The sequence below is a fragment of the Euphorbia lathyris genome, chromosome 4, assembly GCF_963576675.1.
Source record: "Euphorbia lathyris chromosome 4, ddEupLath1.1, whole genome shotgun sequence".
In the NCBI taxonomy this organism is placed as follows: domain Eukaryota; kingdom Viridiplantae; phylum Streptophyta; class Magnoliopsida; order Malpighiales; family Euphorbiaceae; genus Euphorbia; species Euphorbia lathyris.
This window is the reverse complement of record NC_088913.1, coordinates 13,729,522-13,801,610: the sequence shown is the minus strand read 5'-3', so window position 1 is coordinate 13,801,610 and position 72,089 is coordinate 13,729,522. Positions and strand designations below refer to the sequence as shown.

Genomic DNA, 72,089 nt, shown 5'->3' with positions numbered 1-72,089 from the left:
CCAGCTGGCCAAGGATTATGTACAGATGCACCAAGAGGTGAGAGAGACTCTTGAGGAGAGAAATCAGAAATTAAAGGCTAAGGCGGATGAGCACCGTAGGGACCTACAGTTTGAAGTTGGGGATGAAGTTATGGTATATTTGGGCAAAGAGAGACTCGCTAACGCCACAAGCAGCAAGCTTCGGCCTAGGAAATACGGGCCATATAAGGTCACCAAGAAGATCAACGCCAATGCCTATCATATAGCATTGCCGAATTGGCTTGGTAAAATCTCACCAGCGTTCAACATCCGTGACCTTAGCCCGTGGAAGTCGGATGGCCCTTTGGAGTTCAACACAGACAAATCAGTGCCGAATTCTTTTAAAGAAGGAGAGAATGATGCGGACATCCTAACTGGGATCGCGGATCACACACACTTTGGCGGATCCTCAGACATCGGACCCATGGAGGTTGTACCAAGGAGGGCGGATCCCCAGGACATACGAGCGGGGCGGATCTAAGAGTACACAAGGAGGCGTATCAACATCTACCCTGGGCGGATCTCAGTTTACTTCCTCCCGAAGTAATTCACCAACAACCCTGACAATCCGTACCTGTACCATTGTACTGATTGTCGGGGCGCATCACCTATTTTACCCTTTTCGGATAGCCTTGTTGAAACCCTAGCAAGGGGTAATCCTTGTCTTTATTATCATTAGGAGGATGTATTTAAACCCTCATATTTGTAAGGATGAACTAACTTTTAATCAATCAAAATCATTCTCTTTGAGAACTTAAGGTTTATACCTTATTATTGGGATTCACTCCTTCTAGTTTAGCTAGAGAAGAAACTCTTTGTTGGTTTACGATTAAAACCTCCATTTATCGCTTTCAATCTGTATCATAAAGGCTCTTAGGTGCAATCTCTAGACGATTGGTATAAAATTTTGGATTTGTCAATGACCTTGTCAACGTAATACGACAATAACATGCCATTGAAATGGCAAAAGTCAAAGAGAAGTTGGAGATAGCAGAAGAAACGAGTAAATTACAACAATCGTACCTAAACTATACCTCATTTCACACTTTGGTACCTGAATTACATTTTGTCACAAAAATATACTCCAAATAAGGGTGACTTGGTATTTTAGTGCGTTTTTCCGGTTTATGTCTAGTCAATGACTGTTTGACCATTTCTAATAAAAAAAAGTGGGATCCGCCTAATACCCAAAAGTTAAAAATACCTAAATACCCTTAATTATTTTCTTAAATTACACAAAAGTTAAAAAATACCTAAATATCAAAAATATCTTTCTCTCTCTCCCTCTTTTGTTTCTCTCTCTTCTGGTTCTTCTTCTCCCTCTTACGCAAAACCAGATGCGCCACCATCCCCATGTGCTACCCATTCACCGTCGACGATGGCTACGGTGGTGCTCTATAATTCCGATTTCACCTCATCTGTATCCTTCGTCCTCAAATTCACATCGACTTCCCTGCAAAACCTGCTCCGTCCGGCGAACTCGAGTCATAGTAACCAAGCGCCTCATTCAGAGAAATTTCAGTGAAAAGAGATCAAAGAGTCAAGATCTTCAGCCTAAATATTATCCATCTCTCTTCCATTCTCACCATTATTTAAATTTTTAGCTCCAAAGGTTTCAACCTTCAAGAAATGGTGGATCTAAGGGTCATCCATAAAAGGAGAAGTAAGAAACTAGAGGTTTGAAATTGAGTTTAACGCCTTCAAATTTTTCATGGAGATTAAGTTTAAAGCCTTCAATATTTTTCCTGGAGTTTCCTCTCAAGAACTTGGGCGAAGGGTGACGTCAAGAACCTGGGCATGTTCCTGTTGAGCGATTGAACATTTTATTTATTTATTTTTCTTCTAATCCCCAGCTTATTGTTAAAATGAGTGACCCTTTATTAAATAAAGTTCTGATAACAACCCAAATTATTCTAGAATGAGGAATAAATGGAAAATTAATAGAAATAATGGCAAACCATTACTCCTTATAAAAGTGAGATTTATGCATGATTAATGTGGAATTAATGATAATTAATGCAGGGGTGAATATACAAATAATGAAGAAAAAAGAAGGAGTCTCTAGCATTATGCCATGTCGCGTGGACCATGACGAGACACGCCATAGCAAGATACGCCCCATGACAGCGAGTAATGGAGACGCGCTTTAGTTCTCAAGGAGAGCATACATACGCCTTGACGGTTCTAAGAATACCAAAAGACACACTTATAACCATCAATGGAAGGAAATAAATACAATTAAATGGCAATTAATAGCCATTGATAAAGAGATCAATATCCGCCAGGTGAACATGAAGAAGTTTCTTGAGACGGATCCATCCAGGGGTTTCTAAACCGTTATCAAGGAGAAACATCTGACATTGATGATACTAACAACTACATTAATACTGAAACCATCGAGTATAACTAAAGTAACATCAAAACCCACATTCAAGGACAATAAAGGGGACTAATGCGATTGTTACAGAATTGCATATAAATACCCCAACTTCGTGGGATCAAATGGACACAAACATTATTCTAACCCTACTTTGTGACCACTGATTATTCTCTTAAGAATATTACTGACTTTGGCATCGGAGTGTCCCCGGCCAATCCCAACGACGCCTCACAGAGAAGTGCTCCGATCAAGGATTTTTTCACAAGTTATCAAGTTCTAATCTTTGAATTAATTGTTTTGACAAAATGGAATATGAGACAATAATGGAAATGGAAATGAAAAGTTAGGAATATGAGTTAGGGATGAAAAAAAGGGGTAAAATTGTGTTTATAATAGATATGGGTTCCACATTTAAACTAAAGACTTGGTCAAATGATGCCACATCATCATTTTTAATAGTTAACCCAATGTAACAGGTCATACATATTATATTGTCTAGTCATCCGAAGTTCGGGTATATTTTTATGACAAAATGCAATTCAGGTACCAAAGTGTGAAATGAGGTATAGTTCAGGTACGATTGGTGTAATTTACTCCAGAAGAAACCATCAGATAGATGAACAAATATGAGAATACAGCCTGCTCTACCAAACACCACACTATGAAGCTGCAGCCATCATCGAGACGGATCGCCAATAACCTGACTAAGAGGATGACCCTCCCAAGAAAGGGCAAAGATTCCGAGGCTAACTTTGATGCGATCCAGAAAGAACATGATAGGCTCAAGAGCAACCTGACATAACAGAGATATAAATACCTTTATGTTCACTAAACCCATGTCGAGAGCGTTCACATATCTAATGCTGAAAGAGTACAAAGGGACAGGGGACCATGCTACTCACATAAAGAATTTCAAATGTGTTATGGATACTACCATATCAACGAATGTTATAATGTACCATCTTTTCCCCACTACGTTAAAGGATGTTGCCTCTGTTGGAGTATGTCCTAGTCTCGAGACGTTATATTTGACGAAACTATTAACGGTAAGGCAATAATATGTTAAGTTAGCTTAGGCCCTGTTCTTTTTTACTTAAATTCAGCATAAGTAAGTTCAGTTCAGTTCAGCAACATCCAGTTCAGTTCAGTTCAATTAAGTTAAGTTAATTTCAGTAATTATGATTATTTATGATAATTATAATTATTTATATATAATTTATAATTAATATTATATATATACAATTCATCATTATTTATTATAATTATAACTATTTATATATAATTTATTATAATTTATAATTTAGTATTATTTATATTCATCATTATTTGTTATAATTATAATTATTTATATATAATTTATTATAATATATATATAATTTATAATTTAGTATTATTTATGTATAAATTCATTATTATTTATTATAATTATAATTACTAGTATATAATTTAAAATTTATTATATATATATAATATAATTTTTATTATATTTTTTTATATATAATATATCATTTATCATTATATATATAATTTATCATTATTGATTTTAATTATAATTATTTATATATAAAATATATCATTATATATATAATTTATTATAATTATAATTATTTTGTGCAATTCAATTAATTTCAGTTCAGTTTAGTTCAGTAGCATTTAGTTCAATTTAGTTCATTCAGTTAATTTAATTTAATTTAATTTCAGTCAAAAAGAAACAAGATCTTACTAATGCAAAGTGATTAACAGAGTATCCATGATTAATGATCTGCTCACTTTTAACAGGTTGATGATCTGGTTAAATGAAATCGCGAGGCAACAAGATACTAATATGAATAGAATAGCATGGAACAAAATAGTTATTCCATAAGAATAGAATATAATATAAAGGAATCAAATAGAGATTCCTTAATATCTATTCTTATGTTTGGTTGATGGAATGTGTTGTAGCTCAAATGACAATATTACCCTCAAGTGTAATTTCTTATTTATTTTAAAAAATTAATTATTACCATCAAATATTCAAATATTTAATATATATTAAAAGAAAAAAAAACGCAAACGTAAAAATACAAAAAAAACAATACAAATACGAAAAATGCAAAAATTGAAAAAACATGAAAACATGAAATGTGAATTTTAACTAGGGTAATTAATTTATTAGTCCCTATATTTTGATAAAACACACTGTTTAGTCCATGTATTTTCAAAAATACACGGTAAAGTCCCTAATGTTTTTCTCGGTGAACTGTTTAGTCCATGCCGTTAGACTCTCATGAAGATTCTGTTAGTCAATTTGGATTTGCGTTCTTCTTTTCCTTTATTTTCCTTTCATTTAAACTCTAATGCATCTGAAATCAACTTTGAGTGTTTTTGTTCTTGATTTTCTTCTTAATCGTTCAAATTTGTAAGTATTTAGTGTGTTCTTTTTCTTGTTCTCCATACAAATACCTTCTTCTTCTAAATTGGATTTCCTCTTGTGAAGTTTGAAGGTAAATAGTAAAGGGTAATTTAGTCATTTCCGAAGTAATAAACGGTAAAAAATCTAACAAACAGACGGAATGACTAAACAGTTCACCGAGAAAAAGGTTAGAGACCTTACCATGTGTTTTTGAAAATACAGGGACTAAACAGTGAGTTTTGTCAAAATATAGGGACTAATAAATTAGTTACCCTTTTAACTATTACCATCAACCTTTCATGTTTTTCAATTGTTTTGCATTTTTACCGTTTTTCAATTTTTTTTTTGCATTTTTACTATTTTCACGTTTTTTCCATTTTTCACCTTTTTATTGTTTTTGCATTTTTATCATTTTTCACGTTTTTCTCATGTTTTTTTTCCTTTTTTTTATTTTTTGCGTTTTTCACATTTTTTTTTCCGTTTTTTGCATTTTTTACCTTTTTCACGTGAAATGTGAAACAAATGATCAATATATATGAGGGTGCTTTCTATGGTTACTTTGTTTTTTACAAAGTACCATTACTTGGTGTGTTTTCACCATTGGATGATGGAGTATAAAATTAATCCAATGGTGAAAACACATAAAGTAAGGCTTACTTTGTAAAAAACAAAGTAAGCATAGCCTTTACCTATATATGAGTGATGTAATTTTGAAATCAAAAAAAATATTTATTATGGAATAACTATTCTTAGCTTAAATTAAGGAATCCCTATTCCACTAATTATGAAATAGAAAATCCGTGGAATAATTATTGTATGAAAAAAAAACCAAATGGTGGAATATGAATTCTTTAGGAATAACTATTCTATTCCTCCTCTATTTCATGAACCAAACATGTCCTAAAAGTGAAAAGAGGCTCCTCATTAATGAGGAGGGAACATAGACTCTTAATTAGTAATTTAAGAAGCCTTATGAGGCTGTTGAACGTTGAAGTTGTCTCACTATTCAAATTTTAACTTAAGAACCCAACAAAGAAGTCTATTGGAGATGCTCTTAAGACTCAAATCTTTAACTTTTTCACAAATTGAGTTATTCACTAACGGTTTAGCTAACGAACCCAGTATTGGGTTTAATCTGAAAACATTGAAGTTCAAAGGCTTCATTAATGGTTTAGCAAAAAAAAAAAAAACTGCAAAATTTGCAAATAGACATGTTCATCGACCTACCAGCCTGCCTAAACTCGTCCTTTATAGTTTGGATTTGGAATGAATGTTTAGGGCTTTTTAAATGAATATCATAATTGACTATAAAATTACAACTAAATCATATCATCAAAATTAATTCTCAATATGTCATTTTTTTCTATATATACCAAATAAAATATGCTTTTACATCTAATTTAAAAAGTATAAACTCCAATTCATAAATCTCAAACTCTTAACTAGATCTCTAATTTATAAACTTTAATTTTTAAAAATAATGATTTTATTAGTTTCATATAATTCAAAATTATGACTTGACATAATTGTAAATAATTTTTCAAAAGTGAATTTCTATGTAAATTTCCCAATGTATGTTTTATGTTTGACCTAATCTCGGCTGTTCAAGCCCTATATAAAATCGATTGTACTTGCAATTTGTCTTACAAGCCTGAGCACGATCCAACTCAGCCCGCTTTATATTATAGATATTTTAGGGTTATGCAGGAATTTTGTAAAATTAGGGTTTTTCATGATTTTACTTTTTATTGTGAAATTACGGTTCAAATGAAGCTATTGATTATGCTTCTATGTGAATTTCAGAGTTTACTTGATTATGTTGATTTAAGGCTTAATTTGGTTGATTTACATATATACATATATGTTTTTGGTTTCAATATATATATATATATTGAACAAAATGAATTTGATTATTTCTTACGAATTATTTTTGGATTGAGAAATCTGTTGCGGTTATTGTTGTTATTATTTTGGATTGAAGTCCAAATATGATTTTTATGATACAAAATGGCTACTTGAAGCCAAATGATTTTTGGTTATGAAATAGTTTGGAATTTGACTGTGAAAGGAAATTTAAGTACGTTATGATTTTATGATTTTATATCCATCTAGAGTAATCCGGATCGGTGGTTTTATATTTGAAGACCATGTTCAGTAAGGGACAGGGCCTGTGTACACAGTCTGAAGACCTATTGGGTATGGCAGCGAAGTGTTGGGTAAGGCCATATGGGATAGGCAATGTTAAGAGACGTCTCGACTATATATGTGGTTATGGATTGATACGTAAGGGGAGAAAATCGAGGATGGATACAATGTTTTAAGTTCATTTGGATTATGTTTTCGGTTCTGATTGATTTTGATATAAGGTTTTACGTTTGATTGATTACAATTTGGTTTGATAAAACATTTATTTGATTATAAATTGGTTTGATGAAACGTTTATTTGTTTTGATTCGTTTTGACAAGATGCAGTATATATACAAAGTTATATGAACTTAAGTTTTGAGTATATTTTATAAGGTTTTGATTAAATCCCTTTATAAATGTATATATGTAGCTATGTTAAGTAAAGTTGGTTTTTATAGCTGATAGTTTCTTACTGAGATTTTTGTCTCACGTTTTTAAATGTTTTAATGTTTTTAGGTGAGAAAGTACAAGATATAGAGAAGGTTACCGACCGATTAGGCAAGGTTTTGGAAGTTGGCTGCTTATTGTTAGAATTATTGTTAGAACTTTGGTATTTCAATTGTAATATAATGGAGTTGGTAAATATATGTTGAGGTCGTCGTAGTAAATTGGAGACTCCTAAGTATTGATTATGAGCTTTCTATTTCATGCCCGATGCCGATTGAGGTCGTCTAGGGTCGGGTGTGACAAATGCTATTTTTTCTCTAATATCCTTAATTTTTATACAACTATCTAAAATCAAATGTAATATGAAACATAGGGTTATTTTGTTGAAAAAGAATAAGAGTTTAATATATTACTAGTTTTTAGCCCGTGTGATGCACGGATTCATAACATATAAATATTAATAAAAATATAATCTAATAATTACAATTAATGATATAAAGGTGCTATATAAATTAAATATTATTATTTTCATATTTACTTTAAATAATCTTTTTATAGATAAATATAATAATATAATTAAAATTAATATATTATATTATATATTATATTTTTTATCAGTAAAAAAGGAGGAAGTGACACCCCAGCTCCATCGTTACTGTTTTATATTATATATAGATCTGCAGAGAATTAGAGAGATTTAAGGGGTTAATTTAAATTCTGTAAAACTCTTAGATATAGTACGGATAAAATAATCTTTTTATAGATAAATATAATAATATAATTAAAATTAATATATTATATATTATATTATATTTTTTTTATCAGTATGAGGAAGTGACATATCAACTCTATCGTTACTGTTTTATATTATATATAGATATAGATATTTTTTTTTTGGTAGAGAAGGAAAGGAAAAAAACAAAAAACAACTACACAGGGATTAGCCTAGGCAAGCTAACCCCAATCCCATCCTCTAAAAGAAGAGGAGAGAGAGCGATAGGGGGGAACGGTAAGGGTAGAAACACCTAACACCCCCTCATGGCCAGCCGCCGCCAAGTGATCCGCAACACGGTTCTGCTCTCTGAAAATGTGACTGAACTCTAAGATCTCAAAGGAGGAGCTAAGCCTTTTAATTGCTCTGATAAGGTTGCGGCTATGAAGACCCATGGCATGATTACCTGAAATCATTTTGATGGCCTCCATGTTATCTGACTCCACAGAAAGCCTCTTCACACCCAGCCTTTTAGCAAGCTGGATTCCAGAGAGAATGCCCCAGAGCTCCGCAGAGAAAGAAGAACCCAACCCCAAATTCTGGGTAAACCCAGAAAGCCAGGTGCCTCCCGCATCTCTAAGAACACCTCCGGCAGCAATCTTACCATTACTGAGGCAGGAGCCATCAGTATTCAGCTTCACAACCCCCTCTCTTGGCCTGCTCCAACCCACGAGGTGGACATCACTACTCTGGGAAGATCTGGCAAGGGACTCTCCTTTGAAACTATCAATAATAGAGGAGAGTTTCTTCGAGAAAACTCAGCTAAGTTTGGCATAAGCACAGCTTTATTACCAAAAATCTCATCGTTTCTCCATTTCCAAACTTGGTGACAGATAATGGCAAAGAAAATGTCACCATGATCCATATAAGACAGTAACTTTCCACTAATACCAATAGAGAACCAGTCGTCCACTGAATGGGCCATGAAGGAAGAGAAAATATGTTGTGGGAGAATTTTCTTCCAAACCTCTTTACTCTTAGGGCAATCCCTAAGAGCATGGCACAAAGATTCAACATGGCCTCTACATCTACCGCAAGCTCCAGAGTTCGCCAAGTGCCTTCTATGCCTATCCGAGTTAGTAAGTAACCTGTCCTTAACGCCCAGCCACAGGAAGCTCCTAATACGGTAGGGGACTTTGAGGGCCCAAATGGTCTTCCAAATATCCGAGGGATGCTCAGACCTATTGAGGGAAAAAGCTTCAAAGGCAGATTTGCATGAATAAACTCCATTGTTAGTCAGCGCCCAGCAATGCCTATCCATGTCTTCCTCTTGATTACTCACCTTCACTCCCCGAATTCTAAGGAGAGTCTCAAGGCTAAAGAAAGTATCAAATTTAGGCCAGATCCAGTCCCCTTCAGAGTCCACCACATCGGCAATCCTCCAGTTGCGGATATCACTAGGCGGGGGGGAAGTACACACATCCACTAAAGGTTTATCCCCAATCCAGGTGTCGAACCAGAAGCTAATGGACTTACCATTACCCACCTCCAGACCAACCCCTGAGCAGAATTCCGCAAACACGGCGCTAAGCCCTTTCCAGAGGAAGGAACAATTGATAACTCTCTCCTTAGGGCCCCCGAAGATCATATCTTTACGATACTTACCACAAAGAAGGCGAACCCAGAGAGAGGAGGGGCATTGCCACATACGCCAAAGGAGTTTCATTAATAAAACTTTATTATTATCCTTAGCTCTCCTAATGCCCAAACCACCTGAATCTTTGGGCCGACAAACCTCACTCCAAGGCACCAGATGGATCTTTCTTCCCTCCGCAGCTTCCCCCCACAGGAACCTCCGGTTAATCTTATCCAGATCATTAAGCACAGGATCCGGAAGCTAACAAGCCTGCATGATGTGGTTGGGAGCCGCACAATTCACAGATTGAATTAAAGTCAGGCGGCCAGCGAGGGAAAGAGTCTTGGCTTTCCACGTGGCACACCTCGTATTGGCTTTGTCCAAAGTATCTTTAAAGGACACTTTAGACACTCTGTCACTGTGGAGGGGAATACCCAGATACTTCCCAAGAGAATTAGTAAGAGGAATACCAGACAAATCACTTAATCTTTTACAAATTCTCGGATTCATATTCTTAGAGCACATCATCCTGGATTTCTGGATATTAAGTCTCTGACCAGAGGCCGAACAAAAACAATCCAGAATATCCATAATGACACTCAGCTGCTCCTCATTACCTTCAAGAAAGATGAGGACATCGTCAGCAAAGAATAAGTGAGTCACCTGGGGACAGAAGCTGTTGATGGCCACCGGGTGGAAACTCTCAATATCAATAGCATCTTGAATTAGGTGGGAAAGCCTTTCCATAACAATAATGAAAAGGAAGGGACTCATAGGATCACCCTGATGGATGCCCCGGCCCGGAGAGAACTCCTCCGACATATCCCCATTCACCATAACCTGAAACATAGGAGAAGTAATACAAACCTTAATAAGCCTTCTCCAACTGTCCGGGATTCTAGCTCTCTCCAGACTCTCCATCAGGAAATTCCAGTTGATGCGATCATAGGCCTTCTCCAAATCTAGCTTTAGAGCCACAATGCCTTTCTTCCCTTTCCTAATCTTCATAGTGTGCACCATTTCTTGGGCAATCACCACATTATCCATCATTTGTCTACCGGGTACAAAACTACCCTGATTCTGACAAATGATCTCCGGAAGAATGCCTCGGATTCTATTAGCCACAATCTTTGTAACCGTCTTATAAAGAACATTACAAAGACTGATGGGTCTCATATGCAAAAAGGAAGAAGGCTTATCAATTTTTGGAATAAGAACCAGGAGGGTTCTATTAACCAGCTCAATATCCTTAGAACCATTGAACACTCCTATGATAAACTCATAGATACCCTCCTTCACAACATCCCAATGCTTGTGGTAGAAGCCAGCAGGAAGACCATCAATCCCTGGAGCTTTAGACGCCCCAATGCTGAAGATGGCATGGTCAATCTCTTTTCGGGAAATAGGAAGAAAGGCACTCTGACTGATATCCTCACTGATCAAAGGAAAGGTAGCAACAGAGTGAGCCCTCTCCAGCTGGACAGGATCCTCTTTGAACAGATCCTTATAGAACTCCAGAGCCAAATTCCAAATCACCTCATCTTCATACACCCACTCACCATTAGAATCCTTAATGGCCTCAATTCTATTCCTCTGCCTTCTGATCATCGTAGACAGATGGAAGTACCTGGTATTACGGTCCCCATCTCTAATCCAGGATTTCCTAGACTTCTGAAACCAGAGAAGCTCCTCCTGCCTAAGCACAGCTTCCAGCTCCTTCTGAAGGGTTCTGAGGAGGCCATCCAAACTGTGCTCAAACCTCACCTCCAACCTACGCTGAATGCCCTCCATCCTTTTTAATAACTTATTCTTTCTTCTAATAATATGCCCAAAGACATTCTTATTCCACCCCATCACATTATTCCTGAACCCTTCAGCAGCTTGCAGGACATTCAAATGAGGTTTCCAATTATCTTGGACGAACTCCTTGAACTTAGGATGGGACTCCTAAGCCAACTGATACCGGAACGGTCTCTTTCCCCTAGGGCGGTTGCCTCTCAAAAGTCTAAACAAAATAGGACAATGATCCGAATGACGGAACGGGAGATTTAAAACAGAACTCTCAGGGAAAGAAGTCTGGGCAGATACATTAGCATAGACCTTGTCCAAACGAACAAAGGTACTATTACGTTTCCAAGTGAATCTATGACCCGAAGCCCCTAGGTCGGAAAGCCCACATAAATCCATATTATTTTTGTGGTGGAGACAGCGATTAACATAATGATTGGAACCCCCTCTCTGGTCACTCATAAAGGCGATATCATTAAAGTCACCCGCAATAAACCAGGGTTCAGAGATGCTGACACTCATAGAAAAGAGAACCTCCCACAGCCGTTTTCGATTAGCTAAGATAGGGTCAGCATACACAAGGGTAGTCAAGAAGGGCGTGTTACCGGAAATACTCACTTTATAGTGAATGAACTGCTTATCGATACTAATAATATCAAAATGAATCCGATCTGGCCTCCAGAAAAGCCAAATCCCACCAGCCCGGCCAGTTGCCTCCGATCTAACACACCTCCAGTTTTTAAACTTATTAACCACCTCATCTGCTTTCTCTCCACTAATCTTAGTTTCCAGTAAAGCAAAACACGAAGGGTTAAACTGTTTAATAAGGTCATTAATATGGATACGGGTAACTTTGCTAGCCGCTCCCCTAACATTCCAGCACAACAAGTCCATCAAAAGGAGGACACTGACCGCACCAACCTACCTAAGCCAGGTATTTACTAGGGGCTCCTGAGAGCCTCACCGAGGTACCCGCAGGTCCCTTCTTCTCTGAAAAAGCCAAAGAATTCTGGATGCTTTTTTGTTTACCCTTTGGCTTTTTCAAGCTAGGTTTAATAACCCCCATTGATTTTCCAATCCCAGGATCACCACTAAGAATAGACAAACCAACCTCATTAGTCTCCTTCATCTTTCGGGCCGCCTGAACCAGGGGACCCCCCTGAGCTTCATTCTTGGAAGCAAAGAGGGGATTAACAGAATCAACCACTAGCTCAGAAGGCTCAACAGACTCCAGACCCGGCATACTGTGCTCCATAAGCTCATCTCTCTGGACAGGCTCATGAACGTCCTCAATAGACAGGGCACCAAACCTGGATCCAGACCTAAGAGCTAAGCTGGTTCCAGCCTCCTCCCTAGCTTTGGGGATAGGCTTCTCCTTCACACTAGGAGCAGCAATAGGCTTAGAAAGAGAGGAATTCCCCTTACTGATAATATCAGGAGGAAGATTCTGCACAATAGGAGGTTGAGTCCTACGACGAGTAGTCCTTTTAGCCACCATCCAGGGACCGAAGTTTCCTCCAATCCCTTGGTTACCTACAGATTTACTCCCACTCTCCACAATAGTCTCCTTCAAAACACTCTCCCTTTTGGGGAAACCTTCCTGAGAATGACCATACATGCCACAATCATAACAAATGTTATGTAAGACTTCATACTCGATAAAGAACACCTTGTTATGAACACAGAATTTAGATAATAAGGGTTTCGCAAGATCAACATCCACACAAACCCTAGCAAACTTGCCCCTAATGGCACCAATAGTAGTCTTATCCACATGGTGGACCTTCCCAACTATGCCTCCTATTTTGCTGAGAAATTTCTCGCTGCAATACTCAATGGGAAGGCCCGGAAACCTAACCCAAGTCAAAATCCTGTTAACAGTAGAATCATGAGGATTAAAATTTGGAACCCAAGGCCGTAAAGCCAAAACATGGTTGGAAATAATATATGGGCCCCCCTTGATCACAGAATTGTAATCCTCAACTCTAGTAAACTTGATGACATAGTAGTCATTTTCAAGGTTAGTAATACTGACTTTCCCTTTCCTAGCCCACTGGGCTTGAATCCTTTGGGCAAAATAATTAAAGTTGATCCTCTTCCCCAGCACTTTAACTATCAAAGACACCTTCCACTTCTCTCTGAGTTCCCGCTTCTCTTCTGAGGACAGTCTAATAACCGGACAAAGAGGATCATCCTGGGCACCCTCATCCTCGTCAGAGTCAGAGAACAGATCCGCAGAATCCCCTACCATCTCAACTTCCTCTAAACAAAGCTCCTCCTCAACCACCCCCATAACCGTGTCTTTCCAAGACCCTTTACCTATCCCATTTATGCCAGCTACAGTCCTAGGGGAAGCCGCGTTCCCCTGTCCCTGAACATCACTCCCAGCCCTTGAAGGGCTCTGACTCGAGACAACATGCCCCCCAATTGCTGCCCCAGCCTGCCCAGCGCTGCCCGGGATAAGACAACCAACGCTAGACACCATGCTGGAAATCCCAGCCCATCGCCCCGCCCCAACGTCAGCAGGATCCGTGCAGTGCCCGGCGCCATCGAAAGGGATAAGGGCGCCGCGCAATCGGCAGGCGGCATCTTGCCCACCAGGCCATCCGGGACAACAGGGAGTGAGGCGCGGGACACATCCCCTGCCGATCCCGTGCGCCCACCCCCCAACTCGCCGCCAGAACTCCTAGGATGCCCCCCTCGGCACCCGTCCGCCCAACCCTCTCAACCTCGCCATCCCCGCCCTTGCCTGCGAGATCCCACCACTCTCTAGCCCTGTCCGCACAACCATCTCCCAACTCAGTGGCCAGATCTGGCCAATCCCCCCCGATCCAGTCGACCTATCCCTCTCCATAGATCTATCCCGGACCCTATCCCCACAGCCCCGCCTCTCGCCCCTAGAGCCATCCGAGGCCCCATCTCCCGACACGCTCCCATCCCTCGGCCCCAGATCTACCCCCAGCACCGCCCCCACCCCCGATCCCCTGGCCCTGCCCCGATCGGCCGCACAAACCCTCCCTCGCCTTGCCCGTCACCCTCGCTCTGTTCACCATCATTTTTTTAACTTTGCAATGCAACAAGATTACACATATTACTTTTTATTTATTTTTATTAAGAAACATTATCTTTTTACAAACAAATGCATATTTTATAAAACTGATACCTATTGCTGTTATTCATTCGGTTTTGATTACATATTCTTCTTCAACTAATACCCATTTATTCAATTGATTATATATTATTCTGAATTTGAGATTAATATTTTGTTTATTTGAAATTAATGTTGATTGAATTTTGTTAATTACGCAAGTAAATTTTAGTTTGTTTTATTTTTATTATTTATAATTATAGTTTAATTCAGGGTCAAATACATGAATATCTTAATTAAGTATAAAATTACAACTAAGTCATATCATTAAACTTAATTCTTAATATGTCATTATGCTCTATATATTATGATTTTACACCATAATTTTAAAAATCTAGACTCCAATTCATAAATCATAAACCCTAGAAAATATATTCTAGACTTCTAATTTATAAATTCTAATCCTTAAAATATATTAAAGGTACTGATTTTACTAGTTTGATATAATCCAAAATTATAATTTGACATAGTTGTAAATAGTTTTTAAAATATGAATTTATGTGTAATTTTCCCTTTAATTTAATTTATTTTTTTTAAATATAAATATATTAGTTGTGTTGGGCTTGTGGTCTGCTTAACTTGGCCCAACCGAACTCGATGTGAATATAATACAGAATGGACAGGGCCGCCCCTGGGCATGGGCAGGAGGGGCGCCTGCCCAGGGCCCAAGGGATCCAGGGATGCAAAAATAATATTTTTTTAAGAAAATAATAATATAGAAATTAAATTTTAAAATGCAACAATTAGTACTTCAAAAAAAAGTACAACAGTTAGAGAAATAATCTTAGGCCTAAACAAACCGCAACACACACGCGACTCGACACAAGGGAGAGGGCCCCAAAAAAATTACATAAATTAAAATCTCAAAAGATGCAACGACAATAAATATAATTCTTAGGCTTAAACAATCACAACACACAAATTTATGACTTGATTTTATTATAATAATTTTTCGCATGATGATGCATATGATATTTTCTTAGAAATGAAAGTGTTTGATATCAGTATTTGAAATACTAGAGTTTGTCAAAGCAACATCAGATTGTTATCCAAATATTTCAATTGTTTTTCGAATCCTCCTAACTGTGCCAGTGGCCGTTGTATCTGTTAAAAAATAAAAATCGAAGTTAAAATTATTGAAAAACTATTAGAGATCATTAACGTCACTAGAAATGTTAAATGGTTTATCAATTTTACGTATTGAGAGGAATATGTTACAGCATATTGATGTAGATATTATTTTTAGTGATTCTGCATCTAAAAATGCTTATAGATAATGTTTTATATGAGCAACTGAGCGATTAATGCGAAATAAAATGTTTTTTTATATGAAATTGCTTGTTTTTATTAGTTCCCCTGCTAAGCGTAATAAAAAAATGTCATTTTTAAGTAATTTTTTTTTTTACATAATTGATTATTTTATTTTATTTTTTACTTGAGAGCCTCATTTGCTACTTCGCCCCTAGGCCTTCAGAATTTCAGGATCGGTCCTAGACTGAACCGGACTTAGACAATGTAATTATGTGTCAAGACTGATTAGGTCCGGTCCAGTCTAGCACATGAACAAATCTAGCGGCAAATAAACACGATGATGCAAATACTTTCGACTCATTAATACTCACGCAACCATACCTACACTTTATTTGATTGCAAGTACGATAAAACTCGTATTACTTAAAGACTTCAATTCGCCATTATTTTCTTTTTTTCCCCTTTTTTCTCAGGTATCAAAAGAAACATGTAACTGCAAATAAACACGAGGATGCAAACTACTTCGGCTTATCAATACAACAAGAGTACAAGACTTATGCTTGATCAGATTGAAAGTGCGACTAAACCCGAATTACTTAAAAAGTTTGGTTCGCCATTGTTTTCTTTTTCCTTTTTGTTCATGTGTGAAAAGAAACATGTGACTATAAATAAACCCAAAGTTGCAAAATACTTTCGCCTCATTAGTACAAGAAAATCTGTCCTTGATCAGATTGAAAGTACAACTACACATGTTCATTAACTTTTTCTCACGTGCCTTGTTGCGTTTGTTCCAAAACATTTTTATCTAATACACTGTTTAATCCTTATATTTTAATAATACAATGTTTAGTCATTAACTTTTATTCTATTAAACAGTTTAGTTCATTTATAAAGTATTAAGTTGTTAAATAGAATAAAACTGCGATGAACGAGTCTAACCCTTTCGTCTTCGGGGAACGGCCGCCGCCCCCTGTTCCGCCGGACAAAACGCCTCTGAATCAAACTGAACCCTCGCCTAATACAAGATTAACATGGAAGGATATTGCAATGGCAAAATCCAGTGCCTCTCCTATTCGAGTTAAGACGGATTTAAGAGCAGCGGGATTAGTGAACATTGAAGTCGACGAAACAAAACCATTGATACCCCGAGTAACGATCGATCCAGAGCTGAAGAAGAAATTGGCAAAACCTTGGGAGAAAGCTTTAATTATCAAGCTTTTGGGGAGGAATTTAGGGTATGTGGCTCTCCAAAAATGAACCCTGGAGTTGTGGAAGCCAATTGCAGATGTGAGCATGATGGATTTGGGGGGAGGATTCCACTTGGTACAGTTCGATGAGGATTTGGACAGAAACCATGTGATCAATGACGGACCCTGGATGGTACAAGGACATTACTTGACTGTTCGCTCTTGGTCTGCAGACTTCAACCCGTTAGACGCCTGTGTGGAGAAATCCATGGTATGGATTAGACTTCCCCAACTCCCATTGCTATACTATGATGAAGATGTGCTCCTGGGATTGGCGGGAGCTGTCGGTAAGCCGATTCGAGTGGATGATAACACATTAATGAAAACAAGAGGCCGATTTTCCAGAATCTGTGTGGAAATCAACCTCCTGCAACCACTAATAGCGTAATTTGAGTTAGAAGGAGAAATCCAGCATGTAGAGTTTGAGGATCTGCACACTGCCTGCACCAAATGTGGAAGATATGGGCATAATAGGGCAGACTGCTGCTGGCCTAGTGCTTTTCCATCAAATGAGACCAATTCTACAAGCAATATGTTAATGGGAGAACAGAATAGTGAAGCAGAAACAAACACTGAGAAAACTCCACAGGTGGAGAAAGGAGCTCAAGCCAGTGATGAGGGGGTGCAAGACACGGTCTATGGATCCTGGATGATAGTGCCAAGACGGCAATTTAATAAAGCAGGACCTCAAAACTGGCAGAATAGAAGAGGACTGCAGGAGAAGCCAAGCTTTGAGAAAACTAATCCGTTTTCAAACCTGATGAAAGAAGGCTCCAACCCGCAGGCAAACATAAGTCATAACGAAGTTGGCGGTCAGCAGGTGGAGGAATTAGCTCCAGGGAAGATACCGCAATCTCATATTGGGAAAGGAAAGGGCAAAGCAGTGGCAGCATTTAAGGAACGGAATAAGGAAAACTTTAACTTCAACCAGCTGAGTAACAGCAACCGTTTTACAAGCTTGGTTGGAGAGGAGATGGATGTCGAGGTAGGAGAAAGCGGGGACCCGGGAGATTTAATGCTTGATGCCGGAAGGGGTAAACGAACCCAGACAGAGTTCTCTCCTCGACCACCATTAAAAGAGATAAATCCTAAGAGAATAGAGATATATATGCTGAAGGTGAAAGGATACAATAGATTGAATCAGAAACTGAGGGATAGATCAATTCTTCGAATTTCAGAAGGGACGGCGAGGGAGGAGGGGATTAATCCTCTAGTGCAAAACTAGTGGTCTGCAGCTGCAAGGCTACGACAAGTTATGTTGACTATGAAGATCATAACTTGGAATTGTTTTGGTGCAGGAGGCACTAACTTCCAAAGGGGTCTCAGACATCTTGTTAGAATTCATCGGCCTGACATCCTTTGCCTGGTGGAAACTCGCATCCCGGGCACACGTGCAGAGGAAATTGGTAAGTAGATTGGGCTCCCAAGATTTGAAGTGGTGGAAGCTGAGGGTTTCAGCGGTGGAGTTTGGATTTTCTGGGATGATACTTTGGTTAATGTTGATTTTCTTATTAGGAACTTCCAATTCTTGCACAACGAAGTGACTTTTAAGAAGGGGCCAAGCTATGGGACGTCTTTCATATTCACTGCAGTTTATGTTAGACCCCAAATGGCTCATAAAAGAACGTTTTTTACAGATTTATTAGAGGTTCAGCAAACGGTTAATCAACCTTGGCTTTTGAGTGGAGATTTTAATTGCATTAAGGCTACTGAAGAGAAGAAAGGGGGGTCAGCGAGAGTGCTAAGCAGATGTGCTCCTTTTGCCAACTGGATCAATCAGATGGAGCTTGTTGATTTAGGTTTTGTTGGCCCGGAGTTCACTTGGTACCGTGGTTCCTCCCCGCGCACCCGAGTTGCTTGTCGACTTGACAGAAGCCTCTGTTCAGTGGACTGGCGCCTGCGGTTTCCGGATGCTGTGGTCAAACACCTTCAGCACCTTCATTCGGACCATGTCCCGCTTTTAATTGAGCTGCAACATTCAGTGGAGAGAACTAGAGTTCCTTTCCGGTTCATGAGAGCCTGGCTCTCAGATGATTCTCTGAAAAACCAATTGCAGCAGTGCTACTAGGAGATGGATTCTCTAGGGGAAACGGCAGCCAGGATCCATGAAGGCCTAACCAAGTGGAATAAACAGAAGTTTGGAAACATTTTCCAGCGAAAGAACCGAATTTATGCAAGACTGGGCGGAGTGCAAAGAGCCTTGGCCGACCGTTGCACTAGGGGCCTGCTTAAATTGGAGGAGAAGCTGGTTTCCGAGTTAAACACGGTTCTTGAGCAAGAAGAACTATTCTGGCAGTAAAAATCGAGAGTTCAATGGCTTTGTGAAGGGGATCGAAATACTTCTTTCTTCGACATCTCCACGGTGATTTGGACTAGACGCAACAAAGTGGCGGGGTTGAAGAAAGAGGACGGGACTTGGGAATGGAATTGTAATAATTTGAAAGCCATGGCAACCCTGTTCTTTAGAAATCTGTACAGTGAAGACATGACTGAAAGACCCCTGTTGCAGACTCAGATAACTTTCCCAAGGCTGGAGAGCATGGAAGTAGAGGCCCTGGAGAGGCGTTATGATATGGAGGATGTTCAGGCTGCCCTTGACAGTATGAGTGCTTGGAAAGCCCCGGGTCCGGACGGGCTTCAGGCAGGCGTCTATCAGAATTTTTGGGAGCTGTTGGGCCAGAAAACAGGCAAGTGTGTCCTACGAGCTCTTAATGAAGGGGTGGTTGAGGATGGCCTAAATAACACCTTAATCACTCTCATCCCTAAAACTGAGAATCCGGATTCCTTATCGCAGTTCAGACCAATAAGTCTCTGCAACGTCAGTTATAAACTCATTACCAAGTGTATTGTGGGGAGACTGAAACCTATGCTCCCTGACATCATTGGTCCGATTCAATGCAGCTTTGTACCTGGGCGCCAGATATCTGACAATATAATCTTAATCCAGGAAGCAGTTCATAATTTTGAGAAAAGGAAAGGAAAGAAAGCTTCCATGATCTTAAAGTTAGACCTGGAGAAGGCCTACGATAGGCTTAGCTGGACTTTTCTCCAAGACACGCTTCACCAGGTGGGGCTTCCGGTAGGAATGGTGGAATTAATCATGACCTGTGTCTCATCCTCTTTCCTTCAAGTGTTTTGGAATGGTGAGCAAGGTGAAGGGTTCAAGCCGGCTTGGGGCCTCCGACAAGGAGACCCTCTTTCTCCTTACCTTTATGTGCTGTGCTTAGAGCGTCTGAGCCACTTGATTCTGGAGGCAGCGGCTCAAGGGAATTGGCAGCCGGTTACATTATCCAAGAATGGACCTCCTTTAACTCACTATTTTTTTTTGCAGATGATATAATTCTTCTTGCGGAGGCATCTAGACAACAGGCTTGCTTAGTAAAGGATATTCTGAACTATTTCTGCGACTGCTCAGGGCAGAAGGTGAGCCTGAATAAGTCCTGTGTTTTTTTCTCTGCAAACTGCAGCCATCGGGTCAGGATGGAAGTGGCCTCCGAATTGGGAATCCGAAGCACGAATAATTTGGGCAAATATTTGGGGGTGAATCTCAATCATGAGAGAGTCACCAAAGCAACCTATAACTATGTTGTTGACCGTGTTAAGCAGCGCCTCTCGGGTTGGAAGGAGAAGAACTTATCCTTCGCAGGGAGAACGACTCTCATAAAATCTGTTTTGTCTGCTCTCCCTATCTACATAATGCAGACGGCGGTGCTCCCGGCCAGCACTTGTCGGACCCTGGATTCTATAAATCGAAAGTTCCTCTGGGGAAGTTCAGATAGGGGCCGTAAAACTCATCTTGTTCGCTGGAACATTGTAAGCAAACCTCGTAGGGAAGGAGGTCTGGGAATCCGGCAAGCCAGAGCCACGAACATTGCTAATATTGCTAAGCTTGGGTGGAGGATGCTAAATGAAGCTTCTACCCTCTGGGCTCGGGTACTGCGAGATAGATATGCAAGGGGAGGTACAGGATTGGGGATGTTCAGAGACAGAGGGAGCAAAAGTCACACTTGGAGAAGCATCCTTCAGGGAGTTCAACTCTTGAAGCTAGGAGTCAACCGTGTGGTAAGAAATGGTAGAGATAGTCTTTTTTGGCTAGATGTGTGGATCGAATGCATTCGTCTAGAGGAGGAATCCATCCGACCAATATCGGAGGAGGAGAAGCGAAGGAAGGTAGCGGATTATTGGACGATGAATGGGTGGAATTGGGATTCGTTACATCAGGTTCTTCCCCTGAGAGTGCTAATGCAACTTGCAGCATATGTCTTGTTTACTGAGGGCGAGGATGATGGCTGGTCCTGGTCCGTGGAGGACACAGGCGTTTTCTCTGTCAGATCAGCGTATAAACTGCAGCTTGCAAGAAACGAACAAACGAATACGATAGGGAAAGAGGAGAGCTGGAACCTAGTTTGGGATCTAGATGTAACGGAAAGAATCCGTCATTTTGCTTGGCTAGTCCTTCATGACGGGGTTCTCTCGAATGAGAAACGTTTCCGCAGACACATGACAGACGTTAAGGAGTGTAGAGAGTGCAGCAGACCAGAAACAACGCTCCACCTGCTGAGGGACTGCAAACTTGCGGCTACCATGTGGGAGCAGTTCATCCCTCGGGAGTTTAGACAACAATTTTTTGATGGAAATCTGGATACTTGGGTTAGGAAGAACCTCCAAATCGGGAACCGCTGGAAAGGAGTTGAATGGCGCTCGATTTTAGCTGTGGGCTGCTGGTGGTTGTGGAAATGGAGAAACGAGAAAGTGTTCGACGGGAACAGGCAGGAAGTGCGGGACAAACATGGCTTCATTTACGGACAAGCTCGCGAAATGGAGAGAGGTATGCAGAGGTCGAGAAAGGTCAGCAACAGGGGGGCCCAAGGTATCCGCACTCGCTCCCTTCTTTGGCAGACTCCGATGGAGGATTGGGTTAAAGTTAACAGTGATGGTGCAAGCAAAGGTAACCCCGGAGATGCGGCGTGCGGCGGTCTGATTCGGGATGAGAGGGGTGCTTGGAAAGGGGGCTTTCATTGCAATTTGGGCATTAGCACAACAGCTCTTGCGAAATTCTGGGGCTTATTCTATGGTATTAGCTTGGCGTGGAAGTTGGGTTTTCGGAAAGTGGTGTTTGAATTGGATGCTCTCAAGGTTGTGAAATGCGTGAATTCCACAAACACGACTAACCACCGGCATTATTGGATCATTGAGGCTTGTCAGAAATTACTAAAACGGAATTGGAATGTTCGTGTTGTACATACCCACCGAGAGGGTAATCGAGCAGCGGATTGGTTGGCGAATTTCGCAGGAAATTTTTCCCTAGGTCTTCACGAGTGTGATAGGCCGCCTGCAGGCCTTCTGGACATTCTTCATACTGATCTGAGAAGTACAAGGCTCGATTGACTCCGGTTTTTCTGCTTTGTTGTTTTGTTTTTTCCCGGGGTGCTTAGCCCTTCCTTGTCTACCAAAAAAAAAGTTGTTAAATAGAATAAAAAATTTAGAATTAAGCCATGTATTATTAAAATATGTGAACTAAATAGTATGTCACACTAAAAATATAGGAACTAATAAATTATTTATCATTTAATTTTATCCCAAAAATCAATATAAAGTTGTTAGAATTTTTAAGGTAGCTTGGCCTCCTAATCTTTCTCCCATCCCAAATTGTGATTCTACCATTTATTTCAGTTTTGATCACATACACCTTAATAAGCACGTAATTGATACATGAATTATGTGGCCCAACATAAGGCCCATCACCCATAGCCGAGATAGCCCACACAAAATTTGACATTACTAAAGGGCTCACAGGTCATGAGGCCCAATAAATCAAGCCCACCATTGCCACAAGTAAATGTCCATACTTTGACACTATCAATATCTCTATATAATAATGTTGTGAGACCTGGACCGGATTGGCCAATCGGGCGAAAAATCGACTAGGTATTTTGACTCATGTTGAATTTGTTAATCTTCAACAATCCGTCAAGAAGGGACCCGGATTGACCCCAGTTTTTTACTTTTATTTTTTTTAAAATTAAAAAATAATAAAACTAAAACTAATTATTTTTGAAAAACTTTGGATCTTAAATCTCATCATTCATTCACTTTTTTGTTTCTGTCTAAATAATAAAAAGTTTAAATTTAAAATACTAACATTTGATGTGAAAATTGTTATACTCAAGCTGAAATAGAATGATAACGAACAATACAACTTATCAGGTTCCAATTGAAAAAATGGATAATTCCAATTTTCAAATGATGTATATCTAATTATAATTTTAAACTATACATTGTGTTATCTAGTTCAACCAGCTCGAATAATTTAGTTGAACCAAGTGATATATAACTAACTATAAATCTGATTTGATAATCCGATTCTGATAACATTGTAACATTGCCATCAAAACTTGTACAGAGAGCCAACTCCAGCACAGAAAAGATCATGAAAGTACCTTAAAATGTGGGATACATAACTAATTACTTTTTTTTTTTTGTCAAATTGATTGATTATTTTTTTTTGATATTAATTCTCTCCTTTTTAACATTTCCCCCTGTGTGTACTTCATTATATAAATATTTTCATAATAAAATTTGAAGGCATCACATTTTTTTTATATAAAACAAAAAAGAAAGAATAGTAAAAAGAATTCTAAAATCTTTAAAAAAATCCATCTTTTTTTTATCATAAAGTACGAAATAAGTACCTCAAACCTTTACAATCATCAATTTTACTTCTAACATAAACGATACAATTCTATTCGAAGGTTTACAAATTGAACCAATTTTCAATAATTATTAACTAAACACTCCATGCAGTAATAAATCGCATTATCTCCATCGATATGTTGTGTTATGTTATGTTAACATTGCTCTAAAATTGTTGAAATTTTTATGAAATCAGAGATTCCAATTTGATAGCATAAAAAAAGGATAAGATTGAATTGAGAAAATAAGGTGGATAAATAAAATGGAAAAAATGCTCAAACTTACGTATGTAATGCAAAATAATAATAACAGATTTCAATATCCATAATGAATCATTTTCATCCCATGTAAAACCTAAGACTTTTTACTATACATTGGGTAAAATATAACCGACCAATTAAAGAAAAACATGTATCACTACCTGAGATATGATTGTATTGTTCAAAATTAAATATAAAATTGACCTTTTTAATAGATAGAGTGTATCACTAAACTAAGATTAAATATCACTAAACTTGGATATCCATGAAAAAAAAAAATTTCCCACATCTCATCATGAATCATTTAATTAAGTTGGTCTAATACATCATAAAAATATACAAGCTCCATGAATTTTGTAAGTGTTTCACCAGCTCCCTAAACTTATATTTTTGTGGACAAATTTAGAAAACCGATGATATACTAATAAAATTCAGCAAATATCTCACCAGCTCTCTAAACTTATATTTTTATAGACAAATTTAGAAAGATACACTGACAAAATTTGGAAAATCAATCTACTTTAACAAGTCTACTATTAAAGTTTGCTATTAAGTTAATATTCACTTTTTCAATTTAGTAGGCCCATAAATGTATACAATATATTAAATTAAAAGGCCATTACTATTTTGAGAGGCTAAGGATACAATTGCTTTTTTTTTTTTTTTTGATGAAATAATAAAATTTGTGATTGCATAGTTAAAAATAAAATTGATATTTTAATGTATAATTACACTATTTATGACATTAGGACAAACAATGCTCTTAATTGCCAATTTATCTTTTTTTATTTATTATTATGCATCTCGACTCAATAAAAAGAAAAAATTAGTTCAAATGTGCCCCTAACATTTAGAAATTGCACATATACCCCTAATGTAGAAAATAGTACTAATGTTTTCAACTTGAAACAATTTTGACAAGATAAACATAATTTTGACGGACTGTTACCTAGAACAAAATTTATAAAGGTTGCAAACATTGAGTACAATTTTTTTTTTTCATTTCTTACGCGAAGAATATATTAGCACTCGGGCAACAAATATTAACCTTATCCCAACAAACTAACACACACTATTTTCTTGTCCATAAAATAAAACAAAGCATCACAAATTATCCCATCAAACTAAAACTATTTTCTTGCTCATAAAACAAAGAATAAAAAAATGAATTACAACAGGCTCATTGTGTATCAATCAACAAGGAAATTAAATTAGTTACAGTCAACAAGGAAATTAAATTAATTACAACAAGATCCATATGGTTGACGCATTTGCGAAGTCAGATCTGTGATTTAAAAGTTTGCAAACTCAAACATTCCATAAACTGTTATTGTAATTATTTAACCCAAAAGAAGCAACTCGGAGCAAGAATCTTTGTCTTAAAAAAACACATTATAGGCCTAATTTTGCAAAAAAAACTGATCCGCAGCTCCTTTAACTACTAAAGACACAAATCACATGCTTGGGTTTGCCAACTTTTAAAACCGCAGACCTGATTTCGCAAATCAGCCAAACCACAATAAAGATTTTTATACTTTCCCCAAAACAAAATGCTACCTTCAAGATGTAATTCCTGAGGCTGACATATCTTTACGGTTTCAGTCTAACATTGAAAAGCGATAGTCAAACTTACCCCACCAGTATTCTTCCAAATCCTGATGTGTGTAGTTATACAAATAAAACTCATAATCAAGATCACAATTAGAATCAGATAGAGCCGTAAGATTCGTCTTCCAATACAAGGAAATGGCTTTAGCTTCACCCTTTAATTTCAACCCGGCACACCTGTAGGTACAATACTTCAATGAGTATGAAAAAGCTAAAGCAAAAATAATTTACTTCTATACAGAAACAATTTGATTAATAAGTACCTTGAATAGACATTAACTACCTCCACTTTACATCCTGCAAGAACATCCTTAAGTGAAATTAAGCTTGGAGTATGAGCAAGTATCTCAAATTTTGATTTGCTGGGGCGAAGTTCGAAAAGCTTCAATCCATGATTTCTTGGGTCATAATAAATTAGAACACTACTAGGATAATTGAACATCAAAAGTGCTCCATTATTCATGTATTTTATGGGTTGATATAATCCATAAAGCATTCTACCACAATAACTCACATCGATTTCGAAAACTTTAGTCCAAGATGTTTCAACACCGTAATTCTTCATCACCCAAACACAAGTCAATGATGGATCGGAAGAGTCACATATGCAAAGACATCCACCTAGTACTCCCATTCCCACATTGTCTCTAATCCCCTCCCTTAATGGAGGTGATGGAAATGGGTGGAAACATTCTTTCTCACAATCAAATGAAAGAATGAGAATTAATTTCTTAACAAGAAGACATATCCAATGAACTGCACCATTCAGATAAGTAGGAAATAAGAACATATACCCCGAATAGGGAGAAAATTCGATATTTTTCCATGATCTTGTACCAAGAATGTGTACTTGAACCAAGTCAGTATATTTCCTTCTGATGGTGACATGTTCTAGAGGCGAATATTGCTTCAACAGTTTTACCACTTTGTATTGATTGGTCTTTGGGCTAAAACCAAAGCCACAATCAAAATAATCATTAGAAAAACCATCATCATTTTCACCCTTAATCACTTGTGGAAGATCAATAAACTCTCCTGTAACTGGATTGCACACAACGACAGGCTTATTATAAATTGGTTCAGATAGGCAAAGAAATCCATTACATGAATTGACTACCTTATACTTGTGATCCATTGGATTCAATGCAATCGCTTCATTGCCATCGATTGGGAAGTTGCGGACTGGAATCTTCAACTTGGAACCCGTTTTCATACAAACCTGGTGAATCCGTTCAGAATAATCATGGGATTGCTGACATGAAAACATGTCCATATACCTTTCATCTTGTTCTAGCTCAAGAGGATAAAGTGTTCTTGACACGTGTGTAGAACAATTCACAGTTCGAGCAATTGGAAGGACCTCAGACTGAGCATAGTGCATTTTAGCAAATTCAGGATTTGAAAGCGTAGCATACAAAGATTTGCATATGCATTTGCAAACAATTATATTCTTAATCGGCAGTCTAAAAAGAATAGTTGCAAGAATGTGGCTAGGTAAATTCACAATTGAACAACCTGAATGTTGGATCTCTACTTGGCCAGCCTCGGCTTCTTCATTTCTGCTCATCGAGCCACAAGCTTTTGAAATGTTTTTCCTTTTCATCACACTACTCAGTCAAAAAATTAACAATAAATAGTGGACAGTGATAAAATAGAGTACTAAAATGCTTTGATATCAAGGTTGTAAATTGGTTATGAGAAAACAATCCTTCTATAAGATTCAATTTTGTGTGTCACACAAAGAATTAGGACTTTCAAATTTCTGATTCGACAACAGTATTTACAAAGACAACCCACTTGACAGGATTATCATTTTTTATGCATTTATAGCATTGTATAACCATGTTTAACATATAGAAAACATAACATGATAATGGCATGACAACCATATGGAACATACAGTAAAGGGAATTGCCACACTGTAAATTTGGATGTTACAATGAGATTGTTCAAAAAAAAAAAAAATACCGAAATACAGGACAGTGAACTGAATAAAGTTCATGTCCATGCTCCATATTACGAATATAACCGTACTTGTTATTTTAAAATACTGAAATGCTCTAGATGAGCTCATGCTTGATTGAATATATGAATTAGAAAAAAAAAAGAAGTAAAATGAGTTGTTTCACATACTCTTGTCTGGAGTGAAATAGCAAAGCATTCGAGGGATGGGGCATCTAATGCTTTATTTTATAGCTATGAGTGAATGGAAACTTATAATTGATATTGAAATGAGCGGATAAAACTATTTTATACGTCTTGCAGGATGGCTTGTGCTTCGACTCAATACATTGCTCAAATTGAAATCCCTTAATTACACAAGCAGTTTTGAAATCACAGCAGTATATAACATCACTCATTTTACAGCAGCATAATCAAGCTATTTAAATCTCTAAACACTAACAGAAGCTATTCATAAATAATAAATCACAACAGAAACTATTCAAGCTCAGTGCTAACAGTCCAGAGATTGTCAAATTGCAAGTGGTGATATACAACTGTAATTCTTTATTATTCAGTACAGTAAAATAATGATTATGAGCATATAATCAGCCACTGATATATCACACCCAACCAGTTAAGATCAAGGATCCATGATCTCTAATTATGCTTTTCTCACTAGCCAAGCTTCAAACAAATCAGAATTACAGTTCAACCAACTAGAAACCCCAACTCAACCACAACCACAAGTTCAAAAATTAGGGATTGTCTGATATATAAATTGAGTAAGCAATTGCAAGAACTTGATAGAGATATTGCTCCTCAATAAAATCAATTGAGTCAACATCGATTCAATTGTCATCACTCTCCCAATTGAATATTGAAACTCGACTAAAGCGTTTGGTTTAAATCCATAGGGGAATTCAAACAAAAGCACTGGATGCAAATGGAAAATTCTTACGGTTACGCAAGCCCAAACAAATTTCAACTTGCAGTTGAGAAGAAATGAAATCGAACAAAAGAGTAACTTAAGAAATGATGGGAAAAAAAGTACCTGGTGGTGCTCGTTGTGATCGGTGGTGGCAGAGCTGCAAATGACTTCAGTGAACTTCGGAGCTCCGGTGGACACTGGCGAAGGTTGATGTCTACCGGCTGCAGACCGTGGGTGGTGGAAATGTCGCCGTGGCCAGTGGTCGGGGGTCGCCTATGATGATAGCGGAGCGACCGAGATGAGAGACAGGTACTAGGGATGAACAATATTTATAACAATTTGCTTAACCATTAAGTTAAATTAAAAATTATTTATTTTTATAATTCAAAATTACTTAATTTAAAATTTTGAATTATTTATTATTTAACTACTTATTTTATTTTTATTTTTATAAAGTCACTCACGTGGCTTCGGATCTTCACTTGGAAAAGAGAGCGCATAAACTGCTTAAAACGACACCATCTTAAGGTCTTGATTTGGCATGCCTTCAAAGACTCCGTCAATGAGTCACCTATTACAGTAATCACCTCGATCCCATCAAGGGTAAGAAAAGCAGATGCCACCTATCCATAACTCCACATGCACGAAACATAAAGAATGTCAACGAGTAATCCCATGTGAGATCAATCAGGGTGAAAAAAGAAAAACGACCCTACTTGACTCAACCCACATAAGGATCCGTCATAGATCCATATTTAGTTAGGAGAGAGTGGTCGAACCTAATACTCGGGATTGATGGGGACCCAAGATAAGGAACCTCATGGAAAAAGACAAAGATTATGAGGCTAAGTTTGATGTGCTCTAGAAAGAACGGATAGAATCAAGAGCACCATCAACATCTACTATTAGTAGCAATATAGTTCCAGCTCTAAGCTTACGTTGCTGACGAATGATTAAAAGTTTAACATGGTTGAATTTTTTTTACGGTGGATCGAGATCAGTACTAGTCCTTCCACTTAGATGATGCCTCACTAATAATTGAATTGATGTTGTATCATCTGTGTGGTCGGGACTGTTACCATTGTAGAAATTTTTATTACTGATATTCGTGTACATTGATGAAAGAAACTTGTTCAATCTCAAACTTAATTTTATTCGCATAGAAGCTTATAATAAGTGTAGAATAAACTTACAATAACCATCATCTTTATTTAATGTTTATTTAAGCTATTACACTATAAAAAGAAAAGGTTTAAGATCATGTCCTTTTCTCGTATCCATTATTCTGTTGATTTTGTTCATGCTCTTCATCATTCATGTCCATGTTTATATTTGTATCCATCATATCCTTGTTCATATTAGTATTTATGTCGGTTTTCATATCCATAGTCATGACCATTCCCTTTATCATTTCCGTGCTTATATTTATATTCGTAGTCATAATGTTGTTGGTGTCCCTTATTATCATATTTGTGTCCTTTATCATGTTCATGTCCATGTTCATGCTTGTATCCATGCTCTTTATCATACCCGTGCTCGTATTTGTGTTTGTGATGATCTTCATATTTGTGTCCATACTCGTGTCCTTTCCCTTTATCATGTCCGTGTTGATATTTGTGTTCATGCTCTTTATCATACCCGTGTTCGTATTTGTGATGATCCTCATATCCGTGCCCATAGTCATGTCCTTTCCCTTTATCATGTCCGCGATATTTGTGTTCATATCCATAATAATAATGTCCTTGTCCTTTATCGTGTCCGTGTTCATATTTATGCTCGTGGCCTTTATCATGTCCATGTTTATATTTGTGTTCGTATCCCTTAACATAGCCAAATTCATATTTGTGTTCTTGCGATTTTTCATGTTTATGTGCATAGTTGTGTACTTCATGTCCCTTCTCATACGCTTCAATTTGGTTGGTACTTGAATCTAGATGATCATAAATAATAAATTGTTAGTGTTCAAATTTACTATACTTATATATGTTAACATCATATAATGAAAATGGATAACGTACAAAATAATGCACTTAATCCTAACGTTTACTACACAGTGTAAAAATGATTTTTTTTCATGCATATAAATTCATGTTCCGACCATGGCCCAACTTTCAGCGTTATACCCACCCAATAAAATTTGGAATTTCACATCTTTTGTTAATTAGAAAACTTACATTCCGTTAATGTGGCTTGTAATTGCACCATTTAGTAAATATATTAAGTTTAAATTTGCATTGTTTTATACGTGAAAACTAAATTCGTTCTTCATGAATAACAAATCATAGTAAACAACATGATTAACTTTCTTAGTTGCAATGTTAACGTGAATAACTATGGGATTAAATTTATAACTTATCTCCAGGAGCGGAGACAGGGAGGCCTAGGGGGCGCGGGTCCCTCCGGCTGCCGGAACCACCATGGACATGAGTAGTTTCGGCCTCCATGTCTCCACAAAATTTGAGGCTGTGATGGTTCCGGTCCCTCTGTTTCTAAGAAATTTAGATCCGGTACTGAATTAGCATCCCAAAATTGGTCTAGGTCCTGTTAGACTCTCTCTAAATCCAAATTTCTTTTTTTTTGTCTGTTAGGCCTTTATTAAATCTAAATTTCTAATTTTTTTTTGGTCTGTTAGGCCCTATCTAAATCCGATCTATTAGACACAAAAAAATTATATTAAGAATCTTAAACACAATATACTTTAATTTTGAAAAGTTTTACCTTGGTACTTAAAAATTGGTTCTTGACCACTCTAATTATAACACGTATATATACAAAAAAAAATAAAATAAACAAGTTCGATCTAGCAAAAAGTTTTTTTACACACCACGTGTAATATTGACCCCGAACCGAATAATCCTGTATTCGCCACTGCTTATCTCTGTCGAAAAAGAAATGCACATGTATGTAATAGAAAATAAAAATAATTAATTACCAGCTTGGATCTGAGAAGTGATGAGAAGAATAGGAAAGGAAAGACATAGAAGAAGAAGACAGGATGTCTTTGAGCTGCTCATTTTCATTGTCACACTAAATTATGGTGGTAATGGATTCTCCTTTTATATAGACTTCTTTTAATATTTTTCCTATTTTTTTTAATTGTTTGAATAAACAATTAAATAATAATAATAATAAAAATATTATGATTAAACACATTTATTTTAGTAACTTACCAAATATTTCTAACCTTGAAGAACTAAATGTCAAGTTCTACAAATAGTAACTCGAAAATATTTTCTAATTGTTTGAATTATGGTTTTGTATTTTATCCAAATTAATATATTTCTATTTCTTGTTCTCTTTTCTTTCATCCCATTAATAGAGATGTTTTGATGGACCTGATTATGATTAATGTGTTTGATTAAGTAAATCAAACAAATTAAAACCGATTTTCCCTAAATATAAAATTACCCCTAACACTAAGGTGTCGTTTGGTACGTTGTAATGGACGTTGTAATGGAATGTCCATTATAATGGATGTTGATTACTATGTTTGGATTAGTCTATTATTTTTATCATAATGGAATCACAATTATATCACTCAAATTTTCTTTGTAAATTTATGTAATGGGATTACATAAAACATATGTATGAATTCCCATTATGACGAGTTAAAATATATATTTTTATTATTTATATTTATTATTTACAATTCTTATTAAACGGTAAAACATAAAATGAGAAAAACATGAAAAATGCGAAGAACGGAAAAAATGTGAAAACGGAAAATATAAAAAATGGAAAAATATGAAAAACGAGAAAAAAACATGAAACAAGAAAAACGAAAAAATGAGAAAAACGCGAAAGACAGGAAAAACGTGAAAATGCGGAAATGGAAAATGGAAATGACGTGAAACTAAAAACATGAAAAACGCGAAAAATGCAAAAAACTGAAAAACGTGAAAACGCGAAAATAGAAAAACGAACAAAAATTAACAAGTTTTTAACTGGATGATGTTCACACGCATATGAAAATTTGAGAATAATTGAAGTTTCTAATTATATTTGACGAAATAAACATAAATATTGTAATAATAATTACATTTCACCCGGTTTTTTTTTTCAAATTTCTCAACCAAACATTGTAATGAAATTATTATTATATTGAATTACATTACAACATTGATTACATTACATCATACCAAACGATACCTAAATGTATTCTATACTCGAGTTTTATGATTTATTAACATGTCATTTTATGTCAATTTTATCTATTGAACAATACAAAATCAAAACTTGAAATATAGAAACATGATTGCCAAAAAAAAATTGGAGTTCCAATCGAAACAATATTAAATACATTAAAAAACATTAGAATAGATAAAAGAAAAAAAACGAGAAAAGAAATAGTGTAGAAGAATGAAGAAATAATTAGAGAGATAAATGAATGAATTGTAGAAGACAATCCCAAAATAATGAATTATAGAGGGTGATGCGTAATAAGATGATTTTTTTTTATATATTTATACAAATAGAATTCAACTTCCACTAATTTTTTCCAAGTTTTAAGAATTTTATTTCTTTTTAATTGTTGCTATTTTATAAATTAGCCCAGAAGAGGTTCTAATGATTGGAGAGTCGGAGGATCTTTTTTCTGACTCTGATGACGAGGAAGGTGCTCAGGATGATCCCCTCTGTCCGATTCTCAGATTGTCTTCAGTAGAGAAGCGTGAACTTAGAGAAAAGTGGAAGATGTCTTTAATTGTGAAAGTCCTGGGTAAGAGGATTAGTTTTAACTATTTTGCCCAGAGAATTCATTCCCAGTGGGCGAAGAAATGGAAAGTTAGTATTACTGATATCGAGAATGACTACTTCATCATAAAATTTACCAGTGTGGAGGATTATAATACTGTGATTATGGGAGGCCCGTATATTATTGCTAACCAGGTTTTGGCCTTAAGGCCTTGGGTCCCTAATTTTAACCCTCACGATTGTATGGTGAATAGGATTTTGACTTGGGTTAGATTCCCAGGCCTTCCTATTGAGTATTATAGTGAGAAGATTCTCACGAAAATTGGTGGCTTGGTAGGGAGGGTCCACCATGTGGATAAGACGACCTTAGGTGCCATTAGAGGCAAGTTTGCTAGGGTCTGTGTGGATGTTGATCTTGCAAAACCCTTACTGTCTAAATTCTGTGTGCAAGATAAGGTTTTTTTCATTGAATATGAGGGTTTACATAACATTTGTTATGAATGTGGTATATATGGTCATTCTAAAGAAGGGTGTCCCAAGAGGGAGAGGGTCATTGAGGAGAATGTTATGGACAGTGGGAGCAATTCGGCGGGTATCCAGGGAGGAGGTGGGAATTTTGGCCCCTGGATGGTGGTTAAAAGGACCGCTCGTCGAAGGACTCAACCTCCGGTTAGTCAGAATGTCCCTCCTGATATCTCCTCCAAGGGGAAATCCACTTCTCCTAAGCCCTTGGCTATTTCTTTGGAGAAGGAAAAGCCGAAGCCCAAGGCCAGGGAGGGAGCAGAATCATCTTCTACCCTGAGATCTGGGTCTAGGTTTGAGGCTTTATCCATTGAGGAGGTTCACTTGCCTGTCCAGAGTGAGATGCAGGTGGAGCATAACATTCCTGGTTTGGATCCTTCTGGTCCTTCAGTGGGGATGGTTGATGCTGTTAATCCCCTCTTTGTGTCTAAAGGTGAGGAACAGGGGAAATCCCTTGTTCTGGAAACCCATAGGTTGAATGAGAAATCTGAGGTTAGTAATCCTATTCCTTGTGGGGATACTGGGCCTGGTAAAGTTATGGGGGTTATTAAACCTAACTTGAAGAAGCCAAAGAGTAAACAGAAAGGCATCCTTAACTCTCTGGCTCCTTATGAGAAGAGGGGACCTGCGGGTTCCTCGGTGAGGCTCTCAGGAGCCCCCAGTAAATACCTAGTTTAGGTTGGTTGTGTGGTCAGTTGTCCTCCCTCTTATGGATTTATTGTGTTGGAATGTTAGGGGTGCGGCTAGCAAGGCTACCCGCATCCATATTAATGATCTTATTAAACAGTTTAACCCCTCCTATTTTGCTTTATTGGAAACTAAAATTAGTGGAGAGAAAGCGGAGGAGGTGGTTAAAAAGTTTAAGTTGTGGAGGTGTGTTAGATCGAAGGCAACTGGCCGGGCTGGTGGGATTTGGCTTTTCTGGAGGCCAGATCGGATTAACTTTGATGTTATTAATATGGATAAGCAGTTTATTCACTGTAAAGTCAGTGTTACTGGGATTAGGCCCTTCTTGCTGACTCTTGTTTATGCTGACCCTGTGTTAGCTAATCGGAATCGTCTTTGGGAGATTCTTTACTCTATGAGTGTCAATATTTCTGAGGCCTGGTTTATTGCGGGTGATTTCAATGACATTGCTCTTATGAGTGACCAGAGGGGGGGGGGGGGTTCTACTCATTACATTAATCGTTGCCTTAACCATAAGAATAGTATGGATTTATGTGGTTTGTTTGATCTTAGGGCTTCTGGTCATAAATTCACCTGGAAACGCAACAACACCTTCGTGCGTTTGGATAAAGTCTATGCTAATGTGGTTGCTCAAACTTCCTTTCCTGAGTGTTCGGTTTTAAATCTTCCTTTTTGGCATTCAGATCACTGTCCGATTTTGTTTAGACTCTTGAGAGGCAACCGGCCTAGAGGTAGGAGACCTTTCCGGTATCAGTTGGCCTGGGATTCCCATCCTAAGTTCAAGGAGTTTGTTCAGGATAACTGGATTCCTCACTTGAATGTCTTACAAGCTGCTGATGGGTTCAGAGAAAAGGTGTTAGGGTGGAATAAACATGTTTTTGGTCATATCATTGGGAGGAAGAATAAGTTATTAAGAAGGATGGAGGGTATCCAGCGTAGACTGGAGATTAGATTTGATCACATGTTGGATGGTCTTCTTAGAACTCTCTAGAAGGAGTTGGAGGCTGTGCTTAGACAGGAGGAGCTTCTTTGGTTCCAGAAGTCCAGAAAATCGTGGATTAGAGATGGGGATCGTAACACCAGATACTTCCATCTTTCTACCATGATCAGAAGACAGAGAAATAGGATTGAAGCCATTAAAAACTCCAATGGGGAGTGGGTTTATGAAGACGAGGTGATTCGTAATATGGCCTTTGATTTCTATAAGGACCTGTTCAAGGAGGCTCCTGTCCAGCTTAATAGGGCCCATTCTGCTGCTACATTCCCTCAGATTAGTGAGGATAACATTCAGATTGCCTTTCAGCCTATCTCGTGTAAAGAGATCGACCAAGCTATTTTTAGTATTGGGGCGGCTAAAGCTCCGGGGATTGATGGTTTGCCGGCTGGCTTTTACCATAAACACTGGGAGGTGATTAAGGAGGGTATCTATGATTTCATCTTTGGCGTTTTTAATGGGTCTAAGGACATTGGGCTTGTTAATAGGACCCTCCTTGTCCTTATCCCGAAAATTGAGAAGCCTTCTTCCTTCCTGCATATGAGACCCATTAGTCTTTGTAATGTTCTTTATAAAACTGTTACAAAGATTGTGGCTAATAGAATCCGGGGAATCCTCCCTGACATCATTTGTCAGAATCAGGGGAGTTTTGTTCCCGGTAGACAAATGATGGACAATGTGGTGATAGCCCAAGAAATGGTCCATTCGATGAAGATTAAAAAAGGGAAGAAAGGCATGGTGGCTTTGAAGCTTGATTTGGAAAAAGCTTATGATCGGATCAACTGGGATTTTCTTATGGAAAGTCTTGAGAGAGCTAGAGTCCCGGAGAACTGGAGGAAGCTTATCAAGGTCTGTATTTCTTCTCCGGTTTTTCAAGTCATGGTTAATGGGGATATGTCTGAGGAGTTTTCTCCAGGCCGGGGTATCCGTCAAGGTGACCCTATGAGTCCTTTCCTTTTCATTATTGCTATGGAAAGGCTTTCTCACCTAATTCAAGATGCTATTGATATTGGGAGTTTCCACCCGGTAGCTATTAATAGATTCTGCCCCCAGGTGACTCACTTATTCTTTGCTGACGATGTCCTTATCTTTCTGGAAGGTAATGAAGAGCAATTGAGTGTTATTATGGATATCCTTGATTGTTTTTGTGAGGCTTCCGGTCAAAAGCTTAATATCCAAAAATCAAGGATGATGTGCTCTAAGAATATGAATCCCAGAGTTTGCAAAAGATTAAGTGACTTGTCTGGTATTCCTCTTACTGACTCTCTTGGTAAGTACCTGGGTATTCCTCTGCACAGTGAAAGAGTTTCTAAAGTTACCTTTCAGGATACTTTGGACAGAGCCAATTCTAAATGTGCCTCTTGGAAAGCCAGTACTCTTTCTCTGGCAGGCCGTACGACGTTAGTGCAATCGGTTAATTGTGCAACCCCTAATCATATCATGCAGGCTTGTCTACTTCCGGCCCCTGTGCTTAATAATCTGGATAAGATCAACCGTAGATTCCTGTGGGGAAAAGCTGAGGCGGGGAGAAAAATCCATCTTGTGCCCTGGAATGAAGTGTGCCTACCCAAAGCGTCTGGTGGTTTGGGTATTAGGAAAGCAAAGGACAACAATAAAGTTTTATTAATGAAGCTCCTTTGGCGGATGTGGCAGTGCCCTTCTTCTCTTTGGGCTCGCCTTCTTTGTGGTAAGTATCGGAAAGATAAAATCTTTGGGGGCCCCAAGGAAAGAGTTGCCCAGTGTTCCTTTCTTTGGAAAGGGATTAGCACCATTTTTGCGGAATTTTGTACTGGGGTTGGTCTTGATGTGGGTAATGGTAAATCCATTAGTTTCTGGTTTGATACCTGGTTAGGGGACAAACCTTTGGTAGATGTGTGTATTTCTCCCCTGCCTAATGACATCAGGAACTAGAGGATTGCTGACGTGGTGGACTCTGAAGGGGATTGGATCTGGGCCAAGTTTGAGCCTTTTTTAGGTCTTGATACCCTCCTTAAAATGCGGGGCTTCAAGGTGAGTACTCATGAGGAGGATTTGGATAGACACTGTTGGGCTCTGACTAATAATAGAGCATACTCTTGCAAGTCTGCCTTTGAAGCGTTTTCCTCCCCCCCCCCCCCCCCCCCCTTTATCGGTTCCTTCCTCTGAGGTTTGGAAGTCCATTTGGGCCCTTAAAGTTCCTTATCGTGTTAGGAGTTTCTTGTGGCTGGGCGTCAAGAACAGGTTATTGACTAACTTGGATAGGCACAGGAGGCATTTATCGGAGTCTGGAACTTGTAGTAGATGCAGGGACCATACTGAGTCCTTATGCCATGCCCTGAGGGATTGTTCAAAGAGTAAAGAGGTTTGGAGGAAGATTCTTCCTCCTAATTCTTTTTCTTCCTTCCTGGCCCATCCTGAAGAGGTCTGGTTCTCTGATGGTGTTAAAGGCAAGCTCCTCTCGTTTATGGAGCATGGTGACATCTTCTTTGCCATTATCTGTCACCAAATCTGGAAGTGGAGAAATGAGGAAATTTTTGGTAGTAAAACTATTTTCGTGCCAAACTTAGTTGATTTTTTCTCCAATAAGTTCTTCTCCATTTTGGACAGTTTTAAAGGTGATTCTCTGGCCGTTTCCTCCCTGAGTAAGAATGTCCACCTGGTTAGCTGGGTTAGACCCAGAGAAGGGGTTGTAAAGCTGAACACTGATGGCTCTTGCCTCAGCAATGGGAAAATTACTGCAGGAGGTGTTCTCAGAGATGCTGGAGGAGCTTGGCTTTCTGGTTTTTACCAGAATTTGGGTTTAGGGTCTTCCTTTGCTGCTGAGCTCTGGGGCATCCTAACTGGGATCAAGCTGGCTGGTAGGCTTGGCATTAAGAGTCTGACTATTGAATCAGATAATCTGGAGGCCATTAATATGATTAAAGACAGTCATGCCCCGAGTTTGAAGTATATCAACCTTATAAAAGCTATTAGAAGGTTTTGCTCATCCTTTGAGAGTTTTGAGTTCTGTCACGTTTTCAGAGAGCAAAATCGGGTTGCTGATCGTTTGGCGGCAGCTGCTCATGACGGTCTTCTTGGAGTCTCTACCCTTCCTGTTCCCCCTGGGTTTCTCTTCCCTTTCCTGTTAGATGATAGGATTGGGGTTAGCTTTCCTAGGATGATCCCGTGATTGGGTTTTTTGTTGTTGTGTTTCCTTTCCTTTTCTACCAAAAAAAAAAATAATTATTAATTTATAGAGTGATTTTAATTTTTTTAAAATAAATTTTAAATTACTAATTGTTTCAATAGCAAATTGTTTCAAACATTGCAAAATTCGTACATAGGATGAATCTGTCACAAGGAATTTAAAGGAAGCAATCACTAAAGAAAACATTCATGAACTTGAGGGAATGATTGGCCAGATTGGTTACTGCAATCAAATGAATGTCAATCAAATAATAGATTATCCAGGTGAAAACAATGAACGTTCACAAGTCCAAATTTTAGAAGAAATTATATCGAGCGTTATGCAAAATTGAATTGAGGATGAAGTTGGGGATGATTCGGTACCTTTGAAACGAGTCACAAAAAAGAAAGCAATTATAGCATATACACTGGAACTTTTGAATGCACTGAAAATAGTTAGAGATGAAATTCAACTAGATTTAAATTTCAAGAAAAAACAAAATACTATATATTCATGTTTTGCTAAATTATCCTAAGTATATATATCTATATATATTTGAGAAATTATTAATTTATAGAGGTAATAATACAATGTATTTATAAAGGGTTGTTCAAGAAAATTATTATCTTATTAATTTATTAAAATTGATCATTTTTTGAACTGACCCAAGTCGGGACCAAAAGAAATTATTATTTTAAAGAGTTTATTAATTTATCGAATATTAATTTATAGAGGTTTTACTGTATAAATATTTTATTGACAAATTTTTTAGCTAAATATGTGGGCCACCCTAAAAATCTGATGAAATACATTGTAATAATAATAATAATAATAAATCATCTGGAATCAATTTTGTTTTGCAAACTGATATTTAATTTATTACAATCTTATCACTTTACATAGTTTATAAAATTTATAATATAAATTATATCTTTAAAAAAATATATTAAATAAAGAAAAAAATATAAAAATAAAAATAATATGTTAAATAATATGTGGGACCTACTGAAAGTGACCAACCATTAGAGATGGTTTTTAGTAAAGAGTGTTTTGATGGGATGGTTATTAAAAATGGGTAATGTGGCATGGTTGGAGGGTGTACAACCCTCCAACCATTAGAGTTGCTCTTAGATAGCAAATTATTAGAAGCACTTGGTCTTCCATGTTACTTGGAGAACTTTCTATAGTTATCTTGTCACGTGTAATATGGTTTCACACATATTATAAAAGATCCCACTATTTTTTTATTAAGTGAGGTCACAATACACGTGTTCAAATATGAATTGGGGGTCCTCTAAGTGACATAGAAGACCAAATGCTTAATATTAGAACTCCTTCTAGGTACACTGTAATACTAAAATCAGTATGAGTGTCAAGAAAAATAATGTAACGGAATGTAAAATCTGTTAGATGTGATTAACCAAAAACCAAAACGAACACAGAAAAATATATGAATAATAAAACTTAAATCAAAAGAATAAAGTGAAACATATATGTGGCATGTATTAGCAGTCTCCTTAAGACAGATTTCATCGCTATTGACGATCATCTCCCAGGATACAATAGATTATGCAAGTGAACTCTTACCGTGTGTAGATGCATTATCACCGAAGCAGGACAACAAGAACAACATGAACAAACAGACACCATAAAAATTTCAAAGAATATTTTTTCCAATAGTCTAGACTCTAGTCACTTGATTTGACAATTTCATTCTATATAAATAGAACTCAAAAGACACGTTTGTTCACGAATAAACACGACTGTTCATGGATAGATATGACTATTCATGAACGAACACGATTGTTCATGACAGACACGACTATTCATGAAATGAGGTACTTGTTGGTATTTAAATTAATTATAATTTTGTTCAATTTTTTCCAATAATCCCCCACATGAATAAAATTGGAAATAAGACGATTACGTCATGGTGATAACTTTCTATAGTTGATATCTGCATAAGATAGATAACTAATGTGCATTGAACCTTCCCTTTTGAAAGTATATTTACTTTACTGGCTGACTAGTAGACGTGATGTCTTTGAACTATTCTTCCGTTTGTGTAAACAATGATATACTCTACACAGATACCAACATAACACGGTATTGGTTCTTATGGTTATGTTCGTTATGGTCATAAACATGGTCTGGTTCTACTGGAGTTTTAGAGAACTAGGCCCCCACTAGGTTATTATGTGAAAATTAATCTAACCCTTATGTATAAAACAATCCAATTTCAAACCTTGTTAACGAAAGATGATTTTTTTGTTTCATGTGCAATTTTATATTCTGGCTATCCTGCAACCCCTAGCATTCTGACCATCCAATAAGCCTTTTCTGTTAACGAAAAAACTCATCATCCGTTAATGAGATTGAAATAGTATTGTCTGGTGAATATTGACTTTAATATTATACTATTTTATAAGCAGGTGTTGAATTTGCTTTCCCCAATAATCATATAGCTAAATTTGTAACGCGTCACTGTTAATATTAAGAGAAAAGTTGTAAAATAAAATTTGAAGCCCCTGTTATGTTATTGTTGTTAAGAGATGATGACTAACAAAAAAGCAGACAATTTGTATTATTGTACTATAATTGAAATTAATTTTGAATTTTATGAAAAAATCATTTTTTTTTATCGGAGGTCCTCTTAACCGGGAGGTCCTAGGCAGCCACCTATGTGGCCTCCCCCTGGAGCCTCCCCTGTCCATAAGAGCAAAACCATGCATGATCTTAACTATCACGTCCATCAGAAAAATCAAACCCTAAAAGACTACGTAGAGCGATTTCAGCAGGAAGCCATTCTGGTCAAGGCATTTAATGTGGAGGGAACACTCAAATCAAGTTAATTTAAGCTCTATAATCACGATAAACGGTAAAAAAATGAGAGGCCTAAAGATCTCGTGTGCGTTGTGTTGTTTTGATGTGTTTTAGTTTTATTTTTGCATTTCTGAGAACCCGAGTTGATCAACCTTATCGAGGTGAAGGACAAGGTTGATTGCCTTTATCATTTGAAAGACAGGTGGCAAAGAGTATCTAAGGGTGATCGCCATTAACGAGACCTTTATGTCGACCTTAGTTTATGATTGTAACCTGATTCTCTTCTTTTTCCGACACATTTGAAGGTGACTGAAACCGATCCACTAGAATTTTTGATTTTGAAAGTAGATCGGTGTCATTTTACCTCCCTTTGCCTTAAAACTTGAGGATTCATACTATCTTTCCCTAAAAATGCCATTTTAATTTAATCGGTACGACATGTCACTCCTTTTCTACAAAGGGGTTACTATATCTGTGTAAATGTATTTTAATTAAAATCTCAGTATAAGAAGTTGCTTTCAAGGAAGGAACGTGTGAAAAATCAATTTGGGGTCTTTTGTTGAAAAAGAAGGTTGGTCACCCTTAGCGGGATAACCCCAAAGGGTGATCGACCTTCATTTCCAAAAAAGGCCATTTTCGCCTATTCAGAGGTGCTCTCGGTTTAGCATAATAATCTGATTGATTCCCTAAACTTTAGACATATATATTTCATTGAACCAATTGAACTAAAACCTCAAGCCGATAGTTAAGGCCCAATCGTAGATCTTATATTAATCTCTGACATGAACTTGCTTATTATAAACTATTATAGGGATGGACCGACACTATGGCCAGAGGAGGCCTCGGCCCCTCAACCAGTTAAAAAATTCATCTTAGTGTGACCAGTGAAATTCTTTTGGCATCTCTCAAGATCCCCAGCTGGCTCCACCTCGGTCTAGCAATCCCCGTTATTTTCCAAGCCCGACTTCAGTTTTGTTATTTTTTATTTTTATTTTTCTCTCATTAAGTTGTTTCTCTTCTTATTTTATTCTTTTTATTTCTTTTATTCACTTGTCTCTCTACAATGTCATCATCTCTTTTCAAAAATTTCAACTTTTATTTATTTATTTTCAATATGCCATTTCTTTTTCGATCTCCACCCCATTTTCAATTTACATTTATTTTATTTATGCTTCATATATCTTCATCCTTTCCTCTCTTTTTGCAATTTTATAATTTTATATTTTTATCCTATGGATTTGTATGATTAATTAGATTTTGGAATTGCAGGTTCTTAATCACTAAGGTTTAATATTAAATTATCATACATTTATCTACTTATGTATATAGTGGTGACTATTCTCACTCTTGTTTCTATGGTAACCACAAAACGATCATTTTCAACTATAAGTGATACATATGTTTCAATTTGTTTAAATCTCATATTGCTCTGTCACATAGACTTAGGGTAATCATGTAATTTTAAGATTATTCAAGAGGATGTAATTTTAAAATTATTCAAAAGGTTAAAATATTTTCAAAATTCAGGATTATTTGGCAAAATAAAAGGACCATGATATATTCAGTCCTATTTTTATAATTTATTTAATTATTCAATTTTGAGGGTATTTATCATTTGGAATCATTCAACTTTTGCCAGAAATCTTGCAAAATCAAAGTTTTAATACAATTTTTTTTGGGTAAATTCCAAAAAAAACCCCTGTGGTTTGATGTTGTTCCAAAAAAACTCTTGTGGTTTGTTATTACAAAAAAAAGGACTGTGGTTTGCGCCGTTACCCGAAAAACGGAAATGGTCTTAACACCGTTAATTTGCTGATGTGGCACAGGGGTAGGGTTGGAAAAATGATTTTTTTTTATTTTTTTATTTTTCTTTTCTCTTCTCTTCTTCTTTCCTGCGTGCGTCCTTCGTTTTCTTCTTCCTCTCTCTCTCTGCGATTCTTTCTTCTCTTCTCCTCGTTCGACGACAGACGCATCCCTCGCCATTCTTCTCTTCTTCTGGTGAGATTCTTCTTTTCTCCTCTCCTCCAGCAGCGATCCGGCGCGGCAAACAGCAGAAATCTTCTTCTTCCTCTTCGTGCAAACAACAGAAATCTGATCATTCCAGAAGCAGCCTTCTTCTTCGAGAATCGATCTGAATTCCTCGAGAATCGACGCCATAATTGAAGAGTAGTAGAACGATTTCTAATCAATTTGATAATTCTCTCGAGATTACCATGCTTTTCCTGCTCTAGATTGCGCTTTTGGTTTGGGCATTTTGGTTCCCTGGACGTTTGGAAATTTGGAGAAATTTTGGACGTTTTGGTTTGGGCATTTTGGTTCCCCGGACGTTTTGATTTTCCTGGGACGTTTGGAAATTTCCAGAAATTCTGGAAATTTCCATATTTCTGGAATTTTCTGAAACCAAACAAATTCCCTATGATGGTTTAGTTGTGGAGAAGAATAGATAAACTTTTTTTTGGAGAATCGACGCCATGGCCACGGATTTGAGAATGAGTGCCGCTGAATTGGGAAAGAATAAAAAAGGGAGAAAGAAGAAATGAAATCAATGAAGAAGGAAAGAAAGGAGGCTATGATGAATTGGGAAAGAATAAAAAAGGAGAAAGAAGAAACGAAATGGAAGAAGGAAAGAAAGGAAACAGAAAAAATAATGAATTAGCGGAAGCATGAATTACGGACCGAAGAGCTTGACAAAAAAGAAAGAGAAGATTTCTCCTGAAATCTGGAAATCCAGATTTCTGGAAAAATTTCCAGATTTTCCAGAAATCTGGAAATTTCCAGAAATTTGGAAATTTTCGAAACTTAAAATAAAGAAAAAAAAAAGGTAGAAGAAGAAGGAAGAAGAAGAAGAAGGAGGAGGAGGAGAGAAGAAGAAGAAGAAGGAAGAAGGAGAAGAAGAAGGAGGAGAAGGAGAAGGAGAAGGAGGAAGAAGAAGGAAGAAGGAGAAGGAGGAAGGAGAAGAAGAGGAGAGAGAAAAAATAAAAAAATAAAAAAAAATTCGAATTTCCAACCCTACCCCTGTGCCACGTCAGCAAATTAACGGTGTTAAGCCCATTTCCGTTTTTCGGGTAATGGCGCAAACCATAGTCCTTTTTTTTTGTAATAACAAACCACAAGAGTTTTTTTGGAACAACATCAAACCACATGGGGTTTTTTTTGGAATTTACCCATTTTTTTATATGAAATGCTAAAATTTCATTAAAAATAAGATTGATAGTACATGATGACAATAGTAAGGAATAAAACCTCACATACATATAGGCTAAGCCTAATATAAGATCCACAAAGGTAAGAAAAAGACTACGAAGAGCAAAAAAGACCATTAAAGGTACAACTAAAATAGAAAAATGTTGAAGCATATATTTATCGTAACCCTAGATACGGAGCAGAACAACTGTAGTACAATCTTCATGCTTTGAACCATTCTGAAACTTCGGATCTATGTCCCTTCTTTTGCAACCACGTAGATCCAGTGATCTACTGATAAGATTTACCTTTTCTGCACTTGCTACAACAGAAAAAGTTACAAAAGCAAAAAATTTAACCAACAGATGTACTTCAAACGGATCCAGAAATCATATAGAATATAGATCCAACTAAAATAAACTGATATACACCAAAAGAAAAACAAGTAACACACAGAAAAAACAAAAACAAATGGAGGAGGAAGAAGGAAGACAAGCTTCCTTCTTCCTCCTCAACTTGATAGAGACAACTTAGGCTTTGTTGTGAGGAAGATGAAGAAGATGGGGAAAAACTGATATTTTCGGAAAGAATGAGGAGAAGAGAAGGGAGAGGGCGTCGGCGGCAGATGAAAAGCAAAGGAGGGAAAGTGATAAGGTTAGAGAGAGGGAGGCCTTCTCTCTCTAACCTATTAAGCCCTGCGTTGGTGATAATACATGTAAAGTTTTAATACAATTGATTTAGAAAGAAAAAGTGGAAATTCATAAGCTCTTAGAATGTCTCTTCAAATTTAAGTATAACATTTCTAAGAAAAAAATGGAAAGAGTGCTTTTAAAAAATATATGTTTTATACTTAAAAAAAAGTTCTTTACTTTTTTATTTTTTTACATAAAAAAATAAGAAAATGAAAAACATAATGGGGAATTTACAAAGAAATTCAAATCTTAAAAACTATCTACCCTTTTGTCAATTAGTTATTTGAACTATATCAATTCTAATATTTTGACAGTTATTCCTCCGCTGCCACTTCAAAAGAAAAACCATTTAGGAAATTATTCTGACATTTATAGAATAAAAATTACACTTATTGATATATTAAAAATTAAATTACCAATATTAACAAAACAATAATATTATTATCATATATGATTTTCATGTAAAGAACCCAAACATAATTAATTTGTGTTATACATTCTATTTTTATTTTTGAAGTATTAATTTATAGTTTTTTCATTATTCTATATAACATTGTAATATGATTTTGAGAACTTTCAATATAAATACAAAACTACAGTGGTTACTAATTTTGAAATTAATATCATAACAATATGAATATAAAAGGTTAACAATAAATTTCTATAATCTTATTTGTTCTATATAATATAGAAAACCTTTTTTTATTAGATTCTGAAGAAATATGTTATTAAAATAAAAATATTTAAAAAAAATGAATTGGCCTATTAGCTCAGTTGGTTAGAGCGTTGTGCTAATAACGCGAAGATCGCAGGTTTGAAACCTGCATAGGCCATAAATTATATTTTTTTATAAATCTATCCATTTTATTTGAATCGTATTTTAATTAATATTATATACTTAATTAGCTCTTCCTCAAACATCCATTATCTATAAATCTATCCATAAATTATATTTTCTATAAATCTATCCATTATCTTCTGGTATCTAAACATCTAGCCCGACTAGTCACTGAAACCTTAGAATTCGATTTCTGAATTAGTATAAAGAAACAAACCTTGAGTAGGAGCATTTTTTATGTATCGTAAGACCTTTAAAGGAGCTTGATGATGAACATCTGTTGGAGCTTTCAAAAATTGACTTAACTGATTCACAACATCTGTCATATCAGGCCATGTAGTTGCGAGATAAATAAAATGACCAATGAGCCTTTTGTAAGCAATTAGATCTTACAACTTTGTCCTTGTATCCCTTGACAACTTGAGAGAGCTATACAGGTGTACTAGAAGTTTTGCTAGCTAATAACCCTACACCAATCAATAGTTCTAATGCATATTTTCGTTGATTGAGGAAAATACCCAGTTTACTTCTTGAAACCTCAATGCCTAGAAAAAATTTAAGGTTTTCCAAGTCCTTGATCCTGAACTTATCATTTAAATAATGCTTGACTTATTCAATTTCTTCTAAACTATCACTAGTAAGGATGATAACATCAACATAGCCTAATAAATAAGTAATCTTGTATGGATCTTGTTTGAGGAAAAGAGAGTGATCAAATGGGGATTGTTTATATCTAAAATCACAAAGAGATTGAGTTAATTTTGAGTTCCATTATCTACTAGCTTGCTTCAACCCATATAGGAACTTAGTTAATTTACAGACAATCTTTTGTATGTCTAATTTAAAACAAGGTGGACGCACCATATAGACTTATTCAGATAATTCACCATGAAGAAACACATAATTGACATCTAATCTGACAGGTTGCATCTTTACAATAGGAGAAAATGTCTCCATATGATCAATTACTTTAGTTTGTATCCTTTAACGTTCAAACATCACAGCTGCTTTAAATTTAACTTTAAATAGCCATCGACCACCAATTGGAACTTTACCATGTTGGCAATTTCACCACTTCTTAAGTGTTCTTCTGTCCTAATGCCTTAATTTCTGCCTGCTATAGTTTCTTTCCAGTAGTTGTTCTTGATGACTTGTTGATAAGTTTTAGGTTTAAGTATAATGGACACATTAAAGAAATATATAATCTGTTGCTTTGACAATTTATCATAAGAAATAACATATTGAATAGGATATGAGACTTTAGATGCAGATATTAATGCTGAATGAGATGAGAAAGTAACATCATTAAGATGAAACTCTTAAATAACTAGGTGCTGACTTTGTTCTAGTGGACCTTCTATTAAAAACAGAAGTTGGATTGGTTGTTGGAGGAATACTTGAAGATGTAACATTGTCAATGTTATATATAGTAAAGATATTAGTAGAAATGTACGTTATTCTCATGATTCTATATAACAGAAACACTACCATTCCTAGTATTGGATATAAAGTTTGAACCAAGTTGAAGAATCCTTACACTATTGTCAGTAGGTAAGATAATATTTGTTGTGATCAAGTATTTTTGAGTATAATAAGGAAGCAAGATTTCATGAAAACAAACATCCTTGGACACTTTATATTTCATGTGATCTAAATCAAATAGTTTATCGCCTTTAACATTTGGTTTATAACCTAGAAAAATGCAAGGAACATCTCTTTGATCAAATTTTTGTTTGTATGTGTTGACTATTGAATATGATAAGCATCCAAGCACTTTTAGATCACTATAACTAGGTACCTTTTTAAACAACATTTCATAGGGAGATTTTTCGTTTAAAATAGATATTGGGACCAAATTAATGAGATACACAACATGTTGAACACACCATTTCCAGAAACTAAGATATAAATGAGCCTAAAATCTTAGTGTTATAGCTAAATTTAATAGGTGTTAGTATTTTCTTTCAATCACACTATTTTGTTGAGGTGTATAGGGGCATAAGAGCTGATGTATAATACCGTGAGTATAAAAAAACTCAGTCAAATGCAGTTCATGTGCATTATCAGTTCTAATACAATTAATAACCACTCCAACTGTGTTTGCACATAATTATAAAAACTCATTATTGTTTTTCATACCTCAGATTTTGCAGGCAAAAAGATACATCTAAGTATGCCTTGAGTAATCATCCATAATACTAAAAAAATATTTATGACCAGAGATAGAAGAAGTATTCATAGGTCCCCAAACATATCTAAACATATCATATCAAAACATGAAGCAGTTTTTGAAGTACTAATTGGAAATTTAAACCTTTTCTATTTAGTTAGAGGACAGACAGTATATGTAAAATCTTCACAACAAACATCTAAATTCTTATTACAAACATATTTCATGTGAGTATAAGAAAGATGACCAAGTTTATAATGCATAAAGAAACAGAACTAATGGAAATTGGTCCGTGCACTTTATTGTTAACAACAAATTGATACAATCCATGGAGTAGTTTAGCAGAACTAATCATCTGGTTGGTCAAACTTTCCTGAAAAGTGCATATAAAATCTTTAAACAACACAAACATGTGTTATCAAGAAATAACTTGGTAATAGAAATCAAGTTCAATATAAAGGATGAAATATACCATACATCCTTAAAGACCAATTTATCATTAAATTAACCTACTCCCTTTTTTTATTAACAATTATTATAACATTGCTAGGCAAATGGATAATAATATTAGGAATAGTTTCAATATACATAAAGTAATCCATGGATTTAGCTACATGATAAATAGCACATGAATCCACAATCCAATCCAATCATTAGCATTAGTATCATATCTAAATAAAAATGTACATGACTTTGTGGATTGAAATCTGCTTGCAGTCCTTATGTTGAACCACAATTAGTAACCACACTATTAATAGATGGCCCTGAATTTCCTGTAGCATTAGTCTTATCCATAGCTTGTAATATAGACAATAGTTTGTGATATTCTTCATGGTTAAAGGCATTAATAGAAGTACCATACGTATTGTCATTCTCGGTCACCATATTAGCTTCCATTCTTTTCTTTGTATGCTTGTAGTTGGGAGGATATTTATGCTTCTTGAAAACATAATCAACATTTTCCTTATCACAAATTGGACCTTAACCTTGACCTTTCTTAGAATATCCTGAAGCTTTCTTTCCATACTGCCCTTCTTGATTAGTTTGATTCTTAACATAATTCACACTTGAATTAATCACATCGCTAGCGACATTACTATGCATAATAACTCCTTCAAGTTGCCTTTCGTGCTGCAAAACAAGATTAAAGACACGATTTAGGGATAACAAAAGATCCATTATTAAGATTTGCGACTTAACCATAACAAAATTAACATTTAAACCTCTAAAAAACTTAATGAAAAATCATGAGCTTGATTAGCCTAACTGTTCTAGTTGCCACACAACTCTGTGCACTCTATGGTGTACAAACGCATGAAGGCACAAATGATAGACTCTGCAATTTAAGGTGACAAAGCATGATTTAACGAAGAAAGAACAAGTTGATTAAAACAATTACATACTTGTTGATTTTGTTTATGAATAACAGATAATGGTAATGATCCATCACTACAAGAAAAAACGTGATCACCGACGGAATAGACCGATAGAAAAATTTGTGCCGGAAGTACCGACGGAACACCGACATAAAATATGGGTCGAAAATCACCTACACTTTCACCTAGGCATTCTAGGAATGTGTAGGTGATTATTGGCGGAATTATTCTCGTTCCCATCACCGACATTTATTGTAGATAATTATAAATGTCGGTAATGTACCAACAAAACTTATATTTTGACCTACAAAAAATGTCTTGGTAAATATAATATTAAAAAAACTAGAAAATCATTAAATAAACAAAAAACAAATTAGTATATATAGTGTTTTTATTTGTTTTCATTTCCATTTCCAGAACCCTAATTCTCCCTTTTCCTCCTGGATCGAAATTTAGAATCCCACCCTCTCAAACTTGCTTTCTTCTTTGCCTCTTTCAAGATCGGCACCGGTTTCAACCATCACTAGTGTCGCTGCTCTTTTTCTTCCTTTCACCACGCATGCTCTTCCTCCCCCTGGCGTTGTTATTCTTGTTCTCTTCCACCTCTGCTCAGTCTGATGTCTGACCTTAAAGAGTCTTACGGTCGATGTACTCTCTCTATGTATGGATCTTACCTTTCTCTCCTTTGTGTTTCGTTTTAGATGATGAATTTCACAACGCTTGCTTCTTTTTTCCCCACTGAGCAGTTTGTTTTCTAAACCATCTTTAGCTGACTGTAGGATGTATAAATCCTAAAATTTCTCTTTAGTCTTACCTTAGGAAGATAAATTAATGTTAGATTTCTTTATTTAATTAAATACATGTTTTTAAGGATGTTGACAATTTGTGTATTATACCCATTTACACCTTTTTGGGTTAATAAAGTTTCATTTAAAGGGTAAATGTTGAACTTTTGAAGATAAGAAACTAAAGTTTTAAGCATTTGAATGTAATTTACAATAAAAGATGTGTTTATATGAAAAGCTAATGAACCTGAAATATTTGGCACTAATTTAATTGTTTATATGAAAATCCTAGGGTGTTGATCTTTTTTTACTATGTAGCTTAGCTAACCATTTGCTTTCAAACAATGCTTAATTGTTTTGTCTGTAGCAAATGAGCAATCAGTCAAGTGGAATTAGGCTTAACAGGTGGCTGTTCATCTTGTTATACTCTTTCATGTATGTGAACCCTTTTACTTTTGAGGTTATTGTTTGGCACTTTTTTACATTTAATGTGAGATATATGCAGTACATCGTTTTTTTTTTTGAATCTGAATGCTAAGGAACCTAAAGATGTTAAAATTTTAGTCTATCTTGTATTTATGCCATAATTCCTCTTGTGGGGTGTAAAGTTTTAGAAAATAATTTCATACGCGGTAGCTCATATACCCCACTATATCATGGTTAATATGTGCTAAAATGAGTCGAGTAATTGTCATCCAATGACTAAAATCTAGCTTTTACTCATCTGAACCAATTAAACTTTCCTCTGATGCAAATACATTTTTCTCTGTTGTATGCATCAGTTGACTTGAATTATAATCACAATTTCAATCATTTGCAGGTTGTTTTGGATTTGAGAGCTCTAGAGAATTCACATGAAGGTAGGATAAGTTGTTTTGTCTTTGGAGTTCTTTTTGGTAATTGTGTGTTAATTTTGTGTGCTCATTGTTTTTTATGATTCCAAATGGGGATTCGTTTTGGATCAACTCTCTAGGCTGCAGGGCATTGTGTTGCAATGGTAATTGTAATTTATCCTATTTGTATTTCATTTGATTTGGACAACTTCAAGAGCTATGAAACATTTGAGTGGTATGAATTTCTTAAAACAATCATTTACTTCATGTTATTATGATTAAAGCTTTTGAATGGAATTGGTAATATATAAAGTGATTGTCATAATGCCTCTCTACAATTTCAAACATGGTTAGATTAAAACACATTTCTTTTTCAAACATGGCCCTTATCTATAGTGTATTTTGGTTCATCTAGCTTGGACTTACCACTATCTCATGACATGGATGGAGTTTTTATTCCTTTAATCCAAATTAGATTTTTTCTAATACTCTAAAAGTTCCAATTCTACAAACCTTTCCACAAAGAATCTGTAGTACCTACGACAGATTTGATCTATGTCGGTGTTCCAGTTATTTTTTCTATTTTCTTAGCTCTAATCTAACTATTTGGGGAGACATGACGCAAGATATTAATTTGTGAGAATTATTTTCTTTTTGCTTTGCCGTGTCATTATAGTGTTCAATGTGGCCTTGTAAGCATTATTATTTTCCACAGGCTCTGTAATGTCTAGCCAAGTTTGTTCTTCGGTTGCTGAGAATGTTGGAAAAAAATTGTTAGGAAATTGGAGTTTAAAAATTGATTTTTCAAAACTTACGTGCTTGCATTGATTGGGATGAGAACAAAAAATATATATACTAATTGGCTTAGATGCCTACATGATATTGTTAAATTGAGTAATTATCAGTGATAATCTAGTATGTGGTTGAAATGACATTAATAAGTTTCTATGTTTTTGTTCAAATTTTAATCTTTGCTAACTGGACCAATTTTCAGGTTAGAGAAATAATCTCAAGATTTGAGAAGGATTTAAATTGACCAAGTCTACCTTCTTGAAGATGGATTTTGTCTAGGACTCAGAGAAGAAGTGTTACTGTTTTATCCATGTCTTAGATGGAAAATGTTGACCTTGCTAGGATCATCAATTCTGATGAAGTTTAGTCAGTAGAGAAACCTCTTCAGAAGGATGCACAGAGGGATCCACTGAAGAAGAACCCTCTTTGGATATCTGAACTTATTAGACTACTGATGGATGTGAAGAAATTGAGTTCGAAGAAAGCTTATAACCTTCATCGAAGGTAACTTCACACTATCAAACATTCATAGAGATGATGAATTGATAATATAGTTGCCACATTTATTTATTTATTTTTCTTGTAAAACGGTTGCATACATAAACCACACTAATTCATGAGGCTCTAGAGTAATAGAGCTTGGATATGCTCCAGGAATTTCTTATCATGTGGAGATCATTAACGGCAAGCCTTTCCAGTCCATATTTATCCTAACCTTAGTTGTTGATAAAAACAACTCGAGATTAGTAGCTTGCTCTAAAAGATCTATAGTCTCCATATGTTTATTTATTTTTTCTTCAAATCTTATATTATGGTTTGTAATCTCTTTTTGATGGAATTCCAAGTGCTAGTGCCACTTTCATCACGACGAACCATGCAATGTGGAGACGTGGGGTGAAACACTAATTTTTTATTAAGGAATTTGAATATACACCACGAGACCCTGAGCAGCAATCCTCTGATGCAGATGACACAGTCACTTTAAATCTTGTCTCCTCTGATGTAAAGAAATCTCCAGATGTTGTAGGTAATGTCTTGGTGAAACTGCACCTAAATGCTGCAACTTCTAGGTGCGATGTTCCTCTAATTCAATATAAGTAGTAATCAGACAATCCTGCAGTTACTCTAATTGCTATATAATTTTTGTGTATACGCGTTAAGTATCAAACCATCATTTTTTAACTAGTTGGTTATTTAAATCAATGTATCAAAAGCTTGGTTTTAGTGGATAGAATTTGATAGTTAGAATTAGTTTGGAACTCTTATCCATTAAGATTTTTTTTTAGATGATTGAGCAGCTGATTGTTTCTTGAACATTCATATAAATATTAAGCGAATATATATGTAAAGTGGTAGCTAAGTGATAATATACTGGTTTCTTGCTTGTTTGACAAATGTTCTTTTGATTTTGTATCAAATTCTTAGTTTTTTTGTATTTTTTTTATAATATATATATATATATATATATATATATATATATATTATGAGTTCCCTTCAATCCAAATAAATAGACTAAAAAGAAAATATAAAAATGATTTAGAATATAATTTACAATTTTCGACCCAATTTCCCGACCAATATTTATTGGTAAATTATTTAAATAATATTAAAAAAAATTACCGAGACATATGGGTCGGTGATGTCGTCGGAGTGTCCGACAGAAGTCACCTACTAAGAGTAGTCGGTATTTCCGACACAAAACACGGACATGAATTTGTGTCGGTGATTTCTTGTGTCAGTAAAAAATTGTCGCAACTAGTTACCTACGAGGTCAAAGCCGACACATCAATATTCATCGATCTTCCGTGGGTGATCATGAACACCGACACAAATTAGGCAACCACGACGGAATATTTCGTCGGTGATATCGTTTTTTCTTGTAGTGCATGAATAGAACAATATTTATTCTTAGCAATTAACAAAATTTTGATATATTGACTCCAAGAGAAGTAATTCTTGCTATTAAGTGGCTGAGTAACAACAACCAAACCTGGATTCTCACCAAGATGAACAAAAAACGGACTGGACGGATTCTGCGATGTATCTACAAGAATTTACATATTTCTTCGTGATCGAGTAACACTAGGATCAACTTTGCCAATCAACGCAACAATGTCTAGATCCTCAAAGATCGAAAAAATAGCAAATCTAATCGAGATCAGATTTGTGAAACAAAGAACAACAACAAACTGATGATAGAAAACTAAAGAATCTATAAACACTCAATCTTCGAAAATTAATGCGAACTTGAACATATGATACCATAGCAAACTCAAAGATTGAAAGAGATATGAAATGGATAAAGAATTCAATGTATATTAACAAAAAGAATCTCAAAATAAGGTCACAAATTAAAAAAAAAAACAGAGTTTATATCGCCTAATGTCTAAAGATTATATTGTAACTAATTCTTATGAAGGGTAAATTGTAATTAAGTCTCTGAGTAAATATAATAATTCCTAACTCTATTAAAATAGTCATTTTTATAAAGTTGTAAACAACTTCTATGCTTAGAGTTGACAAAAGAAATCATATGATGAAAACAAGCAACATGTTTTTTGAGGGGTTTAATTCTTCGTTGTTAAATATAATTAAGATCATTACTGATTTGATAAGCTTTGATGCCCAAATAAATTTGGCCATAAAAAAATCATTCAAACGACCAAATGAGGTAATGGAGCCACTAAGTAGAATAATGCTTTTTAAAATCTGTAGGTGATTAGACATGATTATTCCTCCCCACATCACTGACATTTATTGTAGGTAATTATAAATATCGATGATGAAACCAACAAAACTTACATGTAAAAATAAAAATATGCATGTGAGTATAATATTAAAAATTAAATTAGAGATATTATAATATTATTAAATAAAAAATAGAAAACAAAAGTATAAAATGTTTTTCTCTTTTAATTTTAGGAAGCCCTAATATTTTAACACCAATAAAAGATTTAAGTCGGAGCTTTACGTGTTTTTCCTTTAAGCCCCAACGCCCGATTCTTCTTTTAAAAAGATGCTGATGAAAACTGCAAAGGCTATTCTTTTTTTCTTTCTATAGTGGAGATAGTCGCACGTAATGACCGATCGCACGTAATGACCGATAAAAAAAAATCTATCTTCCAATTTTTTCTCTCTAAGTGACTATAATATTTAACTTTTTTTAAACTATTATAACATTATTTAAATAAAAATAAAATAAAAAACAAATTATTGATATAAAGTATTTTTCTCTTTTGCTGTAGAGGAGCCCTACTTTTTTTCTCTTCCTTCCGAATAAAAAATTGAAATGCCACCCTTTCTCCTTTCGAGCTTGATTTTCTTCCGTGCCTCCACCAAGACGGTGCTTATTGCCACCAACATCGACACCGGCACGTCTGATCTTCCTTTCACCAGCCGATGCGCCTTCTCTTCATTTTACTTGCGTCATTGTTTAGTTTCTCCCGTTTCTTAGAGAGAAAATCCTTTTTTTAATAGATTCTGAAGAAAATGTTGTTAAAATAATAAAAAAAATTATAAAATGAATTGGCCTATTAGCTCAGTTGGTTAGAGCGTCGTGCTAATAACGCGAAGGTCGCAGGTTTGAGACATGCATAGGCCATAAATTTTATTTTCTATAAAACTTCTCATTTTATTTTGATTGATATTATATACTTAAATGAAATAAAATTTTGTATATTTATAGTGAATATTTTTTTTATCCTATGTAATAAAAAAGATGTTGGCTATTTGCTTAAAAAAAATTATTGCTTTCAATAACAACGTTGATTTTTGAGCTACATTTTGGTGGTGTTACTAAAAAACTTTAAGTAGGTATCAGTTCTTCCTCAATTTTAACTAAACTAGTCAATTGCCCGCACGATGTCTGCAAACAAACAAACTGCTAAAAGATTTATGAAAATGTCAGCTAATTTTTGCCAAGTCCTGACAAAAAGTAGTCGAATGAATCCATCTTGGATTTTGTCTTTATGAAAATGACTGTTAGGCATGAAATTGACTAAGTTTAACATATTATTTATAAGGGAATCAGGGTATTTTTATATCATTTGGTGAAGAATGAGGGCTAATTATTGTCCTTATGCAGATAAGCAAAGAGAAATGCTAAACTCGTTGGAAACAGCTTGTTTCGCTAATGCCAAAGAGGAGTGGAACCTTTCTTGTATCCAGCGGTTAAACGCCGGATTATCCAATGACGGACATCGACAGATCAGTGGTGGCAGAGGCAGAGGCAGAGGCAGAGCGGCAGGTGAAAGTGTGTTGCGATGGGATTTCTAAAAGTAGCAAGATGACATGAAGTATCAACCCCTTGAGTGTTCAAGGGTCAATGGATTTTTAATCATTTCATTTTTATTTCGGTTGTAGTGTTTAGTTGACTTATTTTGTTGGAAGGGTACGAAAGTTGTACCGATTTTTCCCCTGTCTTTCTCTTTAAGTAGGTTAAGCAAAGGAAAGATAGGGAGTTCGGAATTTTTAGTTGTTTTAGAAAAGTAGATTAGTTGTAGAAAGAAAGAAAAGAAGAGCTCCCATGGAGTCTCGAGCTGTATCAAGAACTACCGACTGCTCACTGCTCGATATGAGTGAGTAGTCCATTTTGAATGGGCACAGCCAGGCCGACCCGGTTATGTAAGTTTTACAATCGTTTTTAATGAATAGTTAGTATTTTGCCAATGTTGTGATTAATGAGGATTTAACTTTCATGCCTAGGCATTTATTTATGTGTTAGATGGATGATAGGACACTGCTTTCATCTTCACTGATATCTCTATTAATCTCCCAACCTCGAAGCTGACAAGTTAGATGGTTGTGTCAAGGGTTTTCTTAACCAGAAATACAGTTTTGTTCTTAATACTAGAAAGAACGTATCTTTAGGACGCTAAAGGTGCTAGTAAGTCTTAGGAGTTTGAGAACACACGAAAGTTGACTCAAACTCACTTCAAAACTGATACTTTGGCTTCATTGGCATTATCTTCTATTTCATGTGAATGTTGTAAGATGAAGCACAACCTGTTCGGCCGGGTTGAGCCTATTCTATTCTCTAAATCATTTCAAAGCTATCTAATTTCTTACTGCATCAGACCTCTTACATCTTACTAAACCAACATCACACAATCAACTTAAAAAGAAGAAAGCTTATTTGACACACACACGCTGTTTACCAACAATTTCTGACATACATTTGAATCTCAATCCCTGTGGAGACGATACTTAACTTATCACTTTATTACTTGTATCTAGTGCACTTGCTAGAGTCTCATCTGAGGACAACAAGTTTTTGGCGCCGTTGCCGGGGATTGAAAGCAACAAATCTATTTGAAATTTCTGTGAAACAGGGTGTTTTTAATCCGTTTGCTTAAGCGTGCAGGAAACAAAGAAGCTATTAACCTATTTATGCACAGAGTTGGACCTCCTATTTTTCCTATCGATCTCGAATTAGAGAGGACGTGTAGACGAAATAGAGCGGGAGCTCGACGTGCTAGACAGAGAGAAAGGCAAAGAGAGAGAAGAATGGCTGGAAGGGAAGGCCCAGAACAGCCAGTTCCACCAAACCAAGAAGAAGAAGGAGAAAATAATAACCCTCCTGTTATGAGAATCAAAGACTACTCGAGGCCAACCACCGAGGGACATTCCTCATGTATTGTGTTACCCAACGAGGGGAACAACATGTTCGAAGTGAAGGGGTCCATGATACAGATGATCCAGGCCTCAGTGCAATTTAATGGGTTTCAATCTGAAGATCCAAATGGGCATATTCAAGAATTCATCACGTTGTGCAACACATTCAGATCGAACAGAGGTGTCTCTGACGACGTAATCAGACTGAAGCTGTTTCCTTTTTCCCTGAGGGATAAAGCGAAAACCTGGCTGCGAAATTTACAGCCGAGAATAATCACGAGTTGGGAAGAGATGGCACGAGCTTTTCTTATGAAATATTTTCCACCTCGACAAGCTATCAAACTCAGACATGAAGTGTCACGCTTCATACAAGACGAAGACGAGTCGCTGGCAGAAGCATGGGAAAGGTACAAAGAGCTGCTCAAAAGAGTGCCAAATCATGGTATCCCCATGTGGATGCAGATGCAGAACTTTTACAATGGCGCGACCAACATTTACAAAATCCAGATTGAATCTATCGCGAATGGTAACCCAAAAGATCTAGAGCCACAGGCTTTATATGACCTCATAGAGAAAGTGGTAAGCACAAGCTACAACTGGCACTCCGCCAGAAGTGAAGGGAAAAGGACAAGAAACGAAGATGTTGTGGCAAAATTGACTAGCCAAGTAGAACAGCTTACTCGACAGCTGGGAAAGATAAATGTTTCGTCCATTCACAATGAACCACCATTCAATGACATTTGTGATTTTTGCGGAGGAGCCCATTTCAACATAAATTGTCCAGGAGATAAGTCAAGAAAGGGCAAACAGGCTGAATGTGACTACGCAGGGTATAATCAAAGGAACCAGCCTAACCGTTATTCTAACACGTACAACTCTGAAACCAAGAACCATCCAAATTTTGGATGGACAGGCCAACCGGACCAGCTGGGACAACCACGGTATCAAGATCAGCCGAGGTATCAACAACAGCAAGGAGGATATTACCAAAGACAACCTCAGCAGCAATACAAGCAACCTGTGCCACAAAAGGAAGACGTCGAACCAGATATGAAAACAATGATGATGCAGTTCATGAAACAGACGCAGGCGTCGATCAAGAATCTGGAAACACAAGTTCACCAGATAGCCGAATCCACATCAAAAGGAAAGGGAATAATGCCAAGCAACACAGAGCCAAATCCTAAAGGCGACGTCATGGCAATCACCCTAAGGTCTGGTAAGGAAACTCAACCAGTTGTTTTGTCTGATAAGAATGCTGAGTGTGCAGGAACGTCTAAAGAAGATGAAGGGGATCAGGAACAGACTGTTCCTAGTAATGAAGAAACAAGGAAGGCTAACCAAGCAAGTAAGCCAGGTCAAGAGGAGGAGGAAAGAGCGTATAAACCACTGCCGTATGTCCCACCTGTGCCGTATCCTACGCGTCTAATCAACAAGAAGTTGGAAGAGCAGAATTTGAAGGTGTTGGATACCTTAAGGAAGTTAAACATCAACATTCCTTTTGTGGAAGCACTGGCACAGATGCCGACATACGCCAAATTCCTCAAAGACATCCTATCGAACAAAAAGAAACTGGAGAACATTTCAATTATACAACTGAACAGAGATTGTTCGTCAATACTCCAGAACAAGCAGCAGCTGCCCAAGAAGCTAAAAGATCCAGGGAGTTTTTCGATTCCTTGTTCTATTGGAAAGCTAAATATTGAAAATGCACTGTGTGATTTAGGGGCTAGCATAAATCTCATGCCATATTCTGTATATGCAAAACTTAGACTAGGAGAACCCCAACCTACTCGAATGTCTATTCAATTAGCTGATCGTTCAGTATGCTATCCTAGGGGGGTTGTGGAAGATGTGCTAGTCAAAGTAGGGAAATTTATTTTGCCCGTTGATTTCATTATAATGGACATAGATGAAGATTTTCATGTTCCTATCATCCTAGGTAGACCATTCTTAGCCACGGGAAAGGCATTGATAGACGTAGGTGAGGGACAATTATTTTTAAGAATTAATGGGGAAGAAGTCATCTTTAAGATGAACGAGGCAATGAGACGTGCAAATAATAATGATGACACATGCTGCTTCTTGGATGATTTTTAAAGTCTTTCTACTTTGCAGGAACAGAACACTTTAGAAACTTTGTTGGGAGAAGAGGTGAACATATGCGAAGAAACAGGCCGTTCCATTGAATCCAGCTTACCGGCACCTCCTTTCGATCCTACTGTTCCTACTCATCAAGAACCACCAGAGATACCAACTGTGCCGGTGACTAAATCGGAATTGAAACCGTTTCCTGCACACCTCGAGTATGCATTCCTTGAACCTCCCAGTGGAAGTCCGGTCATCATATCATCAAAATTAACTCCTGATCAAAAGGCACAACTCATGGCGGTCTTGCGAAGAAACAAGAATATAATCGCATGGAAAATAGATGACATCAAAGGAATCATCCCAACAGTCTGTGTTCACAGAATCTTGATGGAAAAAGACCACAAACCGACTGTTCAACTGCAACGAAGGCTAAATCCCCACATGAAGGAGGTTGTGAGAAAAGAAGTGCTCAAGCTTCTCGATGCTGGCATTATTTACCCAATATTTGATAGTGTGTGGACAAGCCATGTTCACGTTGTGCCAAAGAAGGGAGGAACGACAGTAGTCCTCAACGAGAAAGACGAGTTAGTGCCCACAAGAACGATTACAGGGTGGAGAGTTTGTGTTGATTACAGAAAGCTAAATGAAGCCATAAGGAAGGATCATTTCCCTTTGCCCTTCATTGATCAGATGCTAGAGCGTTTAGCAGGATATGCTTTCTACTGCTTTCTCGATGGTTACTCAGGATACAATCAGATCGTAATTCATTGCGAGGACCAGGAGAAAACAACATTCACATGTCCATATGGGACTTATGCTTACAGAAGAATGCCGTTCGGGCTGTGCAATGCTCCTGCCACTTTTCAGTGATGCATGATGTCCATTTTTCATGACATGGTGGAGCGAACCATTGAAATATTCATGGATGACTTCTCGGTTTATGGAAACTCTTTTGATAGTTGTCTAAACAACCTCGAAGCTGTGCTTGTGCGATGTAAGGAAACTAACTTGGTCTTAAATTGGGAGAAATGCCACTTCATAGTCACGGGAGGAATTGTCCTTGGGCATAAAATTTCAGAAAGAGGGATGGAAGTGGACAAAGCTAAAGTAGAGGTGATAAAAAAGCTTGCTGTGCCCACCAATGTAAAGGATGTGCGAAGTTTTTTGGGGCACGAAGGGTTTTATCGCAGGTTCATCAAGGATTTTTCAAAAATTGCACTTCCTTTGTCGGCTTTACTTCATAAGGAAGCCGAATTCTCTTTTGACGCAAACTGTGTGCAGGCATTTGAACTCTTGAAGAGCAAGCTGATCAACTCGCCAATACTAGCGGGACCAGACTGGGAGCACCCTTTTGAAATGATGTGCGACGCAAGCGATACTTGTGTGGGAGCTGTCTTTGGACAAAGGATTGAGAAGAAGTTCCGACCCATTTACTATGCAAGCAAGACATTAAATGAGGCCCAGCAGAACTACACAACTACCGAGAAGGAACTTCTTGCAGTTGTGTATGCCTTCGACAAATTCAGACCTTACTTCGTGCTATCCAAGGTTTTTGTTCACACAGACCACGCTGCGTTGCGGTACTTGTTCGCGAAAAAAGATGCTAAGCCAAGGTTGATCTGATGGTTGTTATTACTTCAGGAGTTTGATCTGGAAATTAAGGATAAAAAGGGAATGGAGAATGTTGCAGCTGATCATCTGTCAAGGATTGATCACCAGGGCAGTTTGGAACAAGCAGAAATTGTTGAGAGGTTTCCTGACGAGCATCTATATGCTGCACAGTCTGCGCCATGGTTCGCTGATATAGCTAATTACCTTGCAACTTCGCTCAACCCACACAACCTATCCACGAATCAAAGAAGGAAGTTTTTCTCCGAAGTCAAATATTACTTTTGGGATGACCCTTATCTTTTCAGGTTGTGCGCGGACCAAATCATTCGAAGATGTATATCGCAAGAAGAGGGACATGATGTTCTAAGCCACTGTCATAACCGTGAAGCCGGAGGACACCATAGCGCTAGCCGAACTGCGGCTAAGGTTCTTCAATCAGGTTTTTTTTCTGGCCAACACTTTTTAAAGATGCCCATCTATTCGTTAGCATTTGTAATGAGTGCCAGCGAACGGGCAACATCTCGGCTCGGAATGCTATGCCTCTCAACAACATAGTTGTGTGCGAAATTTTTGACATCTAGGGCATAGATTTTATGGGACCATTCCCTACATCCTTAGGAAATAAATACATCTTAGTGGCTGTAGATTATGTGAGCAAGTGGGTCGAAGCAATAGCTAGTCCCACCAATGACGCCCGTGTGGTAGTAAAATTCCTGAAAAGGCTGTTTGCCAGATTTGGTGTCCCGCGAGCGATCATCAGTGATCAAGGGACCCACTTGTGTAATGCGAAATTTGAAAAATTAATGGGGAAACTTGGAGTCTCCCACAGGGTTGCCACACCATACCATCCACAAACCAGTGGACAGGTGGAGATCTCCAATAGGGAAATAAAACGAATTTTGGAGAAAACTGTAGTCAACTCTCGGAGGGATTGGGCGAAAAAGCTCGATGATGCTCTATGGGCATACCGCACCGCTTATAAAACACCAATTGGAATGTCTCCGTTTCATTTGTTGTATGGGAAATCTTGTCACCTACCGGCGGAAATGGAACACTGGGCATTTTGGGCGTTAACATTTTTAAATTTTGAGACGCAGACTGTTGGTGAATAGAGAAGTTTGCAACTGAGCGAAATGGAGGAATTTAGACTGTTCTCATATGAGAATGCTGTGAATTACAAAAACAAGACTAAGCTGTGGCATGATAGAAAACTCCAGGCAAAAACGTTCCACGAAGGTCAGAGAGTCCTCCTGTACAACTCAAGACTCAGGTTGTTTCCTGGGAAGCTAAAGTCAAGATGGACGGGACCTTATACGGTGCACAAGGTGTTTAGTCATGGAGCAGTTGAGATTGGCAGGGAAGGTCAGGAACCTTTCAAAGTGAACGGGCAGAGATTAAAGCCATATTTAGAGAACGATCACACAAGCAAGATCGATACTGTTCGTTTCCAAGACCCCCCGAGTCAGTAAAAGCACGAGAACAGGGTGTCCGCTACAAACACCAATTGTAGCATAAGTAACTTTGCATTTTAATTATTTTAATTTTGTTAAAAAGTGTCAAATGTGTTGAATTTTGATTCTTGATGAGTATCTTCTGGCCAGGCACAATTGTAAAACCCAAAACTCATTCCAAAGGGTGTGGTAGTACAATTGTACCTGTTTAGTAGGGAAGGATTTATCGTGGAAATTAGGGCGGTAGAAAAATTAAAAATAGGTAAAAGTGGAAATGTCCACTCCTTTACCCATAGGCACTCATACCGCATGTTTTTTCCTCGATAAGATTGAACGGCTAGGGGGCAATAAATTCTAAATTCAAATCATGACCGTTCATTGCCCCTCGTTCCAATTCGAATATACGCGCCTTTCTGCCAATCTGTCCAGGTGGCATACTCTGATTCGACCTAATAATGACAGATTGGCGAGAAGACGTATCTTATCCCTTACTTAAAGAAGCTCTATCTCATGACGGTCCGTCATTCACCATACTTCTTTCTTTTCTTTGATATTTCTTTTCACCGAGGCAGTTCATGCTCTGTGCCCTGTACCACTGGGAAACCTTACTTAAAAAAGAGAACGAAATGAGAACCCGTGGTTCAGGCAAACACGTTAAAATTGAGGGATCCTCCAAGAAAGAAAAAGCGAAAGCAAAGATGGCTGAGCCAAGCACTGTAGCTTTTGTCCCAGACGAAAAGCTGGTCAAGAAACTCGCCCAGTTTAAAGACACAACTGTACAAGCTTACTATGAAGAGTTAGCGAAACTTCAGTTCGGACCCATCCGAACAGTTTGTTGGGAAACCCTAAGGCGGCTGAAGCTCGAAGATCGTGTGCGCACTCTAATGAAGGCAGGACACTTTGAATGTTTCTTTGAAATGACGAAACCTGCCTATCGGGAACTGACACTCGAGTTCTTAGCCACTTTTAAGCACAACATGGAGATCACCGATCTTGAGGAAGAGGGAAAGTTCAGTTTTCGACTCATGGGTCACTCCCAGCGGCCGTCGCTCAACCTATTCAATCAAATGTTAGGTGCTACAGATGATGACGATCTAGAATCCGAGAGGTATAAAGAGGCATTCACCACAGCGCCTGATGTTTTCGACCCTGTGGCTTTCTGGGACTCACCTTCGGGACAGAAACATTACGATGGTAGTTCGTCTAAGGCTTCCAATATCGATGATTATGTCATTCGGTATTTGCACAAGTTGATCTCCGGCACAATATTCGCCCGGGAAAACCAAGCCACCATGCCACATGCAGATCTCACCGCGTTGTGGAGTATGGCAGTTGGACCGAGAATGAATTTGGGGTTCTGATTCGGAGAATACATCAGCGCTTTTTGCAAGAAAAACTCGTCGATCATCTGTTGTGGGAGCATCGTCACCAGAATCGCAGAGTCAATCGGGGTCTTTAAGCCAGAAGACCACTCTCGTCTCACGATTGTGAATCACCCAGACCTGATTGACCTCAAGAGCCTCCAGAAGATGCTGTTCAGAAAAATGGTGAACGGGAAGTGGGTATGGATGTTTGACTTTGTTACATCTAGGAAGAATGAGAGCCGAAAAAGGAAAAGCGAGCCAACAGTGTCAGTATCCTCTGACTCTGAACAAGTCGAGAAGCCAAAGGACCTGGACTTTTATAAGAAGTGTGCAAAGCTTTCCAGCGAGGATATAATGGATCGATTCAACGCCTTGTTTGCCCAGAGTCTGGAAAACCGCGAGATGATATTCGCCATGGAGCAAAAATACGTGTCTCAACAAGGTGAGATCAATATGCTCAAGACTATTTGTATTGAGGAGCATGGAAAGGAAAGTCCTTCTGGTTTTTCTGAAAAAAGTCCGGTAAGAAAAGTGCCTGAAACGCCTGCTAGTGCTCATGTTAATGCTAATGCTGGTACGCCCTCGAAAGAGGATGGCATTCCTGCCACTGTGGATAGAGAGGTTAACTCCTCTCTCTCCCATCACGCCTGATCTGTCCAAATTGTCGCTGTTGGTAACCTCTAACACCCTTACTCTATCATGTTTTGCTCTGCATGAATATCTATGCTTTCACTTGTATACAATCTTCTGCCGTATTAATAACATTGAGGACAATGTTTGGTTTTAATTTGGGGGTGGGGTTTGTATATCACAATGTATGTTGGCATGACATGATAAATCTTTTAAATTTTGTTTGTGTATTTAGTAATTTGATGTAGAACAAATATCCCTTGAGAATCTCTGTTGCATATATCCTCAGTACTTATTGTGATAATTGTTTTCATTTTCTCTTCTGCCTATTTATTCACCTTCTAGTAAATTGTTTTGTGTTCGGCGGGAATCAAAGAACAGACTGTGCATGTTTTGATGTAGTAGTTTAGTATTACTTGCTTGTTTGCATTATGTGTCCCTAAATCAGGAAGTTCTAAAAAATTTTAAATTTTTAATTCCTCTTTCAAAATTAGTAACCATTGCCTTACTGCATTTCCCCAAAAATAGTGAGATCTTGAGCCTAATAAAGCATCTATGGTATGCATTCGTTTTTTTAGTGGGCCATCGCTCACTATCTTTAGGGAGAATTTGCCTTGGTGCCCTGTTGATATGGTAATTAGTTCTGACTTTCATAGGAGGAAAAAGGCATTTAGTTATCCCCTCCGCTACACAAAAGGCACATGTGCTATGCACTCCAATGATTAGGATAGCCAAGTCGAGCCATGACCTGCTCTTTCTGAAAGAACCACGAATGATAAGCCCTCTCCCTTCACTTAAAACTCTAAAACTCCCTGAATTCTGTCTTATGCTTCGAAAAGCCAATTGTTTAAAATAAAATCACGTGCTTAAGTTATACAGAAATAAGCGATTGAGCAGACATTGCTTAGGAAAAGATTGAAAGGACTGGGGAATATAATGTGGGAGGGAGGAACCTGAATGACTATTCAAAAACGATAAAAAGAGTACTGGGCCATGAGGAAACAGGTTGTGTAAATAAGCTAAATGAGGAAATAAAAGTAATCAATGTAGGCTATGTAGGCTAAATAAATCGCAAAAAGACAGAGTTCATACACTGAAATAGCCTTTCACTGTCAAACCTGAACCTAAGCCTTACATTACAACCGTTATAAAGTCCTTTGGACTATGTCTGGAGGAACTTTGACCCTTAGATTCGGGACAGATAGGCAAACTCGCACCCTAAGGGTGTGGTGTCTGAGCTGAGGAGTGAAATCACATTCTTTTTCCTGTGGTAAGTAAATGCCATGCGAGAGTGAGTAAATTATTCCATTCCTTAGTGAGGCATGTCTGGCAAGTAGGTAGCTCTTTGTGAAGGAGGAAATCTAAATTTTAAGATTTAAGGAAAGTCTTGAGCAAAGGACACAATGTTTACAACAAGCGTTAATTCGTCAATGAAATCTGAGCGTGCATCTGTTCATTTCCTTATTACACAAAACAAAATTTGTTTTCCCTACTTCACGCTCTGAACAAATTTCATTCCTAACTCTTCTTCTGAACAAATTTGTTTTATAAGGGAATCAGGGTATTTTTATATCATTTGGTGAAGAATGAGGGCTAATTATTGTCCTTATGCAGATAAGCAAAGAGAAATGCTAAACTCGCTGGAAACAGCTTGTTTCGCTAATGCCAAAGAGGAGTGGAACCTTTCTTGTATCCAGCGGTCAAACGCCGGATTATCCAATGACGGACAGCGACAGATCAGTGGTGGCAGAGGCAGAGGCAGAGCGGCAGGTGAAAGTGTGTTGCGATGGAATTTCTAAAAGTAGCAAGATGACATGAAGTATCAACCCCTTGAGTGTTCAAGGGTCAATGGATTTTTAATCATTTCATTTTTATTTCGGTTGTAGTGTTTAGTTGACTTATTTTGCTGGAAGGGTACGAAAGTTGTACCGATTTTGCCCCTGTCTTTCTCTTTAAGTAGGTTAAGCAAAGGAAAGATAGGGAGTTCAGAATTTTTAGTTGTTTTAGAAAAGTAGATTAGTTATAGAAAGAAAGAAAAGAAGAGCTCCCATGGAGTCTCGAGTTGTATCAAGAACTACCGACTGCTCACTGCTCGATATGAGTGAGTAGTCCATTTTGAATGGGCACGGCCAGGCCGACCCGGTTATGTAAGTTTTACAATCGTTTTTAATGAATCGTTAGTATTTTGCCAATGTTATTTATGTGTTAGATGGATGATAGGACACTGCTTTCATCTTCACTGATATCTCTATTAATCTCCCAACCTCGAAGCTGACAAGTTAGATGGTTGTGTCAAGGGTTTTCTTAACCAGAAATGCAGTTTTGTTCTTAATGCTAGAAAGAACGTATCTTTAGGACGCTAAAGGTGCTAGTAAGTCTTAGGAGTTTGAGAACACACGAAAGTTGACTCAAACTCACTTCAAAACTGATACTTTGGCTTCATTGGCATTATCTTCTATTTCATGTGAATGTTGTAAGACGAAGCACAACCTGTTCGGCCGGGTTGAGCCTGTTCTATTCTCTAAATCATTTCAAAGCTATCTAATTTCTTACTGCATCAGACCTCTTACATCTTATTAAACCAACATCACACAATCAACTTAAAAAGAAGAAAGCTTATTTGACACACACACGCTGTTTACGAACAATTTCTGACATACATTTGAATCTCAATCCCTGTGGAGACGATACTTAACTTATCACTTTATTACTTGTATCTAGTGCACTTGCTAGAGTCTCATCTGAGGACAACACTGACAAACTATGTTGATGTGTTTTGTTCTTTCAAGAAAAGAGGGATTCTGAGTCAAGTATATTGCAGACTTATTGTCACAATAAAGATTGATAGAGTTGGTTTGATTACAACCAAGGAAACTGAGTAAATATGCAAACCATTGCAATTCACATATTGTGAAAGCAAGTGCCCTAGACTCGGCTTTAATCGATCTTTTGGTCACCACTTGTTGTTTTTTACTTCGCTAGAATATCAAATAATGTCCCCAAAAAATAACATACCCGTTGGTCGATCTTCATGGATAGAAATGACAGTTCACGAACGAACACGACTGTTCATGAACGGACACGACTATTCATGAATAAACACGACTATTCATGAAGGGAGGTGTTTGTTGGTATTTAAATTAATTTCATAATTTTATTCATTTTGGCCAACAATCCTCACATGAATAAAATTGAAAACGAGGCGCTTACGACGTGGTGATAACTTTCTACAGTCGATATCTACATAGAATAGGTAAGCAATAACCCTTAAACCTTCCTTTGTGAAAGTATATTTACTTTACTAGCTCACTAGTAGACACAATGTCCTTAAACTATTATGCCATTTGTGTAAACGATGATATACTCTACACAGATACCAACATAACACTGTATCGATCTCATGGTTATGTTTGTTATGGTCATGAACATCTACTGGTTCTGCAATAGTTTCAGAGAACTAAGCCCCAATAGTCTCATTTGCAGCGACCCCATTTCACTCTCATATAAGTGATTTATTTTCTCAGAATACTGGCGCACAATGTATCATTAAAAGCATATAGCTTAATCTTTTTCCCGTTTTTATATCACCATTTACATCATAGGAATGGACTTGGGTTGAATCCCCACAATGACCATATAAGATTCATGCAATTAGGTTGTCCCTTTGAACCTAGATCTTGAGATCTCTAGTCAACAAGGTATGATTTTCCTTCATATAACGCCTTAAATTTGATGGGCTTAAGTCTCATTTCTTTCGATGTCTTTCAATTTTATATCGGTTTAACCTTTAGGTTAGCGGATCCATGGTATTATCCTTTAATTCTAAAAAAATCAATAGAATTTATATCTGTTGAGATCAATTGACTAACGATGTTATCATATGGACAATTTTCTACCCGCGTTCATCATTCAGAAGCTTTTTATACTACATCTTCACCAATTGATATGATATTTTTGCTACCCTTCTATCATTGTGACGTACTCGTTTTAAGACGATTTGAATTCTACATTGTCGGTGATTTTCACAATTTAATTTTTCTAGCTAACGAATGTTCATCTACCAACGTCTAGCGCGACTAGATAACATCATTGCTTAGATTTTTCAATTTGTGACATTTTACATTTCTAATGGAAATCAACCCCAACACATGAGGATGTCAAAATATGAAATTTTCGCATATAATCATCATTATCATCTCTTAAGAAACATATTTTCTTTTATAGTCAAGTCTTTAGAATTCATACTAATGAATTTTTCTGGACATTCGTTGTGGTTTACGGACATTGCCACTAGTATAAATGGACCTAAAACCTTTAAAGTAACCGTGTTTTTTTATAACCCTATCCATCTTCAATTATCACATGTATCAACACATGTCAAAAGATAATTCTAACTTAAATGAAACAAAAACCAACTTTTGAAAAAAAAAATCGCACAAAAGGAATCAAAAGAGAAATGGGATAATATTAACCTTTATATAAAAAGGAAATAGAGTTTTCCTTTCTCTGTATTACTCTTGGGGGTAAATTACACCCATGACCACTGAACTTTACCTATTTGAATATTGTGGTTACTGAACTTCAATTCTTAACGATATGATCACTAAACTTTATATTTTTTAATACCAATAGCCACTCAATTTTAACCAAATCCTCAAAATGACCGTTAACGACCTCAAAATGAAAATATTTAAGAATTAGAGTTGGTTAGAACGACATTTACCATGAAACCACATTTTTTATTTTCCAAAATCACCTTTTTTGGAGCTTTCTCTCTCTAAAAATTCACTTTCTCTCTCTTAACCAAACAACATTTAAATGACCTCAAAACAAAAATTTTCAAAAATTAAAATTTATTAGAATATCATTAATCTTCAAATGTTTTATTTTCAGCGGTCGTTTTGAGGCGTTGAGTGGATATCAGTGTTAAAAAGTGTAAAGTTCAGTAGCCATACTGTGGCCACAATGTTAAATGGATAAAGTTTAGTGGCCATGGGTGTAATTTACCCATTACTCTTGGGTTTCACGATTGCTTCGCTCAATCTCTCTTAAGATGTACAATAAATCAATTAAACTCAAAGAAAGCACATACAACATCAATTTCATGTCTTGGTGCACGAAGAGCAATTTACTAATCTAACCCAACAACTTAGAATGTTAATATATTAATTCAATCTAGGAGAAACAATGTCCTTAGAGCATCTCCAAGAGACTCTTAGTTCACTCCCTAAAAATAATATAAATAATTGACTCTTAGTGATTTAAGAGTGACTAAGACATATCATCTCCAACAATACTCCTTATATTCACTCCTTATTTATTATTTTATCATTAGAATTATTAATTATTGTTATGTTTACCAATAGTGTAAGGAGAGAGAGTCCTCAATAATAAATTATTAATAAAAAATGAAGTTAAGAGGCACTAAGAGGTGGAGAGAAGTTCTCTATTAATAGAGGGGATGAGGAGGCTCTTAGTGATTTGAGGAGCCACTAAGAGACTGTTGGAGTTGATTTTTCATTCTCCCTCCTCAAATTTTAACTTAAGAGCCAACTTAAGAGACTGTTGGAGATGCTCTTATAAATACAAACAAATCTTAGCACTCTAAGCAATTCGCATGATAACAAAATTAATTTTGAAAAACTAACTATTTAACTTCACAAGCAATTTAATTGCATTTTATCTAGCATATAAGTAGTTCTAACAAAACATAATTTGATTTGATAAACTCAATACAGTAGACAATTAACACAATAATAAAGCAAAGTGAGACATGTCATCTGCTCAATCATATTTCTCACATAAACTAAAAAATCAATTCAATTCAATGTTAGAATTTCCAAAGTTGAAATTGTAAAATTCACATCAATCAACGTAAATAAGTCTGTATAAGATTCGTTCCAAACAATATTTCTGTATGTGTTCTTTGAAAAATCAGAAAACAATTTGACATGTCTTGAGAATGTTAGATGTGATTAAACAAAAAAAAAAAAAACGTAAAAAATATGAACAATAAAAACTGGAAATGCAAGAACAAAGTTAGACAAATCTGAGACATGTATTAGCAGTCTTCTTAAGGCAGTTTTCATCGCTATTGATGATCGTCTCCTAAAATACAATAGATTACGTAAGCGAACTCTTACCGTGTGTAAATTCGTTACCACCAGAGTAGAAAAACAAGAACAATGTAAACAAGCATAGCAGAAAACTTCAGAGAATATTTTTATTTTTAAAAAAAAGACTCTCAATTTTGGCAGTTCCATTATGCATAAATAGGATTTGAAAGGACATATCTGTTCATGAATGAACATAACTGTTTATAGATAGACATGACTATTCATGAATGAATACAACTATTCATGAATGAAAGGATATGTTTATTGATATTTAAATTAATTTTATAATTTTATTCATTTTGTCCAACAGTCATGGCCCATCCCATGATGGATTTTAACCCTTTTTATGTGGAGCTTCACCCTTTCGGCTTTGACTTTGGATTTGGACCCTTATTGGATTTGGATTGGATTCAGATCCTTCTAGATTGGACCCTTATCGGATTTGGACTAGATTCAAACCCTTTTAAATTGTAGGGTAAAGTTCAAATAAAATCCCTGTGGTTTCACTAATTTTCAGATAAATAACTATGATTTACTTTTTGTCAAAACAAGGATTGAGGTTTCACACTTTTAATAATGCTATTAAAACTATCTTTAACGGCCTGAAAATGAAAATTTTCAAGAATTAAAGTTGTTCAATGTCATATTTTCTATGGAACTACATTTTCGATTTTAGAAAATCATCTTTTTTGGAACTTTCTCTCTCTAAACATTAACTTTCTCTCTCTTTACCAAATATCATCTAAATAATCTCGAAATAAAAAAGTTGAAGAATTAAAGTTGCTTAGAATATTAGTAGTTTTTAAAATATGTCATTTTTGAAGTCGTCAAGGATGATTTTAATAGTATAAATCGAAAAAGTCCTTATTTTTACCTACATTGTATCATTATCTCACTTGGAATGGGCGTTTGACCCTTCTAGATTAGGCCTGAACCTGCATTTGCGGTAGATTTCTTACCATTTTGGAGTTGCGCCTTGACTAGTGTTAAAATGGTTATGGTCCAATGGGCCTGATATTTGGAGTGTTCTCAACAGAATTCAACGTTTGCTCGAATATTTTTAGGTAGCATCAGTGTGGCGTGGCGTTTAAAACTTGGG

At 36.7% G+C, this 72,089-nt stretch overlaps 1 protein-coding gene and 3 non-coding genes across 4 annotated transcripts; 2 read left to right on the top strand and 2 right to left on the bottom strand.

Annotated features, from left to right (window-relative positions):
• Positions 1–25,166: 25,166 nt before the first annotated feature.
• LOC136226343 (F-box protein At3g07870-like) lies at positions 25,167–28,898 on the bottom strand. The gene is made up of 3 exons (XM_066014788.1): positions 28,706–28,898; positions 25,974–27,317; positions 25,167–25,887 (listed from the first exon to the last, which is right to left on the bottom strand). Exons 2-3 carry the CDS (start codon positions 27,311–27,313, stop codon positions 25,701–25,703), a joined length of 1,527 nt encoding a protein of 508 aa, XP_065870860.1. The 5' UTR covers positions 27,314–27,317; positions 28,706–28,898; the 3' UTR covers positions 25,167–25,700.
• A 17,181-nt stretch (positions 28,899–46,079) lies between these two features.
• On the top strand, positions 46,080–46,153 carry TRNAI-AAU (transfer RNA isoleucine (anticodon AAU)). The gene has a single exon. It is a non-coding gene; the product is annotated as a tRNA-Ile (tRNA).
• A 9,488-nt stretch (positions 46,154–55,641) lies between these two features.
• On the top strand, positions 55,642–55,715 carry TRNAI-AAU (transfer RNA isoleucine (anticodon AAU)). The gene has a single exon. It is a non-coding gene; the product is annotated as a tRNA-Ile (tRNA).
• A 2,351-nt stretch (positions 55,716–58,066) lies between these two features.
• On the bottom strand, positions 58,067–58,173 carry LOC136228314 (small nucleolar RNA R71). Its single transcript, XR_010688642.1, has one exon. It is a non-coding gene; the product is annotated as a small nucleolar RNA R71 (small nucleolar RNA).
• Between the last annotated feature and the right edge of the window lie 13,916 nt (positions 58,174–72,089).

Excerpts from the sequence above, each read along its gene's own strand:
- LOC136226343 (XM_066014788.1), bottom strand. The coding sequence starts at position 27,313 with ATGAAAAGGAAAAACATTTCAAAAGCTTGTGGCTCGATGAGCAGAAAT. Across the intron at positions 25,888-25,973 it reads GTAGTTAATGTCTATTCAAG|GTGTGCCGGGTTGAAATTAA; the intron begins GTACTTATTAAT and ends TTGTACCTACAG.